This window comes from Protobothrops mucrosquamatus, unplaced genomic scaffold (assembly GCF_001527695.2).
Source record: "Protobothrops mucrosquamatus isolate PMUCROS unplaced genomic scaffold, P.Mucros_1.0 scaffold416, whole genome shotgun sequence".
Classification (NCBI taxonomy): Eukaryota; Metazoa; Chordata; class Lepidosauria; order Squamata; family Viperidae; genus Protobothrops; species Protobothrops mucrosquamatus.
Genome location: NW_015386745.1, coordinates 136,100 through 208,188, shown reverse-complemented (window position 1 = coordinate 208,188; position 72,089 = coordinate 136,100). Strand labels below are relative to the sequence as shown.

The window sequence follows — 72,089 nt, the reverse complement described above, 5'->3', positions numbered from 1 at the left end:
AATGCATGATCACTTACATGTTTTGGGGCATGTAAGTCCACAATTGTGATACATGTCATAAACCCCTAAGCTTAACCAGATCCAATCAGCAAGATCCTCATCTTCTTCCTATGACCCATTTTCATGCATAAGCACTTATTCTAATACCTCAGGAGGAGCATCCTTGATTCCCCCAAAAGATCCCTAATTATCAATGTCATCACTCTACCCTGCCCTGCCACAATATGGAGAGTGAAGGGCCCAAAACTTGGTGGTGTAAATTTCTAAGAGAAAGTGGTGCCTCCCTCATCCAATCAGATTTTGGTAATACATCCCAGTTTTGCCAGTTCATCCAACATCTGGCATTCATCATCAACACCTTGAGGCCACTTGCCCCAGCAGTCCAATAACCTGGCCCCCAGGATGGGCCTACAGGATTAGAAGAGATTGCCAATAAATTGGATTACTTTCCTTTTGGAACAGCTGCCCCTCCTCCCTCACACTACTATATAGATATTTTAATGTTGTTAATGTACTAACAAACGGTTCTAGTAACCAACTCTAACTCAGTATTATCCTATCTATGTTTTTAAAGAGATAAGAGAATATAAGCCCAACAGCTAAGTTACAAACTTGGAAATATTAAATTAAAGGGGAAATTTCGTAGTTCTTATAAGTTCATAGTTCTGTAAGGATATGGCCATCAAAGACTGGAACTAATTTGCACATTTTAATCCAGCAATAATGTGGAACTTCTATTAGCATATCTGTACTGCATAAACTAGGAAAAGGGAATACTAAAAAGAATGAACTATATTTTCTACACCTAAGGTCTGCAGTAGGCATGCAGATGCTTTCTATTTTTATTGATGTAGCTGATAATAATCTGCATTTTTTCTGGCAAGCATACAAGTGCCTAACAATATTTAGCTTTATATAACCATTTATAAAAAGATAAAGAATAACAGTAGTACAAGTGCTAAAATTGTTCCAACCTAGAGTCTGTTGAAAAGAGATGCAGCTTTACAGACCTCCTAAACAGAAGATGAGGGCCAAAGAAAACTTCCAAAGGACTACATTCTATAGCTGAGGAACAATCCAGATGAAGGTCACTTCCTTCCTTTTGGACAGACAAACCTCTGATAGTAGAGGCTTCTTCAATCATATGATTATGGATCTAGGCACTGCCATTTTTTTTGTCTTCAGCCAGTACTTACAGGCTATATAATAAATCATTTTAATAGCTTCCAGACTACAGGATAACCGTCTCCCTGTTTAGTATTTAATTAATTTGATACTTAAGCACTTATTTTCATTACAGTACCAATGGGAGCATGGTTGGGTTTGCAAACTGATATAAGCCAGTTTGTCTTATATCTATAATACTGAATAAACCACAATGGCTATGTATACCATACCTAAATCTAAAACATTATTTATAAACCACAGAGGCTGGGTTCATATCTCAAACTAAATTCAGATCAGATTATGTTTAGGTCAAGTATGTACAACCTGTGGCCTGCATGTGGCCCTGGACAGTTAGTAATGTGTCCCAAGATCATAAACTTTTAACATTATGTGATTGTTATATTATATTAATTACATTACATTACATTATTATATGCCAAAACAATTTCTCTCCACTCAATGCAGCCCAGGCAAGCCAAAAGATTGGACAACCATGGTTTAGGCAGGGTATGTACTCTGTCTACATGTCCACTGTAACCATGCATATTTAAAAAGTTATGGCAGTTTTCCCCAGCCTTCATAGCTACTTAACTACAGTCTCAACAAAGTTCAACTTTGATGCACAGTCAATGGGAAATCTGGGAGTTAATTTGACACATATATGGAGGATACCACATGCCATGGAATAGCCTAACTGATTTCTTCAGTGAATGTACGGTATATGTAAATATAAAATCAAATATGCTGTTGCATGGAGGGGAGGCAAGGGGGGGGAGTAATTCTTAAATATATTTCAAGTCATCCCTCCTTATGATGCTCTCACTTAACTTCTAGAGTCTAGACACTTAGGAGAAAATGCATTTATACTATGCTGTTAAGTATTTTGTTACTTTTACCTAACGTTTTATTGCTTAAGTTTCAAACAGCTTTTCAATTACAGCTCAACTTATGTCATACAAATACTAACAGATGCCCCTCAGTTTCTCTCAACCCAGGATGTTTCCAAATAAGTACATACATAATATTCATAAGACGGCGTTATTTCATATTGCAAATGATTTTCTAGCATTAAGATAAAAAAATATAACTGTAGCAAAGCCATAAAACCATTTTACAAAGGGATCATACTACCCTCAACGTTAAAAGCGGAATATCAAATGTTCTCGGGTAATGCAGTTCTTTGTTCTGTCCTGTTTCACTAAGGTGGTGCCAGGGACAACAGGAAAATCATGATTCCCCCCCCCCCCAACACACACACTATTCAGGTGAACAACCTCTCATCTCTTTTTAATGTGCCAACAGTAAGAAAAGCTCGGGAGATAACGCTTCTTCCAATGAAATTGCACACCGTCCATCATCCAACAAAGTTGCCAGTCTTGCTTTTCCATTATACATAATTCAGCTATCAACAAAAGCTGTTCGCCCACCAAATCCGACTCTTCTCCCCCCCCCACCCTCGCTCCAATACCGAGAGAAGAGAGTTGCAAATTCGCCCCTGCAAAGTCAAAAATTAAGACGGGCGCAGAGCGACGGGGAAAAACAACAACAACAACAACAACAACCGCTGTCCAGAGAAGCCGGAGGAAAAGAGCCCGCCCTTCCGTCCAGGTTCGCTCGGCTGGCGGGCGAGATGCAGCAACGCAGGGCAGGCTTGGACCCCCAACCAGCGACCCCCATAAACCGGGAGGGGCGGGCAAGCGGGGCAGACTGTGCGGGCCTCGGAGCGGCGGCGGCGACGACAACGACGCGGGCCTTTGTTCCGAGTCTGCCGCTGCCCGGAAGGACCAGGGAAGGGGGCCAAGGCAGAAGCGACAAGCGGCTTTCCTCGAAGGAGGCCTCGGCTGCCCCGCAGCGGTAGCCGCCTTCGCAGGAGTCCACTCCCGGGGGCCGAGCGAGGAAGACCCGTCCCCCGCGTGGAAATTTTCGCCCCCCCGGGACGGCCCTCCGCTAATCTGTCCCGCACTCACCTGCCCGCCCCCCCCCCACATCAGCTCTCCCCCCCCCCGCCAGGACTCCGGCCACTACCTCCGAACCTGCTGCTGCCGTTCGATGATTAGACTGCGCCGCCGCCGCCGCGCGCGCCCTGCCCCCACCACCCCCCCGTTTGCGTGAGGACGCGAGCAAACGTTTGAACTCGGCTTTGACGTCAGGACGCAAAGGAGGAGGGGGGAAGGCGTTGGAGGCGGAGCCGGATCGGTGCGACACTTGGAACGGGGAAGGTGGGGGGGAGGGTTCTTGGCGCGCGCTTTCTTCTCCCTCCCGCGGGAAAGCTGCCGCTCGTGCTTGCGGGAAGCCTTGATGCGATGCGACAGGTGGGAGGTGGGGGGTGGTGGAGGGGGGGGGAAAGAAAGGAAACAAAAGCCTTCTTTCTTAAATGCAGCCTTTTAGGAGATGTAATAACTTTTAATGTCAACGTCTCTGCAGGCATCGTTAAGAAGGTCCCTTGAGTTGGATAGGACCAGCCTCCAAGGAAGGATGCCTAAGTTGAAAGTTTAGTTGTGGGCATGTTGAAAGCAGACGAGCAAAGCTCTTATAACGTAATGCGTGCCGGCCTTGTTTCCCAGATCTTGTTCTTGTTTACCTGGAATATTTTGCAATAGGGGTGTCAGTTGCACATAGCCATTTCTGTATTTAGACCTTTGCGAAAGCAGGGGTCTATTTTAGGGCTGCCTGAGCTCCCAAATTATATCACAGTCGTAAGAATAAAATTTGAGTTGATGTTTGTGAGTTCATGCTAGTAAGGTACCTTGAACGATGTAAAACAAGGTCAACTCTGCAATGCTTGTGTTCAGGGACAGTTTCTCCAGGTGATGAACACTGAGAATAAATGCAGAAGAAGAATAAAAGGCTCTCAAAAGAAGCAAACGAAATTAGTACGCCATCCTTGATGAGTAGCATAGCAGTAGGGTTATATTACAACCTGAAGTTTCACAGGGTGGGAATAAAGAAAATGTAAACAAACAACTGCCACTTAGATCTGAGGGTAAAAAATGTAAGCCGGTTACCTGATAGGGAGGCCACCAGATCTGAACCAGAGAGGATCTAAGGTTGGGACTTGGCCTCAAATGTTAAATGTAGGAACTACAGCTGTAGGCAACAGTTCATTTCCGGTCATACCCTAATGCAGACATGTCAAACACAAGGCCTGGGGTCTGGATGCGGCCCACAAAGTGGTTTCATGTGGCCCGCGAAGCCATCCTGGAAACAGTGAGGGAACGGCCCCCGCTGCCTTGGCCCTGGCCGAGGCTGGCAGGGAGCCAATGTACAATTTTGTGGTGGCCATCTATGCTGAAATGCATTCAGTCTTAGCTTCACAAAGCCGTCCAGAAACAGCGAGGAACCAGCCCCTGCTGCGTTGGCCCTGCCCCCTGAGTGCATGCTGGGGAGGTGTCACCCTTTGTGAGGAATGAAGAAATGCACCATGCCTTGCCGCTTGCCTCGGTCCCACCCACTTCTGCCAGAGACCCTCAGATCTGTCCCACTCCTGCCCAGGCTCCCACAGGCACCCTTTACGCGAATGATGTAGAGCTGGCCATGCCCACCCAGTAGGCCGCACCCACCCTGGCCACACCCACCCAGCCCCCCCAAGGGCAACCGCAATGCTGATGCGGCCCTCAATGAAATTGAGTTTGACACCTCTGCCCTAATGCTTTCTTGCTGTAGACTTGCTGAGTTAAGTTGTTGAAAAGCTTAATCAAAGTTTAAATCTTTCTTTAGGGAACCTGACAATCCCCTAGAATAGGGGTGGGGAGCCTTGGCTCTTTTATGACTTGTGGAATTCAACTCCCAGAATTCCTGAGCCAGCCAGCCCTGCCCTAGAAGAAAGGACACCTGAGGACATAGAAAACCTCCAAATGGCCCCAACTACTCTCTAAAACAGGGGTGTGAATCACGTGATGTTGCAAGTTTGACACCCCTGCTCTAAAAGAATGCACATGACCAGCTGTCTGCCAGGAATATAAATCCTTCCATTCCCCACCAGAGCTGAAGAAGCTTCTTGGATGAGAAGCGAAACGTCTTCAAAGAAAAACAAGAAAGTTCAGTTGCCTCCTGAAAAAGCATTTTTGGGACAATTATGACCTGGATGACTGAAAATCTCCATAGACACTCTAGAAGAAAGTATGGGTTTATTAACCCCTGAATCTGCTAAGAAGTGAGGGGGCTTTCTATTGGAGAAGAGTTCTGATGAGTTGAATTTCTCATTTGATTTTGCAATTTTATTCATCGATTCCTGTATTAGAAGATGTCAAGAGAAAAACTGGGCATTTTAATGAAATGCTGTAAGATTTTAAATAAACTACTCCCTGCTTTTCCAAATTGATCTCCCTCCCTCCCTCATCATATTTCCCCTTGGTGTCTCACAATTACTTTAGCTGCCATAGTTACAGATATAATTTGGTAGCACAGCTTTTGAGTCACGTTGATAATTGTTGATGTGCCAAGGAGAGGCAACTTAAATAGTTATCTATCATACAAACTCTTAGGGAAAAATAGAGCTGCATTGTTAAGAGAATGAATATTTAAAATGTGTAATGGAATAAGGTGCATATATTTAAAATTAGCTCTTTTCTGTGGCCTAAAGATAATGTTTCAAGTAATCTTCATTAGTAAATGCAAAGTAAAAAAGCTGTACATTTTCAGAACCTGGTTGCCTTACCAATAAAGAAGAACATTTGTAGCTTAGGGTTGAAATGTGCTCTCTACACCAAGCACTGATAATGTTACCTAGTTTGGGTAATGAAATGTCTGCAAGGAAATAACCAAACTCAGAGAGCACCAAGGACTCCCCCGATTGCATTAAATAGTGTTTTAATTATGAAAATACAGCATCTACCAAAATGTCACAAACATTTACTTGACTTATCTACTGTACAATAAATAGTAGCATTGACACAAATGATTATTCCGATGTTACTAGGAAGGAACTTCTCTGCCACTGCAACAAATCAAAGAAGGAAAGTTCTAAAATTGCTTTTTATAGTCTTTTCAAAGACTATAGATTCCTGTGAGAAATTGTCTTTGTGACCCAAGCTGTATCTTAATTAGGCTGCTGCCATGTCCGTTATCAGTCTGACTTTTTTTTGCAAATATGATGTCATCACTCTGGTAGAAATTGTAACTGCATCCAAAATTAAAATTGTTTTTGTTTCTACAGGCATTCTCCACTCCTATATGGTTTAGTTGTTTACCAATCAGATTTTTGTTTTGCTCTCAGTATCAGAACCACAGAATTAAATACCACTATAGCAAAAATTTTAATTAAACAAATAATACTGTATCAATTTGAGCTTAATATTCATATAACTCTTTTCTCATAATAAATTTGGCAACTGACTATGATTTTGTCTCATCTACATTAATAATAATAATAATAATAATAATAATAATAATAATAATAATAATAATAATAATAATAATAATAATAATAATAATAAAGTTGGAAGGGACCTCGGAGGTCATTTAGTCCAACCTCCTGCTCAGGCAGGAAACCCTATACCATTTCGGACAAATGGCTGTCCAGTTTCTTCTTAAAAACTTCCAGTGTTGGCGCATTCACCGCTTCTGGAGGCAGGTTGTTCCACTGGTTAATTGTTCTAACTGTCAGGAAGTTTCTCCTTAGTTCTAGGTTGCTTCTGACAATATTTACAAAAATATCCATTAACATTTGTTTTAAGTATCTTTTTTGCAATTCAGATGTCAGTACTCTTGTCTTTTACACATCTTTATTTGACTTGTAATTCAAGTTATATTTGCAGTCAGATGTTTCCAGGCAAAATATTAATGAGCAAATAGTAATAAAAAAGAAAAATGTTGATGGTGTATGTCTAAATTTAGACTTCAGCTTACTACCAGTAATTTGCTGATGAATCACTGATTTGTATTATAGAATTAGTAGTGGTACAGATTTTTTTGGTTGTTGGTTGATTTGTTCCTAAGATACATGAGATATCAAAAAACTAGAACAATTCTGGTTTGTAGATATAGTGCCTTGCTGAGGAAGCTTGTCCTTTTGTATTAAACTTCACATATTTCTAAGTGATGAGAAAAAAATCTTCAAAATTTATGTGAATATAATTATAGTTAAAAGAACACGGACAGAATTTGTAAAAATATCTTCAGTGAAAAGCAGCATGAAGATCAGAAGAGATTGCACATAATGGCAACCTGTGGTTCTTGGCCATTCTGTCTATACTGTGGAATCATAGCACAGACAAAATGCTTCAACCTCAAAGTGCTATTTCACATATTCCAGGCTTGAAATAAGGCATGTTCAGAGAGTTTTCTTGTACAGTTGGGACAAAATGCGGTTTTGTTTCATCTCTGAACAAAACCCAGCTCTTTCAAGCAGCACCATTCCAACTGTTCCAAGTGCTATGATTTGTAGGTTGTTGTGTTATTTTCCCCCCAAACCTATCCAGTCTGGTCAGTACATCCGCAGTAGCAGATTGCTGCTGTTAGTTATAGAATTCTGGGGAAAACCTCAGTTACTTAAGTGCATGGCTGAGGGTACTATTGTGGGTCATGTGTCGAGCCCTGCGAAGCCGACTGGGCCGAGAGCAGGGACGCCACCAGCTACTCCCGCCGCCCACCGTCAACGCCACGTGTGCCTTACCAGCCAGCAGAATGGCAGGGCGTCAGGACGTCCTGACAGCAGCTTTGCTGCTGAAGAAAGAGGACCAGGACTTCTGAAATTGATTGCCCAGTGCCCACTTGCTACTCTTAAGTGTGTAAGCTGGAAAGACCATTACTAGTACTCTGTTGAAATGCTGTGAGAATGGTTTGCTGAACATCACAGTATGAAATCTCTTTGTGCTTTCATCTTGTTCCCTATTGTTGATTTTCAGATGCATTTAAACATGAATATAATTATGGTTTTTTGGTTGATTTGTTGAATGTTAGCTGTAGTTGATGAGCCTTCAGAATGCATTTAATCACTGATATTGTAGGCAGACCCTGACTGAATAGTACTTTGTTATGTAATAAGTGTAACAATTCAGGGAGTTAGCCATGCACAGAGGCGTAGTGTGGGGGGTGCAGGGGGGCCCGGCCGCACCGGGCGCAACATCTGGGGGGGCGCGCTCGCACTGGCAGCTCTCTGCCCCTGCCTGTGCGAATCCGAGCCGAGCCGCCGGGTCGCCGCCCACTGTGGAGGGGGGGCGCAAATTACTTGCCTTGCCCCGGGTGCTGACAACCCACGCTACGCCACTGGCCATGCAATAATACATCGGCACACCTTTTGGGAGGAAAGTAGTTTCTTTGTTTTACACAATGTTAGGTACAGCAAAGAGCATAGTAGTTGCTAGATTGCACCCCCCCCCCCCAAAAAAAGATATGGCAGATATGTGACTTCAGTTTAGTACGAAGGAAGATTAGGGCCCGTATTCACTGCTGTCAGCTCACAGGAAAGTTGATTGTTTAAAAACATAAAAACTGTTGGAAACAATGAGAGTTTGACTAAGACTTAAAAGCTGCTTCCAGTATTCAGGCCAGAAAGTGGTCATTGAAAAGACAGATTTTTATGATTAGTAAAGAGAAAAATGTTAATTTGATTACTTGAGATTTATAGTTTATTTTAAGAATTGAAAAGAAAAATCCAGAAGGTTTTCTGGCAACAGATTCTAATTTTTAATGTCATCATCCATCATCATCATCCATCATCATCAATCATTATCATCATGTTTCATTTCTTTGGCCATTTTCCCATAAATTGGGTACAAAGAAATAATCAGCATACATTTTTACCCTATGTATTCTTCTGGTGAAAAATAACAAAGCAAGGGAGTTGTTTGGATTTCCTGTTATCTTTTATGGTGTGTGTGTGTGTAAAGAAAGAAACAGAGCGCCACAGAGAACAAATTTTGTGTAGTAGTTAAGGTGCTGGTCTAGAAACCAGGAGACTGAGTTCTTTTTCCACCTTAGGGACATTAACAAAAAATAAATGGGTGATTTTTGGCCAGATATTTTTTCTCAACTCAACTTGAAGGAGTAATATACATGTTTATATATGTTTGTGAATTACTTATACAGTAATAAAGATGGGATTATAAAAAATCAATTTTAATAAAAATCTAATCTGGCAATGCTGTTGAAAATCAGCTGAGGATTATGATTATGAAGATCAGTATGAAAGGTTTTCTTTGTGTTGAGTTTTGGTCTACTTACCTGCCTCCTTTATACTGAAAAACTGACACCTTAGTTTAAACATACTTTGCTATGAAAGAAGAAATATGTCTTTTATACTATATCAATTTATGGATAAACTGAGGATCTTAGATGCCAAAATACACTTAAAGCAATACTTTTTAAAAAGTATACATGTTTCCTGTATGTATTATAAGTCATCTGAGGATAACCAGACCCTCAGATTTTTAATCCAAATACGACAAAAATGTGTCGACTTCTCCACAGACGATGCATTTTTCATCATATTTCAGTTAAAAATTCAAGGATTGGCTTATCCATGAATAGACTTAGATGAAAGTATGCATGGTAAAATAGTAAATTAGCAAAAACATTTTTTTATTCTGCCATACATAGAGTTGTTCTTTTGTGTTGGTACAGTAGCAGGTGCATTGCAAAATGCGAAAGAGTGGGGCCTTAAGTTTTCCAGATTGTATAAACTCTAAATTTGAAGATATAATTCTCAAATCTGCCCCTTCTTTAATTCCCCCCATTTTAAAAAGGCTCTGTTTTCTTTGTCTTTCAACACTGTAATCACCATCTTTACCATTTTATGGAGAAACAAATAGAACACCAATTTTTACAAACACGTTTTATTACAGTGCTGCAAAGCATTAAAGCATTCATAAGGGGTCCTTGCTTACAGTCACTCGTGCCTTTTCTCCCATTTGGATTACTGCAATGTATTCTACGCAGGGCTGCTCTTGAAGATAATTTGGTTCAGAAATTAGTGGCACATAGTTTTGGGTGTTCCATGGTTCACGAGTTATGTCACTACTGTGTGAGCTGTACTGGCTCCCAGTTGCTTTCCAGGTGCAATTCAAAGTGCCAGTTTTCTTAATCACCTTTAAAGCCCTACATGGCACATGGGACCATCTCTCCATCTCATCCATCCTACTAGGTTAAATAGGGTGGGTGAACTCCCTTAAATGTTGTCATCTCGTGTGATCTTGGAGGTACTAAGCTCTAGCCACTCCAGCTCTTCCTACCTGACATCTGATGTATCCCTACTCTTTTAGGCTTCTGGAAGGTCATGAAAACCTGGCTCTTCTCCCAGGCCTTGGGCTTAGACGAGAGTTGAGCTGGCAGGCTCTTTGGTCTTTTACATTGACTTTGCAATTCCCCCTGTATTGCTCTTTTCATTGGTTCCGTTACTATCTCCTGTCTTATGCTAATGGTTTTGATTGGATTTGATTTTTTCTAATTTATATGTCCACTTCATCCTCTACATCAGTGGTTCTCAACCTGTGGGTCGGGACCCCTTTGGGGGGGTCGAACGACCCTTTCACAGGGGTCGCCTAAGACCATCTGAAAACACATATTTCCAATGGTCTTAGGAACCGAGACACCGCTCCTCTATCTCCTTTCCCTCCTCTTCCTCCTCCCCTTCTTCCTCCTGCTGCCCCCCAGGCGGCTTGGATGGGCGCCGGGACAAGCTGGATGGGGGGTTGGGGGTCACCACAACATGAGGAACTGTATTAAAGGGTCGCAGCATTAGGAAGATTGAGAACCACTGCTCTACATGGTACTACATGCTTTATGTTCCTGTTCTTTGCTATTTTTTTCCCTGTAGACCTCTCTTTGTCCTTGACCACTGGACTTTTAGTTTGTTTGCTTATCTGTCCATATCATTATTTCATATATCACTGCAGGTCAGTGGGTTGGCTTGAGAGTTCCAGTGCCCATGGAAATCTGAAATTTATGGCTGCTGCATGAATTTTCAAAATCATTTCATAAAGATTTTGTTACTAAATCACTAATGGGCTAACTTCCATGAACATGTCTAATTATTTTTTTAAAAAATATATGCAGATATAAAAAGCAGAGGGCATTTTAAAAATAAAACAAACCTCCTTATTAAGTTGTTAAAACATATTTGCACTCTGTAGAAAATAATTATAAAACATGGTATTTCTAAAAAAAAATAAAAAGAGTTGGATGAAATCTTTTGGTTACCAAACTAAATCTTGAAATCCTAATTAGAAATGGCAATTTCAGTCTCTAGAATCCTATATAACATTTCAGATGTCTAGTGACATAAAAGCCTGAGAATTTTGTGCAAAGGGAATCAAAGGCAGGTTAGCAAAGTCAGCAAGAAGCAAGGCATCCAAGACTTTCTTTTCAAGAATTGCCAACAATGACTATTATGAAAAAGGGTCCAGGGCTACTTGGTCCATTCATTTCCTTGACATTCCACTGGCTCTTATTTTTTAAAAGTAATAGTGTGACATGTAACCATGACAATGATGTTTTGCCAGTCATATTGGTTATAATTAAAATGAGAAACATCTGTGGCTGTTTCTGAGGTTGTTTTCAAGCCCTCTGTCTCTTTGTAACATTGATTCAGTGGGACTAATTAGGATGCACTCATGCATATGCAGTATGTTGCACAATAGGACATGAAACCTTAATTAGTTTTTCCCTCTCTGCACTCACTGTATCAATATATCATGAAGAATTCATCTTGGGCATTGATAGAAATGGATTGCTGTCCATTAGCCTGTCCTTAATAGGCTGTAATTGTTTTGTCCTTATATCCTTAACTAATCTGTATTCGGCGATAATGATGAAATATGATGATTTTGGCACTAATGTATTGTTTCTAGGGCATAACGACAAAGTAGAATTCTGTCCTTGTATTTGGCATGCTGTTTGCCATAAAGCTTGGGACACAGAATGCTGTCTTTGGAAGCCAGTCACGTTTAAGGTTTCAATTTCCAATTGGCTTTGTATTCCTTTGGCTTTGCGGCTGATCTAAGTTGGCAAAATTAATAACATATAACCTTTTGAGGTCTCATATATGGCCTAAAATTGCAGAATCTATAATAGCTGGTTTCTTTGGGAACTAATAATGAAGATCTGCTGTTGTATGAGGCACAACTGGTCTGATGACGTGAGACTTTGCCTCTCCTGTGCATGGGGCCAATGGGTAAAAATATGTGGGAAGCTGAACATTTCCTGCATTAAGCCCTTTTAATGGCAGTTGGTTCATACAGATAATATGGCAAAATTAGCACAATTAACATTTGAATCAGCTTATTTTTAATCACATCATCTTGGTTGTAATTGGTTTTGATATTTTTCATTTCTCCTTTATCTCTTCCTTTCCACTGTTGTTGGAATTACAAATGATATGGCATCAGAAGAATTTTTAATCAGTAGATTAGGGCACACAAGTTAGGCATTATTTAATGGAGGCTTACATAGCATAAGTCTTCATATGTCAAAGCATAATTCCCTTTGCAGAATATAACAAGAAAAAAGAAAAAAAAATCTGATGCCATAACATAATTTCAACAACAGTGGAATGATGGAGGTAAAGAGCATTAATATCTGTTCCTATATATTTTAAGTACCAGCTCCAATTCCACAGTGTTGCATGAATAGATAGAAATGGAAGTAGTTATCAAAATAATGTATTACTCCTTATGTCTACAGTGTCACAAACACTGATTCACATATTAATTTGGAGACATACAAACTTCCTCTGTCAATCATAATTCCCAAATTATAGGATAATCAATTCTGAAAAACAAAACACCACAACAAATTTGCTGTCATTCTTCACATGCTTTAGGGGTCTCAACACGTTGCTGAACTGCAACATCCAGCTTCCCTAGGAAGTATTGTGAATGACAACAATTATAAAATATTCCTTGGAAAATTAAATTCTTCATGGTATTTTGTTTTTCAAATTTGATTGTGCTACTATATTAAGAATTAGAAGAATATGTTGATGCAGATAATTATTTCCATTTCTAATTACCCGTACAATAATGTAGAAGTGGAGCTGGCACTTTAAATGTATGGGAACAGATATTAATGCTCTTTTAAAAATCTTTACAGAGTTTTAGCTTGGATTGGGGAAACTGTAGGCTTTGTGGATTTTCTAGCACTCCCTCCTGTCCCCAGTCTGTACAACAAACCAAGGTAGTGCCATCACAATTTGGTAGCTAAGGAGTGGCACAGCTTTGACAGTTTTAGCACACCTATACAGGTTTTTAAAAATCCTACTAAAAATGGAGGAAATGGACTAAAAATACTGGTATTCCCCTCTCCCCAGTAATAGCATTGCTATTCTGCCTGTGTGGCCTTGAGTGGGGGAAATAATTACAAAAGGACTGTAACATACAAATATTTCTTATTATTGTTTAAATCAGTAGCTTTCAAGTTTGTACACGCCTCTACTCTAGGGAATTAGCACAGTTGCCATAAGTGAGATAGAAGAAACAATTGTTAGTTACTAGAAAATGCCCAATCCTATGAAAAAGCAACATTGAGATGATTAAAATTAAGATTTTAATACATGTTTATAATAATAATATTACTTTTATGCCCATTTTCCAATTACAGACATTGCAGCTGGGATTTCTCTTGAGATGTAGACTCTTTGGTAACGCTAACCTTATGATAACCTGTTAATGGAGATTCTCAGTCATGGTTGTCTCAAAGATGCTTTTTCAAAAGGCAACCGGACTATGTTTTTTTTTCCCTTGAGGAGGATTTTTCACCCCTCATGCAAGAGCTTCTTCAGTTCTGACAGAACTGAAGAAACTTCTTGGATGAGAGGCGAAATGTCTTCCTTAAGAAAAAAAACATAGTCTAGTTGCCTTTTGGAAAAGCACCTTTGAGACATTTATGATACCATGATATTTTTTTTGCACCCAAGGCATACATTAATCAACAGTGTTCTGTCTCCTGTGATACCTTGCTATTAATTAACAAATGCAGCCAGGGGCAATGGCAGTGTGATCATTGACATCACTTGTAAGAAATCTTTTTGCACTTCTTTTTAGAAATTGTTAATCATAATCGTCATTAGTTCATGCCAAGGCAACTATCTCATCTCCTATATGAGAAGCATAAATCACATACTGAAAATGAAGAATGGATATGATTTTCTGAGTCAGGTGGCTAAATGTTGGGATCCAGCCAAGCTATAAAATCTCATTCACATTTACCATTTCAGGGCAAGGATAAGAAAAAGCCAAGTCCTAATTATCATAGTGAACTCATTCAGTTTCAAGACTAAGTTAATTTAACTAGGAGATTACTTGTATTTAATAATATGGAAGCCAAATATCGGGTAATTTCCAAAGCCACTTGACCTTCATACTAAAACTGAAGTAGGAAGAAAAAGGAACGTGGATATCCAAATCAACTGTATCATTATTATAGTCAGCAATATAGTTTTTGAAACAAGATACTGTAACTTGAAGTGAAATCTCTAGAGTAGGTGCTAGTTTTTTTATACAGTTGAAAACATGATTAGATTAAAAAGGAACTGTTGACATTTCATTAAACAACACTGCAAAATCTGACCAAGATCAAGAGAAATCCTGGTTAGCTTTTAGTTGTCAGAACACAATTGATTTGCTCTATTCAAAAACAATTTCCTAGCTGCTGGCCTATTATCTTGTGAGGAAAAATAAATAAATGGCCTTTCACAAAATAAAATAGTATTAAAATTAATCAATTGAAATTAATTTTCCTAATTTGTGATATTCTGAGAATTGTTCTGCCCATAGCTTGTTTAGGGTTCTTTCTCATGGTTGAATTGAAGTGTAACCCATCTATCTTTGTACTGGCATACAATCTGCTGTCCTTAGTAGCAATTCCTATTTTGATACAGGCGTGATGCCAACAAATGAAACTGTCATTATTGGACAGGAATAACGCCCAGATAGTCAGTAGGGTCTGAGGGAGAAACTCGGGACTGGCCTACCTTGACACTCTTGGATATAAGAGGGAAGGAAAGATAAATTGTATCAGGCTTTCAGGATTCTATTATTAAGGTCTAAACAGAGTTCTAATGTTTCTTGTGGTGGTTTGTGTCCTGACTGGATTTACCTCAGATGGCTGACACTTATTCACAGTGTACAAGGCACATTAAGGCAGGCATTGTTGGAGTTCCCTATAAAAGTCAATATAGGCTACGACTGGGAAGGAAGCAAATTTAATAGTGGTCAGACTAGTGTTTTTTTTCTCTGTGCATTTGAAAAGAAGTGACAGAAGATAGGCTCCTTTTTAGAGGATGAGTTTAGTGCTGTTGTCTGCTAAACACTAGATTTAGTGCTATTCTAGAAGAGTGCTAAACTCATATTCAGTAGATGAGTGATCATCAGCAGATTTGAGATATTCCAGAAAAAGCAGTGTTCCAAAGCAGCCTGCCTGAATGACAACTGACAGACATGATGGGGACTGTACCATGAAGCAGCACAGACAGATAGATAGCTATCCTTCAGTGCCTCCCCTCCTGCCACCACCATAGGTTAGCTGCTGTTTAAGGGTGCTCCAATAAGCAGAATGGGAGATTGACTCAGAGATCTGGCAAAATGTGGATACAGGGGACCTGACTTTAAAGAACCAGACTGTTCTGCTGTCCAAAGCATAATAGTCCTTGAAGATTGGGGAAGAAGGCATGCTAGTATCAGCCTAAGGTCAACTAGTAGACATGGGTCACCTTACTGCAGTGCTGACAAATTAGTCAACCAGGTTGCAAAGCTGTGTCAAGATAAGGGAGATATAATAATCACACTCTAATGAGTGTCATTAACAATGATTCAAGGCCTCGGGAATGGATTGGGGAACTGAGAAAGGCCAGGTTATGAAAACAGAAAACAGAAAAATATTAGAGCATGTCTGTGTCCATAGCAAGTGAATAAACTCAATCTTGGCACTCATTGAATGTGAGAGAAGAAAAATGAATGATATTGTGCTTCTGCTTGTGGAAACGCTGTAAATTCAGATATAGTGTACAGATATTTATTCTTTGTCCAATCCTAAAGAATTCTTGCCCACTCTGCTGATAGCATGATATCCACCATTGTGCCTGTTCTGCCATTCCATTCCATCAGCTAGAGGAGTTAATTGGATATTCCCCTGTATATTTGGTAAAGTGGCCTTAGTTTATTAGATAAAACATTTCTAAAGAACAGCATACTTTTCTCCATTTACAAAGCAGACTGTGTGACAATGTTCAATTACAAGAGGGATGAAAAAGTCATCAGTGCAAATGTCCTATTTGTGTGATGTCCCATCTCTGTTCTTGATTCTCTCAGTGTTTTGCTTTTTTCCCCCCATATAATTTGTCAGTCACTGGAAGATTTCAGTTACAAGAATGATATAAAGCATAGAACAGCTGTATGATCAAAGTTTTGACAGAAAATATTCTGCTATCTTGCAAATAATAGTGCTATCTAATGCCATTGTTTGTCTTTCAAATGTGTTTACTGAGGCTTCCATTTCTTTTGTGCCTTTGCTTCAGAGCTTCAGAACTCTTTAGTCTGGAATTTCCAATACGAATCTGTGGCAAAATCCAGTGAACGTAGTTCTGATAGACAGCGGTACTGAATATTCAATTCTTAAGACATTTTCTTCTTTCTTCTCTTAATTCATATGCAACATATATACTGTAATGATGCACCTAGGGATACTGTATCTTTACTTAGGTATTTTTGCTTCATAAAGAATGGGTTGAAAAAATACTTTACAGAAGAAAAAGTAGTCGTCCAATATATTGTTATACTTTATACCATATTGATAATTATATACAAGCTTCTAAATTGACCCTTAGAGATAAAAGCTAAAGTCTCTTCGAATCCACTTGATTCCTGGTGACTTCAGAGACACATCCACGTAGCTTTCTCAGCAAGAGTACAGAATTGGTTTACCACTCCCTTTTTGGATTATTTTTATCACTTCCCAGTTTTGCTTACCGCTTTGCCAATCTTGTAGAACTTGGCCAGGCCGCATCCTGCTGAGCTTCCAAGCCTGACAAGATCAACCAGGCAGTGCCACCTGCTGAAACACTCTTAAGAGATGCATGGAAGCATGTAATATAAGGTTGAACGTATCCCATTTAAAGAAGAAAAAAAACTAAACAAAAATCTTGTTTCATGTCAGTCTTCCAATTAAACTCTGACAGCATGAAGAATATAGTAAGTATTGGAATGTTGTTTAAGTATAACTTGTAATGTCTATTGGTGATAATTGGGGAACACTGACCCTGGGGGTGGGGGTGGGGTCTGGTAGTGATAGCAGCAGCAATAGTCTTAAACAGTGGTGTAAGGCGGTTAGTGTGTAGTGCTGATGGCAACTAGTTTCTGCTGTTTATCCTGGCCTCTTATTTTCTTCAGTTGCATTTTGTTTTTGTTCTCTGGATCTCTGTTCTGACGTCTGGATTCCTGGTCTCTGTTTTCCTGACTGGTTTCTTTGCTTTCTTCTCTCTTTGGTTTTTTTTGTCTGTCCTTTCTTCTCCCTGCAATAAAAAACTACAATACGTTACACGGTATATCATTTATTTAGAGATGATCAGTTTCTCTTATCCTGGCATTCTCGAACTCTGAACTCTTAAATAAAGAAAAACCTCTGACATTGGTCTCTTCCAAGAACAAGGTTAAGAAGAACTGGAAATATAGAAAATTCAGTCCATTCTCAACATTTTGACAAACTAATTCAAAATACAAATTATAACCTCTGTCGTAAACAGTGCTTTAAGAGGCATTATGCACGTATATTATTTTTATATAAAAAGCCTTTAGATTGCTATACTTACACGTCAAGATTGTTCATTATACCATATATTATAATCCAGTGAGTAAAACTGCAGCCTTAGCTTTGTTCTATATATTTTAATAATTAGCGATACCTTACAATTATGCTAAGATTTGTGTCTTTCCTATGGGGAGCAAGCCAGAATTTAAAATTAAATAAAATATTTTTATTTATTGCATTTATGTCACATCTTGCTTCTCAGGAATACTGATCTACATAATGGCAAGGAATCTTCCCTGATTTTGTCCACACAGCCCTGAGAAAGAATCATTGAACCAAAGACTTGGAGAATTCCATGACTGAATAGGGCAGTGGCGGCACTCAGAGCCCTCTCTGTGGGCACATGTGCCATACCCCGGAGATGGCGAGGGACTGGCTCCCGCCGCCCTGGCCCCACCCACCCAGTCTGCCATGACCACCACAGCCACGCCCACCCGGTACCTGGTGATAAATAAGTGGGTTTTGGGTTGCAGTTTGGGCACTGGGTCTCTAAAAGGTTCGCCATCACTGGTATAGGGACTTGAATTTATATCTTGCCGGTTAGAAGGGTCATCATATCTACCCCACTTGCTCAGTGCAGGAATCCAGATTACTCTAGAACCCACACATTCAGGCAGAAGGAATCCATTATTGCTTTGGGTAATGGATTCCATTATCAAACTGCTCTGACAATGAAAGTTTCAACCAGAATCTTTCAACCAGAATCTGCCCTTTAATATTAAACTACTATTTCTTGTTCTGTCTGGAATAAATCAGAACAGATTTTGACTGTTGCCTATGTCAAGAAACTTTCAAATGCTTTTTGGAATAAATCAGAATAAATCTTAAGTTTTAGATATTTGAAGGATTCTATTCCCTTCAGTCTTCTCAAGATTCTTTTAGTCTTCATCGTATTAGTTGTTAGCTGTAAATCATTCTCATCTGCATTTCAGAAAAACTATTAGCTGAAACTTATTAAAATCTAATGGCTAGAAATGGACCCAGCACTTAAATGGAGTCTGACCAATGCAGAATACTGTAACTGTTAATTCCAATTATTTGGAAATTACACTTTTATATAATAGAATTACTGTATATTTGCCTTTCTTGCTTCCATATGACACTGCTGAATAATATTCAGTTTGCAATCAACTATTCTAAAATCATTTTTATAAGTAATATCTCTGTCCATAATATGAGCATGTAATTTTTGTCTTCCAAGTGCATAAGTTTCTTTGTCTATTTCATTCTATTATTTTTTAACCTGTCTAACCTATCAAATATCTCTGAAACCTCTTTCTCTTTCTCAAAATCCCATCTAATTTTGCATCATTTGCAAAAAAAAAACATCCCTTCCATTCCTTTATCGAAATGATTAAAAAAATATTAAAACACAGACAATCTATGGCTGAAGCTTGTTGGACCTCAGCCACAAACAGTGGCTCCAGTTTGATTAGGAATTGTTGATGATGTCTTTTAGTACAACTTTGGGAAAACTGTATATCCACATACTTGTTAATGCCATCCAGCTTAGGTTACTCTTGGTTGCTAATCAGAATGTCATGGAATATATTGTCAAATCCTGGAAAGGAATGTTAGAGATCACCTTGGACTGGTGGCTTTCTAAGTTGATGGCAGTCCTTCAAGTAGGTCAGTGAAGAAACAAGTACCAAAAGGCAGTGTTTCTCAACCTGTGGCCTGCAGACCCACGGGAGGCACAATGTCATCACGGGGTCTGCAAAGGCTTGATGAAATGTTATGATTTAAATCTTGAGTTAGGTTTTGGGGGGTCTGTGGCCATTATCTGTGGCCACAAAAGGTATTTAAAGGGGGTCCATGGTGAAGAAAAGTTTGAGAACCTTTTCTCAACCATAAGGATTTCTGGAATGCTACTTTGTTGTTATAGGGTATAATAACAGAATCTTGAAAACCTCCCTTCCGAAGACATCTCTGCCTTCCTTTACAAATGCTTTGCTTAGGCCAAGATATATTCTTACAACCTATTAAGGAAATTATCTAATTAAAATAAATGAAATAAGGTTAAAACTTGACAAATCTAAGGCCAGAACTTAAACCATTAGGTTTATTGACCACTCTATACTTGCTCTTAATAAAAATGGTAAATACAGCTAATATAATTATAATCTGATACTAAAGTTGAACATATTCTCTTTTTAGTTCCCTAACTATTCCAAAGGACTGTGGACAAGAAAAAATGAATAAATTAAACTGACTTAAAAAATAGAAGGATAATTTATGATGTGATTAATGTAGTTGGAGAAAATATGTTGTAGATTTCTTCAGGTGCTCAAAATAAAATAAAATGAACAACTGCTGTACTTCTGAATAGATTGCAATGCATTGCACTTATTTATGTGAGCTAAAATTCCACTAAGGGGCACCCTTGTGCTTTTTAAATCCATCTTTTGAAATCCTTCAAATAAAGATATAATCTTTTTAATGAACAATGTAAATCTCATTGTTTTGCGACATAGTCTGTTCTGATTCTGAGTGTATGAATTCTATGTTCAGTTTCATTTTGACAGTGTTTGTACTCTCTGAGTCCATCTGATTTATCATACAATCATAAAGGGACAGACATCATAAGACACACATTGTAATGTTGTCCTATAGGTTATGCTATAGAAAGAAGAATGAGTGAGAATAAACAGGTGTAGTGCTATCATATTTTATGATTCTTGGATACAAGAATGAGAAGATGGACAGAAATATGCACTGGACACTATGATTTAATATTGATCCAATATTATGAGCCTTCACAGATAAGGTTTTTTTTTAATAACAGCTCTTTATCTCTTCTTAGCAAATCAATGTGTTGGAAGAAAAGCATAATGCTTAAAAATAAGCTAATCTTACTTGTCAAACTATATTTTCTGACTTTTTAATCACAGGATTAAGAGGCATAATATGTTATTTGAAGCTCTCTGATTTTATTTTTATTTTTATTTTGCTTCTGCTCAGCTTTCCTTGCCTATATCCTGAAAAAAATGATTTGTAATTTAGTCTGAAGATGGTAGTAGTTCAGGTCTGTGTGAAACAGCTTACTTAGGTTGCATACCTGGTAGGACTTAAGTTGTCCATCCTACCAGGCCATCTACTGTGTCACAAACAAGAAAGGAAACAGGTAACAATTCAAGAAGACATGGACCAGAAGGATCAGCTTTTCAAAAAAAAAGTACTGATACAATTCTTGATTGCCCCCCAGGTCACTTCAAGCCTCTTACATTCCATTAATGTAGTGTTATGCATATTTCTAGCATTTTTCTCATTTCCAAGAAGCATGACCATTTTTCTGAACACAGGTCAACTTTCAAATATACTGACGCTGAACTTAACAGATCCTGGCCGAAACAAAATTTTAAGGACTCCACTCCTCTCTATTGCAAGGTACCTGTCCAGAGTTTTTATTTTCATTTGTCAACAGATAGCTCTGGCTTCTTATAGTATTTTAAGTGTGCAGAGATTTGTGCGTTTACTGACGAGCAAGTGCAGGAAGTAGAATCTATACTTTCCAAATGACTGGGGTTTTTTGGGGGGGAGGGATTTTGCAGTTCTGAGTATTAATTACACTGTATTATATAAGGGTGATCACAGTATGATACAAGGGAGATCAAGGTGAGAGGGTGCATAGGATTGAGTCAATGTCAGCCAGTAACTTTCATGCTGAAGTGGAGTTTGGAAACCAGTTTTCCCAGCTTTGTGTCCAGTCATCTCCAAAATGCTTGTTAGTAGGTATGCAATTCTCATCAACCTAACCTTTAACACCATGTTCCTGCAAGTAAGACTGTTTTTGCACATGTAGACACCCATTTGATTACATGAACTGTAATCAGACTGTTGTTTCTGGGAGGAATAATAGTACAGGTAGTCTTCGATTTACAACAGTGCATTTAGTGACTGTTCAAAATTACAACGGCACTGAAAAAAGTGACTTATGATAATTTTTCACACTTACGACCATTGCACCATCCCCATGGTCATATGATCAAAATTCAGACACTTGGCAACTGGTTCATATGTATGACAATTGCAATGTCCTGGGATCAAGTGATCAGTTTTTGTGATCTTCTGACAAGTAAAGTCAATAGGAAAGCCAGATTCATTTAACAAACAGTGTTACTAACTTAACAACTGCAATGATTCACTTAACAACTCTGGCGAGAAAGGTTGTAAAATAGGATAAAATTTACTTAAATGTTTCACTTAGTAACATAAATTTTGTGCTTAATTGTGGTTGTAACTCAAGGACTACCTGTATTCATATGGGCAGTATTCTGAAACTTACATTAAACATGATGGAATTACTTGAAAAGTTCTAAAATATGATAGTGGGATTTGCTGCTTAAACAGTCTCCACGTATATATGACTTGTATACAATATAAGATAGGGATGATATATGTATATAGTACGACTTAGGATCAGGAATTTTGGTATAAATAGCTGTAACTTCTTTTTGACCTTCAACAGTTTAGCCCCTCCTGCAGGATTCCCTTGAGGTCATAGTTGTTCTTTATGAGACATTAGTTCAGCTGGTGGATTCGTTTGAGTAAACCAGGAATATAAATGTGATGCTGCCTTATGTCAGAATCTCGTGTTTAGTCTGCATTTCAAGAAATAATCAGGAAAAGTTATACATGATAAGGTACAGATGCTCCTATCCCACAGATATCTAAATTATTTCAAGTACAGTATTATAGTAAGAGAGCAGCCAGATGAAATTATTTGGTTTCATGTTTAAATGATTTTTAATTCAGACACTTCTAAATTGTTTATTTTAAAAAAAATAAAATTCACTTTAAAAAAAATCAAAGTAGCTTTATCCTTCCCCAATAAAATGCACATATTTCAAACAATTTGTAATGTAATATAGGTTTTCTCTTATGCCAATAACACTTTTCTTTCCATAATTGTAATGTGTGCATTGTGTATCAAACTATTACATTAGAAATCTGCAAGCTACTATGGCCATAGCACTTTCAAAGCATTTGCCTCCATCTGAGTTGGGAAAGTAAGTCAAACTTTATATTGGGAAAAAAGATAGAGAAACTATTTCCTCTTTATCCAAAGACTATTTGCTGATATCCAGCATTGACACAAAGAACTAGAAAACAAAATGTACCTTGTTAAATGAATTATGGTTAAAGACAAAGCCACATCTATCTACAATAAAAATATTAAAATCAAAAGACAATAAAACCCCCAAAATGTCACTATAAGTAAACTTAGTTCCCCCTTTCCTAACACTTGAGGAAAAAGCCAGGTCTTGAGTGTTTTTCAGAAGATTAAAAGTGTGGGAGACAGCCAACTTTTTTGGGGGGGAAGGGAGAGATATTACATAAGGCATCGGCTGCCACAGAAACTTTGTAGGTTCCATAACATGGCAACATTTAAGGGAAGGGACTAGGAGCATGCTGATTCTATCTGATCTGGTAGCCAGGCAGATGTCCTTAGGAGAGGCAGTCGTGCAAATAATCTGGTCCCATGCCATATAGCAGGGGTCCCCAACCCCCGGTCCATAGACAGGTACCGGGCTGTGGCATGCCAGCAACCGGGTCGCACAAACAAGCAAAGCCCCATCTGCGGGATGCAGGCAGCACACAAAACCATGCCCCCTCTGGTCCACGGAAAAATCTCTCTCCATGTAACCAGTCCCTGATGCCCAAAAGGTCTGACATATAGGGCTTTAAAGAAAGATAATAATCAGCACTTTAAACTCCACCCAGAAAAACAATAGGAGTCAGTGCAGCTTGTGCAACAGGGGTATAATGTGGGTGAACCTAGAAGCACCCTTTACTTTGAGTGCTGATGATTCTGTACTAATTGGAACTTTCAGTTGGTCTTCATGGGCAGCCCAATGTAGACTGCATTGCAGTAATCCAACTAGGAAATAGCCAAGGCACAAGTGATCATGCAAACAGCCACCCTCTCAACAACTTTTCCTAAAAAGGCAAGGTTGGAGACCTGACAAAAGGTATCTAACACTATTGGGTCCAAGGATGGCCTCTTGAGAATTGAATGCACTACTGCTTCCTTCTAGGCAGGTGATACCAATGCCTTCCACAATGGTTGAACTCAACTACATGCCACTCCTGAAAGGCCTTGTCCAAGCAGGAACACAGAACATAGGTGGCCAAGCTCACAGTCCCGTCCATTTCCCTGGGTTCAACTGGCTCACTCTTCACAGATAACAGGGCTCAGAGATGAAAAAGCATTGGAAATTAACACTGGCAGGTCAGATAAAGCAGATACAGGGACATCCAGTCACAGTTCTTTGCGTCATGGTAAAATGTACTATATTGATATTTAATGTGTAATAATGTCTGCATTTGTACCAAGCCATATACATTGACACATACAAATATGCAATGCTGAGTCCTCTCCTTTTTCAGGCATGAGCACCAGCAAAATAACCTCAGCAAGGCACAATAACGAAAAACAAATAACACCATTACATTGTAAAAAAAAACCCACTTTTAAAGAAGCAGCCACATTTCGATTATAAACAAAACAAAAAAGAAAGCAAAAAAAAAAGTATATTACTATAACGAGCCATGTAGAGCACAATTTGGCACATGACAGTCTTATGGGGCTGGGGTGAACTCCAGAACTTTTATAATGCGAAGAGGAACATTTTGACAGCTATGTTTACAATGTCCCTGTTCTCTTTTCAGGGTCTTCCCCCAGTTGTGCTGTGGAGGCCTGTAGGTTTTATACTGTGAACAGCTTTGAACAGGCATTTCAAAAAAAAAATTGCTGCTGCTACTGCTGCTGCTGTGCCACAAAATGCTAAAGGAGATTTTCTGAAGACAAATGCTACCATTAAAAGGGAAAAGCCACATTGGTTACAATGGATGAAAAGCCAGCTAATGAATCTGGCAGCATAGGTATTTATGTGCTCAGTTGCAAGCACTGAGGAAATGGAATGGCACCACTTACTGTTAAGACTATATGGGATACTGTATAGTCTACAGCAGTGGTTCTCAACCTTTTTAATGCCGCGACCCCAACCGGTCATAAGTCGAGGACTAAACCGGTTGTACGTTGAGGACTAAACCGGTCGTAAGTCGAGGACTAAACTGGTCATAAGTCGAGGACTACCCAACCGGTCGTAGGTCGAGGACTTTCCCTGCCTGGGAGCGCCGTGCATGCGTGGTTCCGTCCCCTGCGCCGGCGAGGCGTAGCTGGCAAGCGGCAAAGACGGAGCAGGCCAACCACCAGCTGGCCCAGCCCAAGGGAGGTAAGGCACCCGCCGGAAAAGGGGGGGGGAAAATGGCAGACAAAAAAAATGGCGGACAAAAAAAATGGCGGACAGCCTTGCTTGGCGACCCCCATGGAATGGTCGATCGACCCCAAATGGGGTCCCGACCCACAGGTTGAGAACCACTGGTCTACAGCAAGGCTTTTCAACCAGTGGTACGGGTACCACCTGTGGTACATTGGCACCTGGCAGGTGGTACGCGACCATCCTAGAAAAGTGGTAGTGGGGGAGGGGAATGAGCTGAACCAGTGGCAGCACCACACAAGCCTGAGCAAGAGACGGCTGGAGCTGCAGGGCTGTCAGGGCTCAGCAGAAGCGCCAGGATTGACACTTCTTCAGGACTGTCAGGGCTTAGTGGAAGTGCCAGGATCAGTGCCAGGCTCCAGCTGGAGCTCGGTGCTGATCCTGATGCTTCTGCTAAGCCCAGAAGAAGCGCCGATCAGCTGGAATGTTGCAGCATCTCCAGGGTCTTGTGATTTACATTCAGATGCTTGGCAATTGATTCATATTTATGATGGTCACAGTGTCCCAGGGTCATGTGAAGTGACCAAAACCTGTTGCAACCACCCCGCAGACGGGGGGAATAAAAACCAAACACCCCCCCACCCCACCCCCACCCCACTGCCAATCCTCAACAGAAATGCTCACAACAATGAAAACCTCGGACAGGAGGAAGAACGCCACCGGGTGGGCAGGCAGGTGTCTTGCTTGGCACTTTTTTCGGTGTCATTGTAACTTCAAACAGTCACTAAGCGAACTGTTGTAAGTCAAGGACTACTAGTATTTCATCACTTTTTTCCTTTTTTTGTTTTCGTCATCAAGTTTTTGACACCTTGCTAGGCGACTGGTGGTACTCGGATATTGCCATATCCTAAAAGTGGTACAATGGGTGAAAAGGTTGAAAAGCCCTGGTCTACAGCTTTTTCTATGATTAGTTGAATATTACTTATTCTAGTTACAGTGTTAATATAATATACTGTATTATATGTCAAATGTAATTCTAGTGATACCCTGTGCACTGAAGTGATGGTAGAAAGTTTAAATTTTAGGATGACATGTCCTGTTCTAGCCTAAAAAGTTAGCCTGAAGCAAAATAGCTAGAAATAAGATCAGCATAACCATTATGAGAAAATGATGGGTAGAAATCATGCAAAGAAAAGCCACAGTAGCTATTTCATAGGAATCTAAACTATAGTAACACATTCTGCTTGGATTTGACTATTCAACTTTGTTTTACAATATATACCAAATAAAATTCTGCTGTCCTATATCCTCCTTTTCTTTCTTCCTAAAACTGTAAGTGCTATTAAGCAGGCAGGAAACCATGAACAGCCACATTACACATTTCATAATGTATTGGATTCCAAATTATTCTGTCTTCAGAGCCTATTATGTCCAGAGGTTCAAAACACACAAGTATTTCTTCACATAGCCTACAGTACTTGTGTCTCTGTGATACCTCACTAATGAATGCAGTGTGCTCTGGATATACCAACCCTTTTTAGAATTTTTGTGTGTGATCGCTTTCTTTTGCATTTTCTATTAGAGTGCTGATCTTGAAACAAAATATATAGGCTTTTTTAAGATCAAGGGTGATCTAATCTAATTTATATTTAAAAAATTATTCCCCCCCCAAATCATGCTGATTTCTTCATTTAATTAATAAGAATACTTCCTCTGTCTATTCAGCACTGCTAATATACAATAAAAGTACCATATATTTAATATAACAAGAACCAGAACCAGAACCGTTCACTTCAATAAAGTCCAAAAATCAAAGCTGCAGGATCATATACCATTAAAAGTTTGATGGAACAGATTAGAACTGCCTATTTGTAATGGAGAGCTAATTTAATTTTAATTTAATTTAATTTAAAGGACAGCCAAGTTATTCATTGAAGACAATCTGAATCTAGAATAACTATGTTACACTGCTCCATTCATGAAGGAATGGAGCAGTGTAACATAGTTATTCTAGATTCAGATTGTCTTCAATGAGAAGGCACAGCTTCAATTCTTCATCTCATCTCAACTCATCTCATCTTGTGACCTTTCAGCCTAATTATCTCACAGAATTTGTGCAAAAAATGTGTTGAGAAACTGAATTTTTAAAACAGGTAAAAAATCAATGCAACATAAATCAATCACAATTTTTATGAAAATTTGTAAATGGTGTGCCCAACATTTGGACTATGCAGTCTGGCTGCAAAGATCCAGACAATGTCTAGATGGCAGCAAACAGGTACAAAAAACTGTAAATTTTTGTTTCTATCTAGCATCTATCTAGATTTTTGCAGCCCAGATCTTGTAACCCTAATTATATGATGAAATTATAATAAATAGTAAGTGAGCCATTATCTATATTTTGATGTTCTAGCATTTGAATCACTTGCTAGTATTTCTTTATTAATTTATGCACATTTCTAATCAACTACTCATTTTATTAATTAATGAGTTAAATTCTTAAATTCTTCTGGAACCAGTGGCCCTGTTCCCACACACTCGTAATTGGGTCAGTGAAGAGCAGCAACTTTATGTGTGGTATGAGAACACCAAAAAAGAAACAAGAAACACCATCAGCTAAATTTCCAGGAGACTGAATTTAGCCCCAAACATACCTATAGTAACACATGTAATTAGATAGCTAATTCCAGTGTAAGTAGTGTGATTATTCCCTTTGATAGAGCTAATTTTCAAGAGTTGACCAATGCTTCTTTGGTGGCAGTGTCCAGATTTCTGGTGCCATCTGAAGAAAGGAGATGGGATCTCAATATTCTCAAAAAACTACTTTTTGGTTTAGTTACTGTGCGCTGCCAGAATCACCAGTGAAGCAATTTGATTGGTTTAATTACTGAGTGGGTTAAGTATCTTATGGGAATAGGACCAGATACAATAAATCCTGTACTCAAAACACTAATATATGATATGATTCTTCTACATTTATAGTGCAGTTTGGTTACTAGTGCAGTGATAATATATTATCTATAAGTGCAGTTTGGTTACTAGTATTGTGATAATATATTATCTATAAGTGCAGTTTGGTTACTAGTATTGTGATAATATATTACCTAAACAGCTGCTATGCTGTAACTATTTCTCAATCAGTCTCCAGTCTCAATTTGCCTTGAATAAATGTTTTATTGGATGCAACTGAATGTGCAATTGTTAGTTGCTATAGGGATACACACAAATAGTCCAAACAGCATGTGTTATGGAGAAACATATTTTTTTCAATTTCAGACATGTTTGAAACACATGTCAGTTAATACCTGTTAAAACACTGTTCATAAAATAAATCTATCTATCTATCTATCTATCTATCTATCTATCTATCTATCTATCTATCTATCTATCTATCTATCTATCTATCTATCTATCTATCTATCTATCTATCTATCTTGAAATGTATTTTCATGCACCACTAGAAGCAGAATCCCTCCCTGTAAGTTGCAAAGTTGGAATTCAAATATAGATAAGACTGGCTGCTTTTTCTTCTGATTTAAATTTGGTGTTTTGTACAATTGGGTTACATATAAATACTTTAATTCTTTGTTATTTTCCAGTTTTAATGCCAAACTCAGCATTTGCTGCATGGTTTTTGCACTATTGCCCCATGGTTTTATGTTTAATTTTAATATTTTCTTGCAGGAGCCTATCTGGGTTGGTCACTGGGACCAGAGGTTTCGACTTTGGAACTTTCGGACTCGTACTGGAGCTCATCCTCAGGAAATTTCTCTCTGGCAGAATAGCTTTGGACTATTCTATGTGTGGTATTTATATGGTTCCTGTGCTTTGTCACTGTTTAGATGTAGATTGTGGTGTTGATGGCTGGCTATGAAGTCATTGGCTGTTCTTTGTGCTGCCAAGCCCTCACCTCCTAAGTACTTGATAAGCTGGGGATAAATCAGGACTCCTGCTGATTTACAAGGGACCCATTTCTCAGGCTTCAATCACTTCTCTGGCTATTTTTGTGCCTGCTCGTCCAACAATCTTAACTGCAAAATTGAATATATGTCCTTGTTTACTGCAACAGGAGGCTACTAATGAGTTTGGGCCTCCTCATCTGTCCGTTCGTTGTGTTCTTGCAATCTGGTAGTTAGCTTCCTTCCCATCTGTCCTACATAGTCATAGAGGCAATCCATGCAGGGGATCTGGTAGATTACATTGGAAATATTTCCCACCTCCAAGGCACCATATAAGTACCACACACAGCCCAAAGCACACACTCTGCCAGAGAAAAGTTCTCTGAGGATGGGCTCCAGCACAAGTCTGAAAGCTTGGAAGTCCCGGTGACTGACCCAGATTGGATCCTGCAACATTATTCTAGAATACGTTTATTTGCCTTTAATATTTTGTGCCCAATCAACAGGAATGAAGGTTGTAAATTAATGCTGTAAATAAATGTGAGCTATGAAATCTTTTTTTTAAAGGAATCTATAACAACGCTACCACTGTATAGTATAAGATGAAGATTTGTTCTCTATTAATTCAGCCTTAGAGATCATACAAAGGAAAGACCAAATTATAATTTATTGCATCCTAGTTGCTTAACTGTGCTTGAGTTAACTGTTAGTAATGTCACGACAATTTGATAAATGTGGTTTATATAAGGTAGGAGTCTAGACTAGATGATATAGCAAACTTTTGGATCTGATGTAAATAGTTTTTCCTATGCCTTCACTGACTTGGACACTTTCTAAGCCACTTCCTAATAAATGGAACTGACTGTACTTTGCCAGTCTTCCTTTATAAAAACTGCACTGAAGGTGATACTTGGAATAAGCTGTAGGAAGAGAGATGCCAATGACTCAATGCCACTTTGAAAGAGTCCCATAAAATCCTGGCTAATAATAGAGTAATAAATAAACGTTCCGGAGCTTGGTGGTTAACAATGTCCTAACTGTGTTGCTATGCATGGAAGTATTTCATGGAAAAATAATTAAGCTGTATTAAATTGAATTTAAAAATATTCCTCCATGTGTTCTTCATACTTTGGCTGAGCTTAATAGAGGTGTTTATATATTATTTGTTTTTCTTATGCTCCCTGCCTTTCCTTTCTCTTCCACTTACAGTATTTCCAGTACTCAAATACTAAAATGCTAACCAAAGACATTTCCATCCATTTAATCACGTTCCCTTGCTCAGCACTATGTGGCAGCGTATTCTAATACATTATGGGAATATATGAAGGAAGCTGATTTGCTTGCATCTGTCTCTGTAGCTGGGTGCACTATCTTCGTGGAAAAGATGCCAGGTGAAGATAATATCTAGTAGATCAGGTAGATTATTGGAAGAAATGTGATGTATAAATGTACATTTTCTACTAGTAGGTAATATGTATGTTTTGGGTGCTTTATTTTGACTCGTTTGATTAAAATCCATACAACCTGGTCAATGTAATTCTAAACCCAGAATATTTTTGGCATCGTTAACATGCTGTTGTTATAATCATATAGCAGATATTTAACTGATTTCTTTCTCCATTTGTTTGTTCTCAGAATAATTGAAAGCTGATACAATTTTGTAATTTTTATGACTGCCTTAAATATTGTCTATATAATCTGATTGTGTATTGCAATATTGTTTACAGTACTACAAAACAAGAGTGTTCCTGATAGAAATTATTCTTCTATAGTTGGTAGACTTCAGTTTTTCTGAACCAGAACTCTTCCTAGAACTCTCTTGCATTGTGCTGCCACACTTTCTAGGCATTTCTGTTGCTTGCTTAATTACTTAAAGAACCAGTGAATGCAATAAGGTGGTACGGGAACTAGTTTTTACTTACTCTGAGAAAGATATATGCAATTTCTCTCCTCTTGAATAGATGGAAGAGGGATGAGCGGAAGGATGTGCAACAGCACTGGGCTAATGCATGATACCAAGCATATCATCCACATCTTTTCCAAAAGTGAATCTTGATGATGGCCCTGACAGGCACTCTACCACACATAGTGAAGGTACAAGAAGAGGAACCCTCAAAAAGTCCCAAATACAATTTTGCAAACTATAAAGCTATAACAAACTAACAGAAAACAACAGCACTATCTTCTTGGAAAAGATACCAGGTGAAGATAATATCTAGTAGATCAGGTAGATTATTGTGCAGATGTATTTGGGAAAGTTTCCTTGATCTCAAGTCTTCTCTTCAAGACTTCGTAGAAAGTACAGATGGACTTGGATAAAGATATTAAGAACTGCAAGAGAAATGTTAGTTTAATTCTGATGGATTAAATGGTTAAGAGATAGAGCTGAGTTTCCATCAGTGTACAATCATCTCTCCAATGGTCAATATACTCTGGCGCACTTCAAAGAAGTCCAAGGAGAAATAAACTGTCTGCTTGGAATTCCTCTCCAGAGCAGAGTGCCTATGATATAGTGGACAAATGTGTAATAAAATATAACATTCCCCAACTCATAACTACTTTGTGGCAATAAAATAATCAACAATATCAAAGAAATGTGAAAGAAATTCTCAAGCTCCCTGAGAAAAAGGGAGCATAAACCAAAAGCATTTTCAAAGGAGAAGGAAATTGAAGGACCAATTTTGTTATAGTAATAGTGTAAATTTAGTCTGCAGCAGTATTACTGCCATGGATAATTACTGGGTGAAACAGTTGCATTAGACAAGAAGGATGAATATTCTGGCTCAGTTGTATTAAGACAGACTGGCAGCCTGACACAGTTAATGCAAAAAGCAGTTGGGGAGATGTTTTTGTTCCATCTATGCAGTTCCATAAATGCTGGAGTCTGTTCAGGGTTACTATTTACATTTTGTAAACTTAAAATCCATTGCATCCATGCAAGTAATATCACATAAGGCAGTTAGCTTCATCCTGAGGCATTTCTATCACTGCATATTTAATTTGATTCTAAGTGACCACTGGATTTTATTTTATGTGCTATATTTCCTGTGCTATTTATTCATTCATTTGCTTTCTGTGGTTTAAAAATGTATTTTAAACACTGATGTAATTATTCCCAGAAATCTGGGTTATTGGGCAGATTAAAATTATAGTAAATTATATATAATGTGTATGGATGCCCAGAACAATAGCAGAATGTTCCTTTCTTTTTGTTTCCCTTCTGGTTGCATTTTAGTCATGCTGATAAGTATGACTAATACTAAAGCCAATTCAGCTAAATGTCTTTATATTGGGAACTCATAACCTCACTACTTCAAAGTGGTTCATTTGAAGCAGAAATATGCTGTTTTCAGTGGTGGGATTCAAATATGTGAACAACCGGTTCTCTGTGTGGACGCCGCTTCCGGAAGTCCATTCTGGGCCTGGGCAACAAAAAATTAGCTACCGGTTCTGCCGAAGTGGTGTGAACTGGCTGAATCCCACCACTGGCTATTTTCCTTGCAAGAGAAAGTAAAAAAAAAAAAAACATGCAGTAAGAGGATTTGGTGGCAGGTTAACTTTTATTTAGCCATTATTTGATGAATCCAGAACTAAAGAACAAGCCTGTTTTGGGCCTTGCTTGGCCAATTTTAGTTTTATTTTTAATATTTTGTTTAGGAGTGTTGTGGGGTTTTTTTTTTTTGCCTTGTTCTTCTGATTAAATGGATATGGCATAAATCCAATCAGGAACAAGCCAAGAATCTGCAAAGAAACTATGCAACCTTATTTGTACATCACACTAAGTTGCTGTTGCAATCACTATAATACAATAAAAACATGATTTCAAACTGGCTAACAGCAGCAGATTATTTCAAGCCAAAACCCAATACTACGATCATGATTTAACACAATGTGTTACCATAAGGGCGGCAATGCAACTAATAGCTTATTAACAAATAAGCGTGAAACAATAAAAGCTAAGTATAGTGAGCGAGCTACTTTTTAAGACTTCCAGCTTTTTCTCCTTGTAATGGGCCTCACAATGTGTCTTTAAATGTTAATTACTGCTAGAAAATACTCTGATTATAAATAGAGGAAAATGAACAGAGATGAATTACGCATTCATTGTTTCTGAAGAAACAATAAATGAGTAGCTTATTTTTCTTTGTGTTACATTTTAATGATGTCTACATCTGGGTAGTGTCTAAGTAGATGTAAATAAAATCACCTAATTTAATATATTAATAATTTAAGTCTGTTTATATTATATCACATTGTTATTATGTAGAAACACAGTTATATGAATGGTTGGGCTATTGGAATTTAATTCAAGAGTGTTCTAGGACAGAGGTCCCCAACCTTTTGGGCACCAGGGACCGGTGCCATGGAAAAAAGTTTTTCCACGGACCAGAGTGGGTGTGGTTTTGAATACTGCCTGCATCCCAAGGATGGAGCTTTGCTTGTTTGTGCGGCCATTTGCTGGTATGCTGCGGACCAGTACCGGTCCACAGCCTGGGGGTTGGGGACCCCTGTTCTAGAAAACTCCAAAGGACATCCTACTGGACTCTCTATACCAGGGTCCCCAACCTATAGTCCGTAGCCTGGGCAACGGCTGGCCAGAAGGCCATGGAAATGGCTGGCTGGTGTGTGTACGCATGGGCGTGCATTTCCTCCCCACTCGTACTAGCACCCGCGGCCCTATTTGTACTTGTGTGCGGGCACAAACGAGAATGGTAGCGCAGGGCAGGTGTCTGCAGCCCATTTGCGCATGTGCTGCTAGCCCGGGCAGTTTGCGTGGCCCGTTTGTGCATGCATGAACAGGTCGCTAGCTGCTGTGGGGGATGCGTGGCCATTTATGCATGTGCAAGACACCAGCACATGCTGCATGCATGAATGGGGCTGCTAATGCTGCACCAGTGTGCGTGGCCCCGTGCGCGTGCATGCACACATGCCAATTTTGAAGCTGCTCTCCTTCCCTCTGGTCCTCGAGCCCAGAAAGGTTGGAGACCTCTGCTCTAAACAAAAGACTCAACTACTGTAGTTTAAAATACATTTATTGTATTTCTATACTTCTTCATGTTTTCATTGTATGGATGTTCCTATGATTTCAAAGACATGACAAAAAGTTATCCTAATCTCCTTCTGCTGGTCTGGAAGGGTGGAATTGTCTCTGCCATGATGAAGATGTGATCTTCCAATGAAGTAGAAAATTCTGTAGACACAGTAATACTGCTAAGGATACAGACTGAATCCAAAATTCCACCTATGGTGGCAAACTGAGATAGCTTTGGGTCTGCAGAATTAAAAGCTCCTTCAGTCCCTTTCTATGTGTCTACAGATATTCTCAGTCGTCCAGGTCATGGTTGTCCCAAAGGTGCTTTTTCAAGGGGCAACTGGACTTTCTTGTTTTTCTTTGAAGACAAATGCAAATGACCAGCTGTCTGCAAGGCATATAAATCCTTCCATTCCCCACCATCCAGTCAGAGCTGAAGAAGCTTCTTGGATGAGAAGCAAAACGTCTTCAAAGAAATACAAGAAAGTCCAGTTGCCTCTTGAAAAAGCAACTTATGGTCACCTTCTATGGTTCCAGATTAAAATTCTTGCCCATCATACTCTGAGGGATACCCATAGAAATAGAAAAATGCAGGCAGAATTTCAGAAGAATATAGATTAGTGTACTTATGTTTCTGCTCTCTGTCCTGGCTTTACAAATGGCAGAAGGTTAATTGGACGTTTTCTATTCTACGTATTTACATTTGCCCTGTCATTTCAGAATGTCATTTTGCTGTACTATAATAAATGAATTAATGGTTTTCATATGTTCCTGGAGTTATCTGGGTATTATAGCTTCTGAGCAATACAATCAGAAATAATAGCTTTTTGAAAGATAGCTTTTTCTTTATTAGTATCCTTCTATTACACCTGTAAGATAGCACTTGGTACATTCTAGACCAGGGGTAGGCAACCTTGGCTCTTTTATGACTTGTGGACTTCAACTCCCAGAATTCCTGAGCCAGCTATGGGAGTTGAATTCCACGAGTCATAAAAGAGCCAAGATTGCCTACCCCTGTTTAGACTGCCATTTCATACTGGGTTTGTGGGGATTATGGTGAAGCCTCATGCAGCGAATATTAAATATTTAAATCTTGTGTTTAAAGAAATCTTCTTAGATTTGCTGAAACGGCAGAAAGTCTAAGAATAAAATTCTCTCCCTTTTCATCTTTAGCAAAGAAGCATCTTCTTTAGCCTAGGGCTTTAGTTCAGAGATTATTCAAATTGAGAAGTATATTTAATTTATGATAGGTGCACTCAAACTTTCTGCTATGTATAAGAGTTTGTGGTGAGTGGCAGAAGACAGTAATGATCTACTTTCTGATCTGCGCTTGTTTACTTTTCAGTTGTCATGCAAAAATATTCAGCAACCAATTATATTCTTTCAGGGAAAAGAATTTGGATTCAAATGACAACTAGGGTTGCCAGGTGTCCACTATTTGAGTGGACAGTCCGCTTTTTTCACATTATGTTCACTATTTTTTTCACAAAATAGTGGACATTTTTTTAATTCAAAAGCTTTATGATGAAATGGTACGTAATCTAAAGCTGTACAGTCTACTTTTTTTACTACTTAAACTCCCCCCCCCGCCCGCTTGTCTGCTATTTTTTGGAAGCAGACCTGGCAACCCTAATGACAACCCACGAGATTCCCAACATTTCAACTTTTGACTAGCTAGCTATTTGCAATCTATTTCTCAGAAATGATGACCTAACAGGTATACAGGTAATCCTTGATTTAGAAACATTCATTTAGTGACTGTTTGAAGTTATAACGGCACTGAAAAGTTGACTCACAAATGATCCTCACATTTATGACCATCACAGCATCCCCACAAAATTTGTGCACTTGGCAACCAGCATGTGTTTACAACAGTTGTAGATTTTGGGATACACGATCACCATTTGTGACCTTCCCAGCCAATTTATGACAAGTAACGTCAATGGGGGGAACTGGATTTACCTAACAACTGCAGAAATTTGCTTAACAACCATGGCAAAAAACAACAACAACATAAAATTGGATAACTCCCTTAACAACTGCCTGCCTTAGCAACGGAAATTCTCTTCTCAACTGTGATCATAAGCCGAGCACTACCTATAATTGTCAATACTAGTCAGTACTAAAAATTGTTTGTCCTATACTATACACAGTGAAATCCAATGTGGTATTGTACATCAAAAGGAGTTGTTACATGTATACAGAGTCCCTTCTATGCATAGTCTCTCTCCTGGAAGGCAAGTGAGAAATGATATTTTACAGCTTGATTGCATCATGTTTTCCAATAGTATTTAACAAAAACTTATTAACTGTAAGCAGATACACAGGTATATCACATAAGATAACTTCATATAGCTGAATTGCTGTTAAGTAATGAAATAAAATTGAAATATATCATAAAACAGTTAATATTCATTTACTGTAATCATTGAGTACAACCTACTTTGAAATTTGCATTTTAGCCAGTAAATGTAAGGTTCTTTGAAGTATGTAATCATTAAAAGAACGTGAACGTTGTAAAAGTGCAAATAGTTTAAAAGGTTGAAAAAAAATTAAAGCATAAAGTTTTAAACAGCAAATGCTGCTGTTTCCCAGTGTAGCCAACAAATAACTGAAAAGCACATCAATTAACTGTTGGAAACTCTTTTACAGTCTGCATGCTAAGCTGTTTATTTAAATTAGTGGCACCATGTTTGTACAGTAGTATAAAGAGAAAATAGGATTCTAAGGTATTTTGGCAAAAACAAAAAATATTTTTGCTTGCTGGAAGAGGCAAAGGCTATAAATCAACAATACAAACACATCATGTATGTATGTATGTGTGTGTGTGTGTGTGTGTGTGTATATATATATACATACATATACATTTTATACACACACACACACACACACATATATATATATATACACATACACACACACAGACACACATATATGGCAATAATAATCTTAAGTACCTTTTTCTCCTTTCTGGCATTTCTTTTTTTGTACAACACATTTTCTTGTTTCGCTTGTATGTGGGCATAATTTGCCTTTTATTGAAGGAAGCTGTAGGATTTCTCTGACTCTGGTTTCATTTCCCCTTTTGAAACCACATGTTTTTCCTTTCCTTGTGCAAGGACTCCACTGGCTCCATTCATTAATTTTACAATGCACTGTAACAAAAACATGATATGAAATTAAATATAGACAGGAAAAAATATCTCTATATACATTTGCATCATGTTAAATTACTCCTTCTCAAGAGCCTTTTTCTTTTACTCAAATATGGCTGCAGTTCTTATTTGTTCAATGCTCACTTTCCCACTGGTGACATGCAACCTCTTTATAGCATCACCCAGCAATCACCGAAGTAATATAAAATCTGTTCTTAGCACAATAAAGGATCTTATGGACCACAGGAGTCAGAGATTTTGAAACAAACCAACAAAAATCTTAAAAACAACCAGTTTTCTATCATTAAAGCTTTGTCTCTTAATCAGGAATTTCAGGACTTCTTTTTAACTAACATGTGGCCTAAAGAAGTTTGAAAACTGCTGGCTATGAGTTACTAATGGGGAAATGATCTAAAGACAATATTGTTGTCTTGTAAATTGCATTGTGATTTTTGGAACTTTTCTACGTACTGGACAGTGAAAAAATAGGACAATAAGTAGGATGATGACTATATCATTGCATTGCACCAGCAAAGAGGCCTCTTAATTCAGCTAAGGATGGGTCCCTTACTATGAAGCTCTGGGATGAAAATAATAATAAAGTATTCTATACAAAACCACTCCTAGCATGGGTAAAGAGAAAGCTGGAGCAGAATATTTTGGGCAAATAATACTTCCTGTGGTTTTCAGTGGGTTTTTTTTTTCACTTTGCTCCCTTTAATCCCTCTGAAGTTCAAAATTCTAAAATATAAAGAGGAACATCTTTTACTGTGTAAAACATACTGTGTGACGCTCTTTCCTGCTAACTTTAAACTGCATGCCTTTACAAGAGAGCCAACAGTAGCAAAACAGTATTCACCTGGAAAGTATTTAGTGGATAAAGTTGTTAGCATAAACAATTTACTTACCAATATCATTGCATTCCATAGTGTGATTGTTGGGTTCCAGCCTGTCAGGGCAATTTTCAAGGCACTTTCCAAGGTGTAAGTAAAATCCATTTTTACATTTCGTGCAGAAATTTTGATTAAAGCAGGCTTCACAATCAGCTTTACATTCTGAAGTATAATAAATAACCAATCAGTTCCTGGTCACATTCGATCCCCTACCTGATATGTATGTATGTATGTATTATGAAATAACTAATTAATTTACGATCACCAGGAGGGTTTAAGTAAAAATACTTTAATTGAAAACCGAGCTTTCGTTGGGAGCTCCCAACATCTTCAGGGTTAAAAAGCCAGTTAAAGGAATGATTTAAATAATGTTCATTAGCATTTGTGTATGTATGTATGTATGTATGTATGTATGTATGTATGTATGTATGGTTTAGCCAAAAATCTAAGTATGCCTTTTTATAAAATTTTATGATACCTTATCAACTGGCTTTTTTCTAAAACTGGGTGCATAAAAATTGTTTAAATGATCAAATATCTGTGGAAATAAACATTATCCCAATATATCCCAAGCTCTGAGAAAATCAGGGTTTGCATTTTGTTTAAGATTATGCATGGCACTGTTTGACCAGTAGTTGTAATAGTTGCCCTCTCATCTATCTGTATATTAATTTTTGATATTTTTAAAGTGATCTTTTTAATAAACTACAGTGATGATGTTCAATGCATTTTAATCTGAGGAAGAACAAACAGACATGTTCTTATTATAAACCACCCAGAAGCACTTAAGGGATTGTTATAGAAACATGATGAATGAATGAATGAATGAATGAATGAATGAATGAATGAATGAAACAACCTGATGTGAGTAAATACAGTGAAGATGAAATAGGTGAATTTAATTCTTTGGAAAGAAGATTCTATGCAAGAATGACAAATTTAAGAAGGGTTCCACATTTGTGTGGTTTTGTAAGGGTAGTATTTTATAAACTGTATGTATTTGTAAACTACCATAAGCTTTATGGAATCAACAATTTATAAATACTTTAAATAAATAAAAAATGAAGTTAAAATTGATCCTGATTTAAGATATATCTGCATAACAATAATTGTAAAACCCATCTTATATCTTAGGATTTATTATAATCAAGAGCATCAACTACAATGATGACTGGAGATGATCCCCTGAATAGACATTAGAATTTACTGGAAAGGGGGTCCATAATGAATGTAAATAACAATAACAATATTTTTTAATAATATTAAATCTTAGGCACACTTTAATAGTAATAAATCTTAGATAGTAACTTAATAATTCTTAGGTCCTTGGTTAGGACTTGAATTATTAAGTTTCTACCAGTCTTAGACAGTGAATCTAACTATAGATTACCCACATAATAATATCTATGAAACATTGTATTTTAGTTTCAGATTCTAATTAAACCTTGATTTACTGTTGTCATCATGCTGTCCCTGGAAAAACATGGTTTTTAATGTGAGGATATTGAATAAATCAGGTTATGATACTTAAGTCACAACAAATATATAGTACAAGCTTATTGAACTGAGCTCAAATGAGCATTCATATCTGCTATTATTATATGATCAATTTACCAACAATTTATTTTGTGTGTGTCTGATAAAGGAGCCAACCATAATCGTGTCCTGCTGGGCTGAAGACTAAGTCGTGTCTGGGAAACACAAGACCCAGCAGGAGGCGTGGCTACTTTGTCAGACTTAGTCTAATTGGGCAGGAAGACAGTCTAAACCCATTCGTGGATTCTCCATCCATCATGCTGGAGAAAGCAATGGTTGCAATATTCTGTCAACTTACTTATACACTCATTTCGTTCTGGGGATCGTTGTCCAAAATACCCAGGAGGACAGGATGAAAGACACACCCCAATCTGCTTCATGCGAATCCTCTCCAGAAAAATGAAGAGTCTAGGTTTACATGTCACACATCCATTGTATTCAGAACATGTTGCACATCCGCCTTGACAAGCTTGGTTCATATTGCGATGCACTAAGAAGAAAAATCACGAGTGTTATCATTAGCATCAATATTATAGTTTTTTTTATCTGTATTTCAAAATTTATTTACTGTTATTAATAGATTTAATACAATGAATTTCAATGTCTATGGAAAGAAGAAAGGTAGCAAAAATGCATATATTTTGGTCTTAAGTCAGTATTTTTGAAAGAAATTTTGTATTGGGTACAATGCAGTTTACTTTTAGTTGCAATATGTGTACAATATATAGATTACAGCTTCAATGGTGTACAGGAAATATGCATATTATTCATAAGTAAGTAGAAATGACTTCTATTGCATTGTGAGAATATAGACTTAATTTTCCTCCACTTATATTTAACTTGGTTCCAGGAAATACTTAATCTATTTGAAACATTTTCTAATTAACAATAAGGACAATTTTGTTCAACTTTGTTATCAGACTTCCGATGATACAGAATAAGCTAGAAAATAAGGTTTTAGGTTACAACTGTAACTCATATGAATAATAGTAGTTTCTAAATCATAGTAATCATAGCCTATGTTTATATCTGTTATATTTTAGAATAGACTAGTCCCTGCAGTTTTCTCAGCAAAGATTTTCAGAAATAATTTGCTCTTTCTTTCTTCTTTGAGATGATAGGAACTGGCTGGCTCAAAGTCAGTGCCTAAAGTGGGACTGGAACTCGTGATCTCTCGCTGTCTAGCCTGATGATTTAACCACTACAACAAACTGGCTCCCATTTCATAGTCTCATTTCATAGTTTATGTATCTACTATGTATTTATTTATTGCATTTTGCTTCTGTATTCAGATGATTAAAATAGAACTAAATCCTTGAAAATCTAAAGCATGTTCTGCTTTAATATAAGCTTGCTTGGGATTGTTCAGTAAATCATCAGAAGTCATGGAAGGTAAATGAAGAAAAACCGGTAAGGATTTCTTGAATTCTCTGTAGCTGCATGAACAATCAATCAGTATCAATAAAAGTAAAAATAAAAATATTCATAAACTTTTTCTGTTATCTTAATACATTATCTTTAGTCAAAGTAGCAGAACAAAAATATGGAAGGACTCTGATATCTAATACTGTAACTGTGAATTTATACTTTCTAGAATCTTAATAGCAGACGAAATAGAATGAATTTCATTTTTAACCATACGCATCAAGAGTTTTCAGTTTTCTGCTGCTTCTAAGTAGAAAATACCTGGAAAATGTAGTTTTAGAATAAAATAAGAGCTGACACAAATAAAACTGCCAGACATTACACACATGGTCTCACATTAAAAAAAAAACTAAAGAAAAAAATTCACATCCTCTTTTTACCATTGTCCTACCAAAGAAGCCCTTATCTTCCTTGCCCCATAATATTCATTAAATATAATCACCAAGAGTTGTCTGTTCCTATTTCAATATAATCAGTGAAATGGATGTTTCATGAAAGCCACAATTATATCTGTCTGAAACTATTATATGCTTATTCCTCCAGGAACATTTTTATCTTACATATAATGCATTTAAGAAGAAGAAGAAAAAAACATACAATGTTTTTTAAAAATGTAACTTAATTTTAGTCCAGACTTGAAGCTTGTTTCTGAATGCATTTAAGAGCAAATTTTTGAGACTTGACATGAATACTTTGAGAGCAGGTTTGGTGTAGTGGTGAAGGCATCAGGCTAGAAATCCGTAAATTGTGAGTTCTAATCCCACCTTCAATATGAGTCCAGCTGGGTCACCTTGGGCCAGTCATCCTCTCTCAGCCCTGGGAAGGAGGCAACACCTCTGAAAAATCTTACCAAGAAAACTGCAGGGACTTGTCCATGCAGTCTCCAAGAATTAGATGTAATTGAACAGAAGGACAAAAAAAAGAATACTTTGGAATTAAAGAAAAGTGCAAGAGTCAATATGCCAATGCAGAGATAATTTAATCATACATTCTAAAGATGACACTGACTTACTACATATCACAGACTTCAGGTGTCTCACAGTCCTACCACATGGTTTTTGATTCACAACAGTATCTTGGTTTCAGTCTAGTAAGTTTAGCATTGAACTATGCAGTGGTGGTGAACCTATGGCACGAGTGCCAGAGGCGGCACTCAGAGCCCTCTCTGTGGGCACGCGTGCCATCGCCCCAGTCCTAGGCCTTTAGCTGGGTTTTATAAAACCTTTTCGCTTTAGGCCTCTGCTGCCGTGTACAAAAAAAAAAAAAAAAGGTTCAATCAGTCAATTTCAACTTCTCGCAGGAAAAAAAAAGATTTTGCAAAGTTGGAATTGATTGATTGAACTTTTTAGTCCCACCCAGTCTGCCGTTACCATCGCAGCCACGCCCAACCAATTGGCCACGCCCAACCAATGGGCCACATCCACCTGGCACTCAACGATGCATAAGTGGGTTTTGGGTTGCAGTTTGGGCACTCAGTCTCTAAAAGGTTCGCCATTACTGAACTATAGCATCGGCGTTAGAATATAAGGACTTATTTGTTGCCATTAGCAAGGACTATCTCAAAAATGATTCATTTTTTACCAAGTAAAAAACATTTTTTTTAAAAAAAATGTCTTCACAAGAACTAAAATCAAAATATTTAGGAGATGGAGACTATGTCAGGTCAGGGTCATTGGAAGGTGACTTGGAAGGGGAGATGGGGGGCTTGAAGGTTGGTGCTGTCCCTGGATGGTTGTTCGATTTATTTGGATTCTGAGGGGTTCGTATGCTGGTTGTAGATCAATATGCCTATTGATGGAATTGCTAGTGGAGTGCCAGGCTTCAATGAACTCCCGAGCATGGCGGGTGGTAGCGTGGCCGATGATTTTAGTGTTGCTCCAATTGAACTGGTGTTGTTTGGTATCAGTGTGGGTAGCGATTAGGGATTTGGGATTGTGGCATTTGACTGTCCCCAGCAGTTCACCTTCCAATGGCCCTGATCTGTTATAATTTCCCCATCACAAGACCCTCACTTGACACACCCACACTTGAGGCCCTTATAAAAAGTAGAACACTGACACAGACATCCACTAAACACCACTGAAGATGTTACCTAGCCTGGTAACAAAAAGTTCGGAAACCAACCCTCAAGCTCAGAGAACGAACTTTCACCCTCAAGAGAGAAATTGTTTATCCTCCAATTTAAATTAGTAACCAACTATACACTACAAGCCTAATGTTAAATTTGCAAAGGAAAGCTTATCTGGTAAAATATACATTCCAAGGTAAACTGGTCTTCTCATCATATCTCTAGACTCTTAAATCCTCTGAAAGCATGTGACAGGAACATGCAGTGCTCCAGATGTTGCTGAACTCCTACTTCCATTTAGCACCAGATATCCAGTGGTGAGGGCTATATATTCCTGACTTTGTCCTCCTATTTTATTTTCCATAAGTAGTGTGAATGCATAAATAAATTAAATCAGGGGTCCCCAACCTGTAGGCTGTGGCCCACTACTGGGCCGTGGACTATTCACAACTGAGATGTGTGTGGGCACACAGCCCAACTTGCACGAGCGGTGGGCACTGGTGCTCACAGCCCCACTTGTGCAAGCTGTGGGTGTGTGTACCCATCACTCACACAAATGAAGTTGTGTGTGCGTGCGCCTGCCCCTCGCACAAAACCATCCCCTCTTCCCCTCCCTGTGTCAGGCCGCCAACCGAGAAAGATTGGGGAATGCTGGATTTAATGATTTCTAATAATATGGACTGAGAGGAAGAAAATAAATGAAAGCTTTTGCTGGTTTAGTACATTATATTAAACCACAATGTGATTTGGTTTAGAATTAGAGGCATTTAATTTCAGCAGCAAAACTTAATGCCATTTGGTTTTGACACTTAATCAATCCCCTATAGATAAAGGTTTTAGCCTTTTCACACAAATATCTGCAGAGAAATGAAAGGATCACTTCAATTACATCTTTAAAAAGAAATTTGTGATCCCCTTTGCAGTGACCTCCTGGATTGGCCACCAGTATCCATAGCTGAGATTAAAGAATTTATTGCCCAATTAAAACCAGGTAAATCATCTGGAGGTGATTACATGCCTGTAGAATTCATAAAGAAAAGCAAAGATTGATGGGGCCTAGTTTACAATTGGTTAATATATTCACACATATTAACAACACATCCAATTTCCATCTGATTGGAATCAGACTATTGTTGTGCCATTACACAAACATAAACGAAATAGGCTTGACCCTACAAATGCAGGCCTATTAGTTTATTAAACACAATAAATAATCTTTATGCCAGATTTTTATAGGTATAATTGGTAGACTGGGTACAAAATAATATCGCTGAAGAACAGGCTGGATTTATAAGGGAATGATCAGCATTAGACCAATATGTGGTTCTCTATCATTTAACAGAAAAATATTCAGTGCTCCCTTGAGATTCCTTTTTTTGTCACTGTTAATTTTAAATCTGCTTTTGACTTAATACCAAGGGATAGACTGTGGGGCAGTCTGAGACAGTCTAATATTGATAAAAGGCTGCTCTGACTTATTCGATCACTTTACTCAAGTACCTCACTGAGAATCAGAGATATGCCTTGGGAATATTTATTCAAAGCCATTCCAATTTATAGAGGTATAAGCCAAGATTTGTGAACACCTAGAAATGAACAAGGTGATTTACTAGAAGCCAGCATGGGTTTGTTAAAAACACATCATGCCAGGCAAAACATATATTCTTTTTTGATAAAGTGATTAAATGGACCAATGAAATGCTATAAATATAGTATACTTAGTATAGTATACATTTGACAAAGTAGACCACAGCCTATGTCTTAACAAGATTGGGGGAGGGGATTGTTAACACTTTGGAAGATAGACTGAAGATTCAGACAGCTCTTGACAGACTTGAGCATAGGGGCCCTGTCCAACAATTTGCAGTTCACCGGTGATAAAAGTAAGGTCTTTCACTTAAGGCAGGAAAAACCAAATGCATAAGGAAAAAATAGGTGGTACCCTGGCTCAACAGTAGTAACCGTGATTACTCTAGAGGTCTAGATGTTCTAGTGGACCACCACTTAAGTATGAGCCAGCAGTGTGCTGCAGCTGCCAAAAAAGCCAATGCAGCCCAGGGCTACATCAACAGAGAGATAACATCAAGGTCACGAGAAGTAATAATGCCACTTTATGCTACACTAGTGAGACCACATTTGGAATACAGTTCTGGTTACCACAATACAAAAAAGACTCTGAGACCCTAGAAAGTATGCAGAGAAGAGCAACAAATATGACGAAGGGTCTGAAGGATAAACAGAGACTTATCCAAAGCAACAGAGGACAGGACAAGAAGTAATGACTGGAAGACAGATCTAACCTAGAAGTAAGGAGAATTTTTCTGACAGTGAGAATAATTAATTAAAGGAAGCTTGCCTCTTGAAGTTGTGGGTGCTGCATCACTGGAGGTTTTCAAAAATAGACTGGATAACCATTTGTCCAGGTGGTATAAGGTCTCCTGCCTTGAGCAGGGGGTTGGACTAGAAGAGCTCTGAGGTCTCTTCCTGCCCATGATTCTATGTTCTAAGAATCTACAATATTGTATGGGTCCATAAAAATTATATCCTTAACTGAAAATATCCAATATTATGAAAAAAGTATACATGAATATTCCACATGCAGTTCTATATTAAAGAGAATATAGTAGACTCATTGAGTATGAAAATTATACTCCCCCCCCTCCAATGCATCCTGAATTTGTTGAGAAACTGTTTCAAGATTAAGAGAAATCCACCATGGAAGGATGCAAAATTTATTCAGTCTATTAATTTCTTTGGCACAACTGAAATAACCTCCAGATCAGCCACATGAGCCGCCAGTGGTTTGCTTTCCATCCAAGAATATTTCATATAAATAAACTGAGAAGAATTTTCTGTCTACAGAATGAATGAACAGTTCTTTTCCCCCTCCGTACATTCCTCCTTGTTCTTCTAAAATTTATAGGAATTCATTTTGGCAAAGTTATGTGCATCCACACATACATATATGCACAAGGAGGCTAGGATAAAGGTATTTTATTAAGTCAATGTATCTTGGGGCTTATTTGAATGAAAAGCTCACAAAATAGAGCTATGTTCTGCACAAAATGTCATTTTGGCAAGAGGGGTCGCTATATAAATTTAAATAAATAAATAAATAGCACCCCTGTGTATACTTTTAACAGTTATCTGTCCCCCAAATTCAATCAAACTGTAATCTTCTATGCAGAAACAGAAAGGATTATAAAACCAACAATGAGATTTTAGTTAGTAAGTTCTGATTCAGACAGGTTTGGCAGCTGCACATTGTGAAAAAGCAGATTAATTGGTTAGATTGTACCAACCTGTCTTGTTTTTAATAGGTAGTTACTATTCAGACAGAATACACATACAATATCTCTATACCTGGGTTAATTAAGAACCATGCCAATGTTCCTAACGAGTGGTTTTGCTCTCTGTTCTCATGTTACTGGGAAGAGTGTTTAAATTGGCTATTGAGTGGGTGCTATCTACCCACCCTTGATCAGCATCACACAATGCTGTCATAAAAAAATCTTTTTCCCATTTGCTAATCTTTAGTTTGTATCCATTCAAGGTCAATGTTGAATGGCATCCTCTTGATTCATGAGTATACCACTTATAATAGGCTGTACTACTGAACTACTGTACTACTGGCTGTACTATTTCTGGCTGTACTTGTATCCTGTCAGCATGACATTAACCAATGAGGAAAAACATCCACCATGGCACTGCAGAAAGAATGGTTTGGGTCTGATTTCACGATACTGCTAAGGTTTTTCCACCTGGTTTCTTTGTTCCTCTTTCTATAACTCCTTCAGCTGCCTCCAAGAAATAATAATGTTGTTACTACAACAGATGCCTAATTTATTACTTCTATCCTATATATACTACCTGTTGGATATTCCCAAGTGCTTGAATATTCTGGAATTCACAACATTCCTTTTCTGTAGCAATTATGAACTACTTTGAAAATTCCAATTTAATAAACAATTTGATAGATGGAAAGAGAAACTGATTCTCATGAAACAGAACTCTAAATTTCCAATGACCCCTCAGATTATCTAACCCAGACATGTCAAACACAAGGCCCGGGGGCCAGATGCGGCCTGCGAAGTGGTTTCATGTGGCCTGCGAAGCCATCCTGGAAACAGTGAGGGAACGGCCCCCTCTGCCTTGGCCCTGGCCCAGGCCAGCTGGGAGCCAATGTACAATTTTGTGGTGGCCATCTATGTTGAAACACATTTAGTCTTAGCTCCATAAGCTCCCCCCTGCATGGCCTGAGAGGAACAGTGAGGCTCCTCCAGTGGACCATGCCTTGGCACTTGCCCTGGTCCCACCCCCTTCTGCCAGAGACACTCAGATCTGTCCCACTCCTGCCCAGGCCCCCACAGGCACCCTTGATATGAACAATGTAGAGCTGGCCACATCCACCCAGTAGGTCATACCCACTCCATCCACGCTGACCCAGTAGGTCGCACCCACCCTGGCCACACCCACCCGGCCCCCTGAGGGTAACCGCAATGCTGATGCGGCCCTCAGTGAAATTGAGTTTGACACCCCTGATTTAGAATTTAGGTCCTTGAAAATCCAAAATAAATCCAATTTTCTCCTTGAGCCTTGCAGAGATTAAAGACATTTTTGAAAAAAACCCACAAAACCTGAAAGCCCCAAAGAGGAATATATTCACGCTGATGCTCTCACATCACCAGCAATGCAATCTGTGCACCCTTGTCAGAAAAAATTGCTTACTCCTCGTTTCAAATCAGAAGCAGATGCAATCATCGTCCAAGGCATGGAAAAAGAATGGAGTAAGGAAAAGGATGTTGGTCTGGTCTTCAAAAGGCAGAATTATATAGTGGCAAACCACAGTTTCCTGTCACATGTTAGAGCCTCTCAGATGTTAGAGTATGAGTGCATCCATACCTCATGTTATGCCAAGGATATGCAATAATTTTGAGGCAGATCTGCAACGTAGTATACATGTGATCAACACACTAGCAAAAGTGTTGTCCTGGTGGTTATAGTTAATTACAATCACCCATCTACCACCAAATGAATTAGCTTCTTCAGACACTCCCAGTAAGAGCTTCATAGGACTAAAGGTATTTCTGCAAGTAAATACAGTTGTTTTGCAGCGTGGCAGTTTCTGTTTATTTATTTATAAAATGATCAGGTGGTACAAAGCTTTTGCCCCTGTCTATGCCAAGCCAAAGTATGAATTGACTAATTTTGCCTTTACGTTATATATGAATTGAGCTACTGTTGCCTTGTAAAACATGCTTTATATCTTACATACTGAATGTGAACAGATGATTGCTCATAAACCATGTTTAAAACAAGACATGGGTTATAGATCCATATGTGCAACCTGAACTAAATAATGCAGGGGAAATAAACATTTCTGTGTTCCTTGCACTGATCATTTCTAAAAATATATATAAAGGTCTATATCAATTATTATTAGCTCTTGCTTGAGTTGACTTTACAGATGTCATTCATTATTTGCACAATGAAAAAAAATGCAATATTAGGAAAGCGTTATGAAATCACTGACTGTGTACCATTGTAACCAAAAGCTAAGTTGAAATACTCGGTTAAAAATTTAACAACTTCCATTGTTAAATGTTACATATTTCCTCATCGGTTCTCAAACTATAGGGGAGTCATTCAATTCATACCATTAGCATTAGGAAACACCAGTAGCAAGTTTCTCTTACAGCCTTCTAAGTTTTGTTACGCACAGTTTTTTTTATAGAAGCCACAGAAATAATAGTAGGGACATTTTTTAGTTTAAACCTTCTTTTCTTATTCCTGTACATACCACAAAATCCTGTAATTCTATTTCAGGATTTTTTAATGTTGCTTATTTGTGAAAGAAATAAGACTTAACGCAATCATTTAGCTTTATTACAGAAATTGAACGGTCAGACCCACTGAACTGAAAACAGTCCACTGTGTATTATGGTTTTTTAGATACATATTGACACTCTCACTTATTTTTAAAGCCCCAGACAGAAAACCTAAGCAAAGGCCTTTAGCAAGTCCATGGGATCCACCATATATGGCTTTGTTTAGTTTGGTGGGTTCAAGTAGACACATATCTAATTGTCTTGACTTTTGCTCAATAAACTTTGGCAGTGATTTCAACATCCCAAGAAGGCACAACGTCATATTTGTTTATTGAGAAATAAGCTTCAGTGAAATCAGTTTATTGAATTCTCTTTTCATTCAAATCTGTTTTTTCTAAAAAAAAAAAAATGTTCTGTGAATGCTTCAACTGACCACAATCATGACAGACAGCAGAGCCCATCAGTTGGCAACCACAACATATGGAAGATTGTGATTTGAACAAGAAGAATACATGATAAAGAGCAATTAAATAACAAAAATGAAATAAATAAAAATAGTTACGCTGGGTGATTGTATAATTAAGAGACAGGGAATGGTGTAATCAAACTGAATGAAAGTGGACTGATTCTTGGGAATGAAGTTAATAAATACATGCAAGTCTGTGACAGTGGACGTTTAATTTTGAATAAAATGAGATCGGGCTATCTTAAGTAGTTGTTGTGGGTGTTTGAAAGTAGGAATCCACAGGCTAATGTTAGTTGTATGTTATATTCCATGAATGACCATAATGAAATGATCAGAAATGAGTTTTGAGTGGGAAAATGATAAATATTCTGAATTAACGTGATCCACGAGTGGGAAAATACTGTTAGATGACATGAATTAATGTATGGGAATAAGATCAGAGATATAGAAAAAAATGACTGGACCATTAAGAGACTCAAGCATAAATGGTGACTGGTGAGCATCTGCTTTGAAAATTGGTGTTTTGGAAATATGATGTGAGTATAAGTCTACTTGAATGAATGTAAATCTAAAAGCTTGATTTTTGTCATAATGAAATATTGAGAAAATTAGTGAAGAATACAAGGTTAATGAGAGGTCCTGAATGTGTAATATGACATTAAATCAGTAGACTTAACAAGGAAGAAAAAGAAAGAAGTAAAAAAACCCAACAACAACAAGAATGAAGAATCAGAGGATAAGAAGGTCTTTGCCGCCTTCCATAAACATATGAACTGCATTCAGTATCAAACCTATGAGATGCCCCTCTCCACATACATAGAAACTGCTTAGTGCCTCTGTAAGAAGACCTTTACTGCAAACTAAATTGGCCTTGAGTAGTCAGAGGGAAAGGAACCTTAAGTTGAATCTTCAAAGTCATCTGATTGCTTTAGGTGAGCCTGGTTTGACCACAGCAAAACATAGAAAGGCATGGAATTAGACTGGGAAGAATGAAAAAAGGTGCTGGATGAAAAAAGGAAATGAAAAAGTCTGTGAATAGGAAAAATATGATTATAAGAGAATGATTACCATTAACATGAGGATGAATGATAGCTTCAAAGAATGTATTCAAAGGAAGGAAGAAAAGGATTAAAGGAGGTAGAGAAAATGCATGATGTTTTAATGGAAATAAAAGTAGTTTTGAAATTGGGTGAGGAGGGCTAGCCAAGAAGCCTCTGTAAAAGTAAATGGGATTAAAAATAAAAGGGATTAAGTCATTTGGAATAAAACTGAAGTGAGAGAATGCTGGAAATATATTTTAGAGAGGAGGATAGGAATGATAGTGCTATGTTAAGAATAAAATTGAAAGAAGTTTTACTGTCAAAAGAAAAAAGGACAAAAAAACAAATAATAAATGCAGTGAGTGCTTAAAAAACGACTGGGCTGCAGGTGTAGAGTGTGTAATTGGAGAAGTGTTATGATTGTGGTTTTCTTAAGTGCTGTGTGACTTATTTAACATGTGTGTGAAGTCAGTATCTGTTTCTGACTATTGGAAGAATGCTATTCCCTGTAAGGAAGGGAAGCAAGTTTCAGGGCAAAACCTACAGAGTGATTATTTTGTTAAGCAGACCAGAAAAAATGTTTGGATGAATTCTAGTTGAAAAGCTACAAGAGGTGACAATAAGAAAATATTGGGATGTACAATGAAGGTTTATGCCAGTAACAGATGTGCAGAGTTTTGCTCTTAAGTAGGTCACTGAGAAATATATGAATGAAAGAAAGAATTATTATTGTATGTTTGTTGATTTAGAGAAAGCATATAATAAAGTGAAGAAGTATGTTTTGAAATATTTTCCATGAGTATGTAATAAAAGGTCCATTGTATATGATAAGAACAATTCATGATGGCTGTAAACCATGCATGAGAATAAATGGAATACTGAACAAATGGTTCAATACTGAGCAGAGATTAAAACAAAGATATTTAACATCCCCTTGGATATTTAAAATATTTGTTTATAAATGTCTAATTAGTGCTTGTAATGACTTTAGAGGTATGTTGATTATTGACTTATGGAAACGATTCAATACTGTAAACTGAAAATCCAAATAATTTGCAAAAAAATGTCAGATAGATTCTATGATACAACAGGAAGTATGGATCTGAAAATTAATGTATCAGATCAAAGTAGATGTATAATAGGAAAAATGGGGTGAACTTCTAGAAGTTATTCTGAGATGGGGAAAGCCTTCAATAGGTAGATGAAGTTATGAACATTGGAACGAAGATAGTGACGTACATAAAAGAAGTATATTGTGGTGATTTGATCATAAATGTGGACTGAACCGCAAAATAAGTATATGAAAGACAAGCCAATAAGTTAAGGAGAATATTGAGAAAGTCATGGCTGGATGGAATTGATAAGATCCTCTAAAAAACCAGAAATGAAAATGTATGAAGTGTATGAAGTGTGTGGGCCTAGTGGAAAGAAGTACAGTTTGCAAACATAAAAATTACAGGGAAATGCAATGAATTTGTTTTAGTTTTATCTCTACTACTTTTTCTTTCTCCTATTGTGTGACTTAATTTCTTTGTTTACTATTTCATAGACCTTTTCTGTACTTTGTATAATATTACTTTACCTTAAAAGAAAACAGCATAATGGGTATGTTTGTACTGTGATACATCAGATTAGAACACAAACTTCAAAATAGGGGTTTAAGATTTGCCATTTGAAGTATCTGAATAATCCTATAGACACAGACATGTAGATTGATTGACTTTGAATAGAGTTTTGAATGTGAGGAGAAATATAGACAGTTCTTCCCATGTCATATTTTAGGTTTATGTTGGAATGCCAATTGCAATACAAGAAATAAACTCTGGACGTATTCCATGTGGCAAGAATTTCATAGGTGGGAAGATGAGAAGGTGTAGCAGTGCAACTGACCCATTTGCAGATCCCACAAAACTCTTCAATATGGGCTTAATGTTATTCAAAGGAAGCCTTGTAATGATTTCTTGGAAAGATGAAAGCATGAATCCAATTTCAAAGCTTACTGAAATCAATGAAGATTGGTCTGGGTGGGACTCCCTGTGGTAGCAAATTCCATTTCAAATGAAATGAGAGCTTTCTGCATTGAAAAACTATGGCTTCTCCTATTAGGTCTAAAATAATTTACTGTTGCTCTATTATAGCTAAATAATGTGTCCATTTTATGAGAAGAGAGAGATGAAAATAAATGTGTATGCTTGGAAGAAAGCAAGGGAGAGAAAAATCTCACTGCTGAAAAAAATTCTGCCAAGATAAACCTTAGAGAGTTTTATAAATTAATTCTATTCCACATGTTTATTTTTCTTTTAGAAATTCTAAATGGAGACCATTTAAATAATCTTATTGGCAACAGCATACTGTATTTTGAGAGAGAGAGAGAGAGAGAGAGAGAGAGAGAGAGAGAGAGAGAGAGAGAGAGAGAGAGAGAGACTGTTTGGAAAATGCTTGCTATTTTTTCACTAAAAAGTATGTTTCCCTTCTGACCTAGCAAATTAGATAAGATTTATACTTCTGACCTGACATTAGGTTGTTAAGATTTATTCTTATATATTAATTTTATGATGCTTTTAAACCACTTATTTACAGCATGAGGAATATATTTATGGCTTAAGAAAAAGCAATTGTACTTTAGACAACAGTAAAAATATCTTAGGGAGAGTCCCTTAGATTCGTGAAAGTAACAGATGCCCCTACAGCTGGTTTCTCCTGGGGCTTCGGGTATTTCCTTTGTTATTTAAGTGTTAATATTATATATTTTCATGTTGGTTGGTGCATATTAATTTTAGACTATTCCAAAATTCCAATTTAGTGATATCTACTGAAGTGAAAAACAAAATGGACCACTTGTTAAATTCCAGTGGCAATCAATTCCCAGCATGGAGAACAATCATGATGAACTTCAATGAAATTTAGTTTTTATTATCTATATTAAAATTAGGTAATTCAGCAGAACTTAACTTTAGATAGATTTAGTTCTGAGTTGCTAATGTTCGGTGGACAGATGTCACTGCGAGAAGGCAGACCAGCAAATATCCAGATCCTGAACCATGAAGAGTTTTAAAGATGATTACCAGCTCCTTGAAGCCAACTGGCAACCAAAACAGTTCTTGAAGTAGATGTTTTTATATGGAAGGGCACTCATAACTATCTGAGTCAACACATTCTGGTCCAGCTATAACTTCCAAATATTCTTCAAGGGCAGTCCCACTTTCAGTTGAGGGGTGATGAAGGTGAAAGTGGAAGTGAATATACCCTCCTCTTCCAGGAAAGATCACAATTAATGCACAAGATAGAAATTTGCAAAGGGCCTCTTTGACACAAATATATTTTATGGGCTAGATAAACATGATAATCCTTATGCTAATGACAAGACCTCTAACAGAAGCTGTAAGAAAGAAAAGCTTGGAAAATCATGATGAGCACTTCTACCTCAGCCCAATAGGCAATCAAAGTGCAGGGATTAGCCTATTCCAAAATAAAAAAATCCTGAACCTTGGGATGTGCCTTCTAGGTGGCCACCCCAGCCCTTTGGGACAGCCTTCCACCTGAGATCCAAGGGCTCTCTATGCTTTTAGCCAGTGCTTTTTTTTCTTAAAAAAAAGGTGCCAGAACTCACATACATCATACAACCTGCCTTGCCTACCCTACAAGGTTCCATCCAAAAAAGGTGCCGGAACTCCGTTCTGGGCGTTCTATGAGAAAAAAAAAAAGCCCTGCTTTTAGCATTCTGGAGGGTTGTGAAGACTCAGCTCTGGACTATTGGGCTAGCTAGTATGAAGGTTGAGCTGAGTGGCTGTTTGGTCTGGTGTCTGTGGGGAAGTGTATTTTTGTTTTTAGTTATGTTTTGATGGAAGTTGTGAGCTGCCTAGAATCATTAGATAGGTGACCCTATAAATAAATCTATATAAATAAAACTGTAAATGTTCGTTTGTTCAAAATCTTAAATCTCTGAAAATTCTTCACCGATTGCTTTGAAATTTTGACACAACGTTGCATTCGAATACGCGCGTGTTTTTATATACCTACTATTATATAGATGTCACATATTATAGCAGTCTAAACATATTAGAAACGTGCACTTTCTCTTTTCTTTCTTTTCCATTTAACCAGACTGAGCCACAGCAACGCGCGGCCGGGTACAGCTAGTAAATAATAAAAAGCTCACAGTAGGCCAGCTAGACAGCGACACTTGAAGTAATCAAAACTGGAAACATGACTTTCAGCCCACTCTGAATAGGCTGGGGCAAGTAGAAATTGTTGGTGCACCCCCTCCCAATGGGGAAAACTTAGTGGTGCAGATATTCCCTAAATCTGTGCAACTGAAACGATGGCAAATAGTTTCCCTATTAATCCCATTTCTATTTCTCCTTCCTCTGTCATTGCTCTTGTGTTGATTTTCTGTGTATATGTAATCTATTCAGGATTTGTTGTTCAGTCATTAAGTCATGTCCAACTCTATATGACCTCATGGACATGTCAGATTTCACTGTCCAGTTCTCACAACCATACATTATTACTGGGAAAATCATAGCTCTGACTATACACACGTAACAACAGCACTTAATTGAAATAAGAATAGCAAATTTACTGTATTAGCATTTGAGGTATAAAAAGGTTTGTTAAAAATGAAATGTTCAGGATTCTGAGAGTTCTGTAAATTAATGGATCATTAGAGGATCCATATTTCTTCAACCCTTGGTTACAACATGATTTTTGTCAATGTTAATCTATTACCACAACCACTCTCACTTTATGGGTGAGTTCCTAAGCAAATGCTCTTTTTTTTTTTTAAAAAAAAAGGCTTGAATAATATGAACCAACACAGTGTTAGCTTTTGCAACCTATTTGGATTTTATGGCTTCAGTTCAAGCAATACTTCTTAATATGTATCCTTATATAGTCATCTAATGTAAGAAGCAGCTTAGAAGCATTGCTATAGTAAAAATAAATACGAGGGATTTTTAATCCTTTTTCCACTGAAATTGTAGATTTCATTTAACAGGTCAATTATATTTCTCCTCTTTTATTCTGATACTTAAAAAAAAAATCTGCAATACTTCAATTCTAGAGTTCTTGTGAAATCAACACTATAGTTCTAGATAAGTTTGCTTTTGGGTGTTCTTACAGTAAGCCCAGTTAAACATAAACAGATTTCTCTCCAAATAATCACGGGGATACTTTAGGACATAATCCAAGAGCCCTGCAAACTTGGAGTATTTCCAAACAATCCTTGAGGCAGGAACCAACAGGATATACTATAACTGCCACCTTGTCACATTTGTATCAACTGCGTGTAGTTTGTCTAAATGTCAACGATAGGCAATTGAATTAATTATAAACTATCTTTTCAGTATTTATACTACAAAAGCCACAAAATACAAATAAACACCCTCACTATCAGAGTCCTCATTTACCCCATGTTCCAAAAACAGTATTTGAATAATTCTCTTCTGTGTTACTCATACCTTAAATTCTTTTCATAAAAAAAATTATGTAGCTACTACAGCTTTGAATGATATAGAATTTTTATAGAGCAGGCCAACTGATGCTTGGCAATCAGGCAATGGTTCCCAAAAAAAAAAAAAAAGAGGAGAAGCAGAGTTACAGCAAGGTAGCCTATATGCAACAAAGAGCACAGAGGTAAAGGAGTGTACATTTGGGCAGAACCCCCTCATACTTAGTAACATCTGTCATATACCTCTTGAATCCAGGCACAACAGAAGATGCAAATGAGGTTCTTTCATATGCTTGGAAGCTGTTAGAATCCACATGAGATAAACAGGCTCTCATTCAGTCTTAGCACAGAGGGCTGAGTTTGGAAGATCTCTGTTTCTAGTGATATCCCATCTTTGTCATAGATAGCGTTAGGGAGAACTGCTCCATAATCTGGTGCTCTTTCTGGACTTAGTTCCTGTTCAAGGATAGGTGTGCCTAGAAGTGTCTTTACACAGTTTCATCTTATACACCAGTTAACAGCCTTTTCTGAATTAGGAGACCCTACTCTTAAGTCATTCATGCCTTGATCCGGGCTATGGCAGCACCCCCTACATGGGACTACCCTTGAACGGCATTACAATCTGCAGTGAATCCAGAATGGTTTATCTACTTATGAATACTAGTCAGTTTACCCTGGAAAACAATTACTTTGAGAGCTGTGCTAGTTATTCCTGTTGGTTGTCAGCTTTTTGCTCAGCACCTGCTTTCTTCTCACAGTAACCTTTGCCTAATTGATAAATCTGTGTCTCTACTCTTAGAGACCGTCATATACAGAGACTTTAGTGAAACACATTCTTTGTTATATTCCCCCTTTTTTAGAATAGCAACCCTAGGAAATATTACTGTTCCATAAGAGTGCAGAGAAGAGCAACAAAGATGATTAGGGGACTGGAGGCTAAACTGTATGATGAACGGTTACAGGAACTGGGAATGTCTAATTTAATGAAGAGATTTATTTATCAAATTTATTTGCTGCCCATCTCACGGTTCAGGCAAGTAGGGTTGACATGATAGTAGTCTTCCAATATTTGGGGGATTATCACAAAAAGAGGCGGTTAACCTATTCCAGGGGTAGGCAACCTTGGCTCTTTTATGACTCGTGGACTTCAACTCCCAGAATTCCTGAGCCAGCATGGCTGGCTCAGGAATTCTGGGAGTTGAAGTCCACGAGTCATAAAAGAGCCAAGGTTGCCTACCCCTGACCTATTCTATTCTTTTCTGTCAGTGAGAACAATTAATCAATGGAATGGCTTGCCTCCAAAAGTTGTAGGTACACTACCACTGGAGGTTTTGAAGAAGAGATTGGATAGCCATTTGTCCAGAATGGCATAGGGTCTCCTGCTTGAGGAGGGGGTTGGACTAGAAGACTTCTAAGGTCATTTCCAACTCTGTTACTCTGTAATTCTGTAAAACCATGAAAAAAATCTCTTTCAGGAACCTTTAGGTATATGAGGGATAGGTTGGTTCCTTCTGATAGGGGAATGCATGTTGGATATTCTTTCTGCTTTGTCATTATTATTATAGTTTTATCATTTTAAAAGTTGTGTTATTGAATAAGGTTTGTGAACTGCTCAGCATCGCCTGGTGATTGAAGCAGCATGTTAAGCTAATAAAGAGAAACAGGCATAGATTGGCAACATAATATTGCAAACCTCTACAAGTTTTCTTGAACATTTTATTGATTCAGTTGTTTTACTTTAAGCAGACAACTATGGTATTATATACTATTAACATTGTATCAATAATCTCCATGAACCTAAACCGTCTATTTTTAAGTAATTTTAGGGCTGAGTCAACTTTTTCAAGCATTAACTTAGGAATGAGAGAAAATGTTATGGATGAATTATAACAATGTCAAGGTGAAGTAATGCAAGTCATAAAATATTTCCAGATTCTGACATTTGTACCTTTGATGAAGAAGCAATAGACTAATGTTTACTGTTGCTATGTGGGAGATTTGCTTCATGGAATATAGTTAATTTTCTTTCCTCTGACCAATAGAGCTGATAGGAATCAAATATCATGTTCTTCAATAAATTGTGTTGGTTCAGTGAATATGCTGATAACACACATAAATTTCATAAACTACATTAAAGTGTCACGGTTTTCCAGCTTAAATTTGTGCAAGGGGATTCAGAGATGCAATGCAGGTGTTTTTACATTAGCTAGTTATTCTACATTTGTGATTTATATGTGGATTCAGTTCAAATACTCTCCAAAGTATAACAGAATCTGGTGTTGCCAGGTAACGTCAGATATGTTTAGCTATATGAATAGTGCCTAAACTTCAAATTCTTAATAGAGCTAGTTTTTAATTCTCAATAAATTATAGGCCTGTCATGACAAAAGTGATGTTATTGTAGTCATCGGAAAGAAAAAGGCAATCTTTTTGAGAAACATTCTGTTTTATGAGTGAATCAGTCTGTCTTTCTCCCTTTCTGTATATATTGGGTAAGGTTTATTTATTCATGTTTAATTTTATATTCTACTTTTCTTCCAAGAGCTCAAGATGGCCTACATCATTTTACTCTCACAACAATCACCCTCTGGGGTATGTTGGTCTGAAAGAAGGTGGCAGATAGAGCTACTTCTGATTTGAGAGCAAAATAGTATTGCCCTGAATCGCTTAAAGCAGCTGTTCTACCACCATCACCCCTCTGAGATTATGCAACTTCATTTTTCCAACTGGAAAATTAGTACTTTGTTTAAGAAGTTGCAGATCGATCTATGTTACTCAATGTCCACACAAGACAGCCCTAGTGACAAGCCCAAAATCAGACAACGAGCTTCCATAGCTGAGGTGGACTTTAACCTGAAGGTGAATATGAGAACTCACAGACCAGGATTGTTAAGTGTGAATTAGCAATTTGATGGATAATTGTTGAACTCATTAAATTCAATGGATAGATAATTATGCTAGCCTGTTGTGGCAAGAAAAAACAGGCTTCATACTATTATTTTTTAAATAAGGAGAATTTTTACAGGAAGTCAGTGGTGACTTACCGTATGACATCTCGCCAGATTTCATCCACATTTTTTATCTTTATTTTTGTTTGTTTTGAATCACATTCAATCCTTATGGTAAGCAAGGCTGGAAAATGTTTACACTGTCTTGCTATATAGATTCAGATACATTGCTTATACACACAACTGCTAAGACATTAACTTTCATGGCACATTGGGGGGGGGGAACCTATTTTCAGAAGTAGATGGTAAACCATAATAAGATTATTCTACAGTTGGTGCTCTGTTTTTGGAATGCATTCTCCATAGAGACTCGACAGGTACCTGTCTTATGTTTTCAGCACCAGGTAAAACCCATTTAATTGGCTTACAGATTTTAGTTATTATAAATATTATTAATGCTAATGTTTTAAATCAGGAATACATTTGAGGAGATGTGTCACTGCTTAAAAGAAAATGTTAACCCTTCCCAGCTCTGAAACATTCTTCTGACTAAAATTTTATCATCAACTATGATCAGTTGTTTTTCAAGCGTACAGTAACCAAGCTAGAAATATTTTTTTAGTTGCTAGTCACACTAAAAATGGGCATATTTTTTCTTGTTTCTTCTGATTTTATTTTGATAATAACTAGATCAAGACTGAGTACTTAAAGTAAGTACTATCAGATCTGGTTGCAAAAATCTGGATGACCATAAGATGGCAGCAAAGAGTTGGAGTTTTATATATTTATTTGTGGCCGTTTCTTGGGGGATCAAGATTTTACAGTTGAGACATAGTTGCTCTTAGTACAGACTTCATTATAGAATGCTCCTGACAATAGGTGTGAAAGCTAGGGAAAATGTAAAAATCTGTCAACATATAAGAATCAGATTTTTCCTTTTGTTGTTGTTGTTTAGTTTTTGTTTCCCCTGTCTCCTTCAGGCATGAATTCTCTCAAGTTCTAAAGTCTTTGTGTAGGTCTTATGATGAAATCATAAATGAGTTATATTGTACTAAAAAAACTAGAGTATAAATTGGCTACTTCCTTATATGGAAGGCAGGAAGAAAAGGAAGTGATCTTAGAGAGAAGCAAATATTAAAAGTCAGTGGTACCAAGTTAAAAAAAAAGGGAAAGGAAAGAAAATGATCAGAATATAGTAAAAAAATAATCTATGACAATCATTTGGTACTTAAGTATCTAGAAGTCCTGTTATTGTTATCTCTTTGCTGTCATCTAGTGGTCCTTGGGATTCTTCCAGTCTAGTCTTAACTTCATAGTTAGGTGGCCCTGAATTCATAGTGGCAAATGAAGACCAATCCACAATTACTTTCCAGCTGGTGCACTAATCTTTCATATGAAAATCTATTAAAATAGGAAGGAAATAAATAAACGAGGAACAGAACAGAAATCTGTTAAGACACACTTAAAAAGTTTTTATCTTCTATTGTCCTTTTAAAACTTATTAGGAACTTATATGGGTTTAGAAGGTCAACAGGTTCAGGACTAATTAATTATGAAACATAGACTTCTAGGAAATTACCAAGCTACAGGCTGAACTGAGAAGTCAAAAAAATGCCAGAAGGCGGCAATGGAAAAACAGTTCCATGCTGTTGCCAAGAAAACATGGCGGATGTATGTGATCATGAGCAAAGTTAGCATGCTAGCTATAATACAAATTATTTTGGCTTTGTTTTATATATTTTGGTATCATCTTGTTTTTTATGTCTTAATATTCTGATTTTTAAAAGAAGCCAGCAAATTCTGCCGCTGGACAGAAGGCTCAGATAGAAGGGAGGAAAGACTGCAGAGATACCTGCAATTTTCTTTGCAGCCTGCTCTTCCACACTGCCATTAAAGTTTTTACTGAAAGACAGTTTCAGGTCAGAGATTGATAGAGCCACTGCCATCTTTTCTCCTCTCACCCAGTATTATTTATGGCAGGAAAATTGACCATCAGTTGCTTTCCTGAATACGTGATGAGGGTGGGTTGGGTGTTTTATTTTAATTTTAAATGTATGTATGTATGGTGTATGCATGGCCTTGGAAATATCAATCGTTTGATTGAGATGCTATGGAAGCTGGAGACTGATATTCTCTCAGAGACAATATCAGTGTCATATGTCTTCAACTGTCTTATGGGGAGGCTATCCTTATGCTCCTCCCTCTTTCCTGGTTGCTGGTTTAACTATATAAATACCAGACAGTTCTGCACATTGTCAAAGCAAGAATATACAGTATTTGCAGCGTTGACAATCAGTAGATTTCTCCTGATAATAGGTCATATCTACCTAATGTTCTCAGTAGCATCAATAGTAAATTAGGAGAAATGATACTAGATAATTTTCCATTGCCTTTCTACCAATAACCTTTCCTAAAAGGAGAAGTCTAGACTTGGTTGTTTTGTTTCACAAAGTAAAAAAAAAGTACCCAAGCAAATGATTTTCTGAAAAGATTGTAACTGCTCCTTCCTTCCTTCCTTCCTTCCTTCCTTCCTTCCTTCCTTCCTTCCTTCCTTCCTTCCTTCCTTCCTTCCTTCCTCCGTCCCTCCCTCCCTCCCTCCCTCCCATAGAAATTGATAAGTTGCTGTTTTCAATAATAACAACAAATCCATGCACTGAATGAAGGCAAACTTCTCTGACAGAATGGAGAACTAGAGCTCAGATCCTGAAGATGCAGTGCAGTTTCCTTCTGCAGATAGAGGGGAGCTGAATTCTGCAGACAGGTCCATCTGCTTAATGACCACAACCACAAGCAGGCGCACCAGGATTGCAGTCATTGAACGAAACAGTCACACAGCTGTCATGTTAACAACCGCTTTGCTCAATGACCGAGACTGCAATCTCAGTTGACCCAGTCCCAGCTCCTACCCTTTGGAGGACCATTTTGTATGCCCTGAGGTGAGATCCATACTCACTCTTCTGATCTTCCATAAGGCCTGAAGACCTGGCTCTGGGGCCCCAATGGGAGGGCACCATTCAGGAGGTGGCTATTATATTAAGAAAAGACCCCCACCTCACCCTGTGTACTTTGTGCTCCCCTCCTTCTCATCGCTTATTACTTATTATTGTTTTATTATTTTTATATCTATTGGTTTTAATGTTTGTAAGCCACTTAGAGTGGCACATAAATCTAATAAATAATAAAAAAAATAAAACATTGTGGTTTTAAGTCACTTCCTGTATAGCTAGGAAAATCTATACATAACCATATAGATCAGGGGTAGGGAACCACGGCCCTTTTATGACTTGTGTACTTCAGAATTCTGGGAGTTGAAGTCCATAAGTCATAAAAAGGCCATGGTTCCCCACCCCACTTGAGGATCACAAGTATAGAGGAATCTTGATAGTGCAGAACTACAGTTCTGATATGTTAGAGAAAGATTCCTTATGATAGGAAGAATAACGTGGAATTTGTTTTGCCTACCCAAATCTAAGAACATTTATGTGGGACACTTTTCAGTATAAATGTTTTGTTTCTTTTCCTTATTTATGCTGTTGAAATAGCTACCAGCATGGAGAGAAGCCCCCCCCCTCCGCCTTTTTTAAAAAAATATTTCTAGGCCAGGTACAGCAGAAACCAAGTAATGTCCTGGCCAATTGTCCAGGCTGCTCTTACATTTATAGAGAAGGGAGGGGGGAAAATGATGAAAAATGTTCATATATTCATAGTGGATGTCTGTTTTCAACCTCCTAACGTTCCCAAATGGCTAACCAATCTTTAAAAATGTGTACACGAGAAGCCTGCAAATAGATATATACAATATAAATAATATTAAGTAAACAAAACAAAATGAGATATAAAGGAATGGATGACAGCAAAAATGATGGGCTGGAGCAGTTGGAAATATAATATATAACAGGTTGGGAGGGGGGGGTGCTTTCCCCCCCTTTTTCTCCAAAATAGCCATCCATTTAACTATGAGATATCATGAGTGATGTCCTATAAAAGGAGAAGACAAAACATCAAAAGACATAATAGCCTAAAACAAAGCCCGATTCTGCATCATATATAATGATCCTACTTAATGCTTCTACTACAATACATGTGAAAATCAGTCTCAAGACCAGGTAAATTAACACATGCATGGTCACAGACACACAAAAGCAGCAAACCAACAAACAAAAAGCAGCTGCATTAATTAGTCTACTTCAAGACTATAATGTTTTTATGTACTGTATTGGTTTGTTTGTTGGTTGCAAATTTGGGGAAAATGTCTCTTGAGCTTCTTTATTTTTCATCTAATTCCTATCTTAGTAAGAAAACAGAAGAAGCTGTTTATTGACTGATTTTATCACAGAGCATCTCTTCAAATTATTTAATATATAACTATTATTTCTCCGTGTAAAATGACAGAAAATAAGACTTATTGAATTAAATGAAATATATTTCTGAAAAGATGTGTTTTGGCTCTTTCATTGTTACACTATTATCCTTCTAAATTCTCAAACTGTGTTAATCTTACAAAATGTTACCCAAATAAAACACAGAATGTTCCATCGCTAACGTCTTTAAATCTTTCTATTGCCTGCGATATGTTATCTGAATAAATTGCAGCTGAAATATTGGCTTTATCTGCCAAAAAAGTGCGTTTCTGCTGACAGTGCAGTTATATCACTGACTTTTCTCAAAGTTAGTCCTCAACTGATCCTCAGATGAACCTAATACAGCAAAACTTTCCAGAAATGATAAAATAAGTGTCTTCTTTCTGTCAGGAAAAATACTTTATAAGTTAAATATGAATACTGTATGCCTGTAAGGTGATTACTTCACTTCTCTTTCATGCAGGGCAAAGCAGGACTATTAGGCTGACCACAAAAGAAAATTTTGTTCTTTAAGAAAAAGAAAAAAAAACCATTTTTTTTATTTTAAATGTACCCCATTAATTTATTCATGATGAATAAACTATTTGATTACATGAACATTGTTTTCTGGAAAGAACATTACCAAATATCATTTTTGGTTTGCACAGGAAATTTAAGGTTCTCATGAAGTCTGCCCACTAGAAGAAAATGTGACCACATACCAGCAGTCTTTTCACCACAACTTGTTTTTCTCTTGTTATTTTTCTGGTTTCTTCACCCATAAGCCAAAGCCTCAGAGTCTGAAACTCAAAAGTTGTTTTTTAATTGGCCTAATTTAAAAGGAGGAAATATCAAATCCAATTATTGTGTTCTGTTGAGAAGTTTTGCAAAAACTAGGAGAGGTCCAGTGAAGGGACAGTGCAGCCCACACCCAACCCCCACCCCCAATTTCCCCCTCACTCTTGTGGACAGTGAGTGCATTTCTCTTTCTCTTCCTGTCTTCCTGCACTCACCTATTATGTGTGCAAGAAGACTGATGGCTTACAGTTGGATAAGAAACCCCATCCTAAATTCAAAGCCAATTTGGAAACATACCCAGGTTTCATCCTCCTCACCAGTATGCTTTGTCCAAATATTCTTGCAGATGCAGATACTACATGGAAGAATAAAAAGAATAGAGGACACACAACTCCAGGATTTCCATATGCCGAAACTGTTGTGTTTCACTAGCAGTGCTGCTGAATTTAGAAAAGACCAGCAGCTGATGAGTGATAAATATTAATTTTGGACGTCTACCACCATTCATTTAAATGGAATCTCTTCTTAGTTACCTTTCAAAACTACAACCCTGACTCTCACTGTATGCTTTTCTTCCCTTTGCTCTGAACCCAAGTAACAGGAGTAGCTGCCTTTAAAGTAAATCTTTGTCCAACAGTGGACAATTTTATGTTGCCTGATTAGATTGTAAAGATGATAAACAATTATCTAACACGCTGATTAAAATTCTGCTGATCTTATTATCATCTCATCTACCCAAATGTTCATTGTCTCCAAATACGAGTTATGGGGCTGTGATTGTTGCTTTTGAAGGAAAAAAAATTGATAGAAGCAAAATATAGGCCTTTTAAATACTTGCACAGAATTCTAGGTAGCACCTCATCTTTGTAGCCTCTGAGCACACTTGCAAGAAGGAGCAAGCCCACATCTGCAAAGGGAAGAGTGACTTGTGTATATGAGTACTGCATGGATTTCTGCAGCAATCACCAGAGGTCGCACCTCTCACAGTTTTGGAGCTCCATGAAAACAACTGAAAATTCAGGGAGAGATGGAAGATCTTGGAGAAAACTGAATTGAGTAGGTAAAGCCCAAGGAAGTCCTTCGTCCCTCTTAAATAATTATCAGTTCATTTGGGCAAATGGAAAAATGAAACTAGTTTGGTTTTGTATCTTTCTTCCTCATGGATCCTGAAGAACCTATTTCTTGGTTCATATTTTTTTCAATCTCAGGGAGATATAAATAAAAACATATATAGGTATTTTTGCAGTGCCTAAGCTACGCCTGTGTGATCCTCCTATTACGCCTTGATCTTTGATTGCAAGCAAGCGTAAGCTGAAACTGTAATCCTATGCCAACTTAATTGATGAGCAGTGATAGAGATCTGTTACCTAAATATCACTGTAATCAATCAGCACAGCAATTTTAGAGGATGCTAGTAAGGTACCAGTGCAAGTCAGCGTATGTAAGACAACAGCAGATAAAAACTTTGCCTTGCAAATGTAGATTCTGTTTGATTTCTGACTGCCAATTTGGACATCTTTCAGAATCAACCCACAAGCAAGTATAAAATAAACTCCCCATTCCACTGTAAGAGCAGGAACAAGTGAGAAATCAGAAGAAGTTGATTTATTTCAGCCTCCCTATTGGACAGATGACTGAATTTACTAGCGTGCAATCAGATAACGCATATAAATACTTAAATATCTTCATCGGATACATTTAACCCTGTAGGATATGATTTGTTTTATTTTTGTGTTTGAGAGAGGGGCAGAACCCCCCACATCTATTTGGCGACCTTTCAGCAACTCAGTCTAAAAACTCTGTAACCAAATCTACCTAGGGACTAGTCTTGCTAGCTAGACTGCAGCAGGGCGGAGGTGCTCTGAAGAAAACATAGTAGTCCATTGCCCAAGGTAATCTCACCTGGGTGGTTTGTCAAAGCCCGAATACCTTTCCTTCTCTCAGTTCACTGGACTGTAGAATGTCTGAAGATCCCTTGCAAAAAGTGATGTTTCCAGGGAACCTTCAATGAAATCAGACAGGCCTTCTTTTCCAGAGTCCACTGCTACAAAGGAAGCCTTTCAAGAGATATGCATGCCATGGTGGGGAAAGGGAAGGTTGGGCAAAACCTAGGAAATAACCCAGTGTACTTAAAAAAAAACCAACCTGAATACAGACTGCTGTGTGTTCTGACATTTCCCTCTCCCTATCAGAATAGAAGAGGGAAATAAACAGCCCTTTTCACAAGTATAGTGTCAGAAGGTAGAGGGAGAAATACTCATGAAGATGAAGCGGGGGGGGGGGGAGAGGGTTTGCTGACACTTTCAGAAAGGTCTTAGAAATATAAATCTTAAGGGAGGACTAGGCCAGATGGACATTTTTGTTTTCTGTTTTATTTACTGTAAAGTGGCACTGTTGTTCACAAGAGAGATAGAAAAAGGTAATTCTGCCTTCTCCAACCTGGAGCCCTCTGCTGCATAACTTTTAATCTGTACCAGTTGGAATATACCAGAATGGGGGATGATAATGAGCAAAAGAACACGCTCTCTCAATATATTGCAAAAAATGAAAAGCAAGCCCAAGCTGAGTCCCACTCTTCTGAACTTACCTTTTTTTTAATCCTCTTCTTCCACCTGACTTAACACTACAAACTAATTAAGACACATTTTTTAAGTCATACATTTTATTTAGTTTTGAGACTGCCTCATCCACTGCCTTGAAATGAAGCCATGAGACAACACCATCTACTGATATCCTAAACCGAAACACCAAAGCTTATGTTTGGAAACATGGCACCCATCATTGTCTCTACAATGTTCCCAGGCCTCTGCATATTTCTGAGGAGGAGCAAGGCAAGATCCAGCCAAAATTAAGCCAGCAGTACTTACGATGTACAAATAAAAAATATACTATTGAAATCAGGCACAAATCTACAAACACTTCCACGTGACAAAGTTGAACTTATTTCTCAGTGAAAACGTTGAGATTGTACTGCTCAGTAGTACTCAATTATGATTATGTGCTGTGGCTCAACTACGTTTTGTTGTACAACATTCATTTGGGATATTTTTGTGACCTTTAGACCGACCAGTTATCCTCCTTCCTTAGAGATGTGAGATAGATTGGATGATCCTTGCCTTCCTCCAGCCTTCCAGAGGTGGAATTTTGACAGGAATTTTCTCTTAGGGCATTTATTTCAACATTCTAATGTTGTAATTCAGGAAAAGCCCCCCCCCCCCCCCCCCCCCAAAAAAAAAATACATCTCCAATGTGTCTTTCTCTTTTCGTTTTTAGTGGCTACAGCATGTAACCATTTGACAAATCGGATGCCAGTTTACCACTAGGAGCTTCGGAAGGAAGACAGACCTCGTTTCAATAGCTCGGGCAAAAGAATCAGCAGGCACTTGCTGGATCCCAGCTGGGCCTCACCAGTGCTCCGTTGCATCGGGAGCAGAAGCGAATCAGCCACACATCCTATAATTGGATGTGGGGCACGGTAAGGCTTCCCGGATCCCGAATGGCACACCAGCTAAGCCTAGAGGAAAGCGGTAGACTAATACATAAGGAAGAGGTTAAGCTTTCGTTAACCAAATTTCGTTTGGGTCGTTTCTAAGCTTTTGACGAACAAAGAAAGGGCGAGAAAAGCTTTTTCCTTCGCAGACCGTACCGCGAATTCCATTTTTTTTTTCTCAAATTTACTGCAGTTGGCAGGCTTTGTCCCCCTAATTTAACAAGACTCGGGCAGCACCGTCATAAACGTACTTACTCGGAAGCAAGCCTCCTGAAAAACCTGTCTCGGTTCCTACCACTTCCTCCGCATCAGATCCCACCACTGCACTTGCTTCGGCGTGTTTATAGGATCGCTTTGCCCCGGCAAAGAGACGCTGCAATCCTAGGCGTCTTTACCTGGCCCAGCGGCCACACTTGAACGTTAACAGCGATCCTTCGCTTACAGAAGCCCAAATAAACATCATAGCAGCGGACCCGTCGCGGCAGAATGCTTCGATCTTTATTTTAAGACTAAACGCGTCCGCTGGGGTAGCGGGACGGTCCAGCCCCGCGCTGGAAAAAGGCGCACTTACTTCTTCCCTGTCGTCGGACTCTGGAAGGTTGCTCCTGGCCGCCAACGTATTCCATTAAGTTCCAAGTGATAAAGAACCAAGACACCAGTCGCAATTGCATAGTAAACCCTGTAAAAAGTTCTCGCCTAGTGTCCTTTGGGGAGGAGGAGGAGGAGGAGGAGGAGACGCGGGGAGGGGGGGGGAAGAGGGTGCGGAAGAGCAGCAGCAGAAATACCTGTCTCTGCGAAAACGGCTCCCGATCTTCTTCTTTTTTAAAAGAAANGGTGGGGGGGTGGCAGCGGGACGTGGGGGGGGGTCTAATAAAAAGGTGGGAGGGGGAGAGCCAGGCTTGCTCGGGGTTCACGCTCTGCTCCGGCTACGGGACAGCGGCGGCCCCATTCGGGAACTCCATGGGCAGGTGTGCTCCCTCGCCTGGCGCTCCGGCGCTCGCGGCCCGTCGAAGGACTCCCGGGGAGAGAATCCCACATGGGGAAAGGGGAGGAAGGGCTTTGGGCAGGTGAGGCGAGCGCCTCGGGAGAGCAGCCCCCCAAAAAGCTCCGCCTGGCTGGCTCTCCTCCTTTCAGCGCCCAGCGCGTCCCAGGGCCGTCCCGAGAGCTGCTTCGGACATCCTGCCTCCTGGCCGCATCTCCGGCAGGAAAGGCAGCCGCGCGGAATCAGCCGACTTAGCCCCGAGGAGGCGCGCTTTGGCCCTGGACGGAGGCGGCCCCGTTAGAAAAACGGCTCCATTCCGGCGGCGCCGAAGTCAGACCAAAAAAATCGGCGACCGTCCCCTCCGCTCCGAAAGGCCGGCCGAGGTGACACTCCGCTGGGAGGGATAAGCCGTCTCCGCGCCGCGCTCGCTAGCCTCGGCCAGCCAGCGCTTCCCTTCCTCTCTTCCCTCCCCGGCTGCCCAGGGCCATTTTTGAAGCCCGCATGAAATGTGGAAAGCCGACTCCAATAGGACGCGCGGCAGCTTGGGCGAGGAGCTTCCAATCGGCGGCCGGCGGGCGGGCGGCTCTGCTTCCCGCCGGGGAAGGGAGGGGCGCTGGGCGAGGAGGGGAAAAGAGGGGAGAGGCGCGAGCGAGCGAGCGTGCCCGGGAGCCTCGCGCTCGCCCTTTGCCACTCCTTCTGCCTGGCGAACTGGCTTTCGCGGGAGGGAGACTCCGAAGTGGTGGCTCCGCAGAGCGCCCCCGACCCCACGTCCTCTCTCCCTTGCCCGGGGCGATATTCGTTGAGGAAAGCCTGAGCCTCGAGTTTTGAACTTGAGACCAGCAAACAGGGGGAAGCTGTGGGGAATGACCTTTCGTGTCTCAGAGACGCCTTTTGTCCTGCACAACATTAAAAGGAATTAAAGAGGGAGGGAACAGAACAGCAAATGTCTGGTGCACACAGCAAGCCAGGCTCCTGGTCTGTTTTGTTCCGAATTATCTCCTTTGCTGTGACAGGGATCTCTCCAGAATATCTTAAGATCCAGATCTGTCTTGTTCCGAATTATCTCCTTTGCTGTGACAGGGATCTCTCCAGAATATCTTAAGAGGGGAGATCATTCCCAACCGTATCTGGAGATTGAAAATGAAGCAGCGGTAGGGCCTGCTAGAAGCTGCGCCAGCTAATGTGAGGGTAACTTAGAACAGTTGATTCTCTCTCTCTCTCTCTCTTAGATTAAGGAGAATAAACTGAACCCCTTTGCAAAGTATTTCACGGGGCAGCAGAACAGATAGTAACCTAAGGGTAATGGATACTTTTCTCTGCAAATGTAAAAGTAAGCCGTCATTGATTTGTTCCAATGACTTGGTGACTTACTGAAACTCACCCTCCCTCCCAATATATGAAAAAGTGCCTTTGTAAAAACAGTTTAAATTATAAAGCCTTGATAACTGCCAGAGACGTGGCTAACGTTTTATTCTAGCAGCTGCCATCTTAGTTTTTAATCGTATGTTTGAAAAGCAGCTCCGTGTTTAATAGGGCTTTGTGAATGTTCAAAAGGATTGTTTGGTCTGGAGAAAATTCCAGTCCAATCTCTCCTTCCAATGAATCCTGAAATCAAATCTTAGAAGTAATGCAAAGTGCTGAATCAAACAAGGAACTAGAATTGCAAATGATTCGGATATTCAGTGGATTTTCAGGGGTTTCTAGAGCCTCAAATTGTTGTAAGTTTCCTTCTCTGTATGAACCAAGTTGGCAGAGAATGCTCAGGGTTGTGCTGGGTTGCCTGATACTGATACTGAACTAAATTGCTGGTCAATGAGTTTTATTACCTCCACAAATCCTACCTATCCATCTTTATCAAATATTTTTGGTCTCTTGCTCTTCTGATAGAATTTGTTAGGCAGGTTTGCTTGAGCAGGGAGAAGCCAGAGTCAGATTTATTCTGCTCCTTTTTGTGACCTGGTTTACTGCTTCTGTTGTGATTCTCTAACTCTCCCCAACATTCACAACCTGTTAACCATATCATTCTTAACTTTGTCTGACATAATATAGTTCCACTTTTACGGTTCTTCAGCTCTTTCAGTTTTTTCTACTATTACACCCTTTCCTTCTCTCCCCAAAGTTAAAAAGGGTCTTTTTAATTATCTTTTTTAATAATTTAATTGAAGCAGATTTGTGATATTTGCAAAACACTTTAGATACAACTTTCCTGCTTTTCTCAGTTTGTTACAAAGAATGTGTAGAAAGTGAAGTTACAGGTTTAATTTCATATAGTATAATTGCTCTCTGTGATGTCCTAAATAGTTGGCCCCTGAGTAAAATTATCTACTTATCAGAATTTTGTTAAGGTAGCAAAGCTGATATTGTTTGGGGTTTCATTTACTTTCTTATTACTTTCTTAAAATGACCAACCCACAAGCATTATCTCGACTTTCTTTGTGCGGACCAACCCACAAGCATTATCTCGACTTTCTTCTATGCTTGTCCTGCAAACACAACTAGAAGTTCAGCCCTGAAAATGGGACCAAGGCCGACCAGTCTAGTATCTGGTCAGTTCATTAGGTTTATAACCTGGCTTTTTTCTAGAGTACAAGATTACTTATGTAAATATTTCTTTTTATTTTATTTTCTACCTATAACAGCAACCCTGTAAGGTAGGGTGGCCCAGGTGAGAGGGAACAGTCCAAAGTCACTCACTGAACTTCTAAGGCTAAGATGGACTTTCAGCCATCTTTCACCATGATTTCCTAGTCTTGGTCCAATATTGTCATCAACACTCTTTCATAAGTGGGGCAGGCTTAAATGTTCTGATATGGAAGCCAGCCTGATTACAGACTCTAGCTCAAACAGTTACTTTTTTCTGAAACTGTGAAGAATGATTCTATGGATGTCATGCTCTCCGTGGCATTCTATTGTATGATGGCATCCTATTTTTATTTTTTATTTTTGCTAATAAGTGTAAACATTGTGAGCAACTCACAATCCTGACTCAGTTGCCAAGCTTTGCACATGTATTTTACGTAGTTTTACATCCAATCAAAGCCAACAGTGAGGCATTAAGCCATTATTTGAGGCAGCAAAGCTGTACTTGCCCATCAGCTTTCTTCAATACCATGCCACATTTGGAAAGCCTAGTGAGAATTTCTTTTTTAAAAAAACCTACCATAATTTTTTTATTATTTTTTAATTAGAGTAGGATACTTTCTGCAGTGGTGCAACACTATTTATAGGGACTTTATTGAATTATCTGGAGTGGATCCTCTTTCCTCATCCTTGCTATCTCTGCCTTAAAGGAGGTGTTGTTTTAAACATTATTTCAATGACACACAGGGCAAAATTTTGCAGTGTTAATGCCTTCTGCCAGTTTTATCCCATCCCATGGAGGGGGAGGGTACGCACATTTTGAGTCTTTTTGTGTCTTAGTCTAAGATCCAAATAGGCTATTCTATCAATAGAATATATTGGTTCAAATAGATTCTAGTCTTTAGATCAAATTTCTCTGAATCTTGCCACCTTTGAAACTAAAAATTCACATTCAAATAGACTTGTGTAATTGTTCTATCTTTAATTTTTAGGTAGATCCAAAATTTTAATGTCATCTGCATATAATTTAAAC

At 38.4% G+C, this 72,089-nt stretch overlaps 2 protein-coding genes across 2 annotated transcripts in view; both read right to left on the bottom strand.

Moving 5' to 3' along the window:
* RNF146 (ring finger protein 146) overlaps positions 1 to 3,226 on the bottom strand; it is a 12,507-nt gene extending 9,281 nt beyond the window's left edge. The window contains exon 1 of the mRNA XM_015816233.1: positions 3,193 to 3,226. The gene's annotated coding sequence lies outside the window, so the exon portion shown is untranslated. The remainder of the gene's footprint in view (positions 1 to 3,192) is intronic.
* A 14,197-nt stretch (positions 3,227 to 17,423) lies between these two features.
* On the bottom strand, positions 17,424 to 68,177 carry RSPO3 (R-spondin 3). The gene is made up of 5 exons (XM_015816236.1): positions 68,066 to 68,177; positions 39,941 to 40,132; positions 38,122 to 38,268; positions 37,016 to 37,213; positions 17,424 to 17,608 (listed from the first exon to the last, which is right to left on the bottom strand). Exons 1-5 carry the CDS (start codon positions 68,163 to 68,165, stop codon positions 17,424 to 17,426), a joined length of 822 nt encoding a protein of 273 aa, XP_015671722.1. The 5' UTR covers positions 68,166 to 68,177.
* Between the last annotated feature and the right edge of the window lie 3,912 nt (positions 68,178 to 72,089).

Bases quoted from the DNA above. Each gene is read 5' to 3' on its own strand.
- RSPO3 (XM_015816236.1), bottom strand. From the start codon at position 68,165: ATGCAATTGCGACTGGTGTCTTGGTTCTTTATCACTTGGAACTTAATG. The intron at 37,214-38,121 runs GTAAGTAAATTG...TTTTTGTTACAG, and splicing joins TATGGAATGCAATGATATTG to TGCATTGTAAAATTAATGAA. The intron at 17,609-37,015 runs GTACTTAAGATT...TTTTTATTGCAG, and splicing joins ATGCCAGAAAGGAGAAAAAG to GGAGAAGAAAGGACAGACAA.